This window comes from Chionomys nivalis, chromosome 8, assembly GCF_950005125.1.
Source record: "Chionomys nivalis chromosome 8, mChiNiv1.1, whole genome shotgun sequence".
NCBI classification, from domain to species: domain Eukaryota; kingdom Metazoa; phylum Chordata; class Mammalia; order Rodentia; family Cricetidae; genus Chionomys; species Chionomys nivalis.
Window position 1 is genome coordinate 49,047,869 of NC_080093.1, and position 68,748 is coordinate 49,116,616.

Here is a 68,748-nt window from a genome sequence, read left to right on the forward strand (position 1 = left end):
CAGTCAGGAGTAGATAAGCAGGGCCCCCTAGCTCTTGCACGGACATAAACTGTCCCTTCAATCTGCAAGGGCTTGGTACCCACCAGTGCTGTCCAAACTCAGGGGGTTGTTGACGGGGTGTAGGCTGAGGGACTCCGCCACAGCGCCCGCCTGCAGCTGCTGGTTCAGATCCTGCTCAATGAGCCACAGGTCTTCAGCACCCAGTGGGCGGCTCTTGTTTAGCTTGTCAGTCAGGCCTCCTGGGTCTGTAGGAAAGATGTTTCAAAATAGCCTACATGGTTACCCTTAGCTCACCCCACCTGCCACCCAGCGCCCAGCAGCCTCACCTGCAAGGTTGATGGCACTGAGCAGTTCTTGAAGCTGCTGGAGCTGGCATGGGGTCAATAGCAGGTGCAGGGAGCCCAGCTGTCCTGATACCTCCAACTGAGGACCAAGTGAAGCCCTTAAATGTCACCTAGCCCAAGAACAGAAACCCACCTACCCATACCCTGGGACATGAGATACCAGTTGTAATGCAAAACTTGCTATCAAGCAGCTGCACAGACTTGGCCAACCTGACCTTTCAGAGTCTCTGCTTTTTCAATTGCCAAGAAGATAGCAATGTCACTCCCCGCTCCCCCAAGTCCTCACTGCAAGAACTGAAATTAAGTCAGGCAGTGGTAGCACTCAAGTCTTTAATCTTAGCACTCAGGAGGCAGAGGCAGGTGTATCTCTGAGTTCGAGACCAGCCTCATCTAGGACAGCCAGGGTTACACATAAAAACAATGCCTCAGCCGGGCGGTGGTGGGCACACCTTTAATCCCAGCACTCGGGAGGCAGAGGCAGGCGGATCTCTGTGAGTTTGAGGCCAGCCTGGTCTACAAGAGCTAGTTCCAGGACAGGCTCCAAAGCTACAGAGAAACCCTGTCTCGAAAAACTAAAAAAAAAAAAAAAAAAAAAAAAAAAGCCTCAGAAAACAAACAACAACAAAAAATAAAAAAAAACTGGAGGACTGGAGAGATGACTCAGAGGTTAAGAGCACTGACTGCTCTTCCAGAGGTCCTGAGTTCAATTCCAAGCAACCACATGGTGGCTCACAGCCATCTGTAATGAGATCTGGTGCCCTCTTCTGGCCAGCAAGCATGCATACAGACAGAACATTGTACACATAATAAATAAATAAATAAATAAATAAATAAATAAATAAACAGAAAGAAAGAAAGAAAGAAAGAAGGAAAGAAAGAAGGAAGGAAGGAAGGAAGGAAAGAAAGAAAGAAAGAAAGAAAGAAAGAAAGAAAGAAAGAAAGAAAGAAAGAAAGAAAGAAAGAAAGAAGTGGAATTATTCTGTAGTCTAGGCTGGACCTGAACCTGGCAGCCTTCTGTCAGGCTCCCAAATGTTGGGATTACAGGTATAAACGGCTATACCTGGTTCCTCCCGCTTCTAGCTAGGGGCCAGTCAATCAGTTCAGCACTTCTGGGAGTGAATCAAGGATAGGGCAAACTCTCAAGGCCTAGGACTCACCTTGGGGCCTGGGAAGGCCTCGTTCTGCTTCAGCTTCACTATCAGCTCCATATACCCTGTGCAGCTACCAATCTGCAAAGGGGGCTTTGGCGGGTCCAGCTGGGAGGGCAGCTCCTCAAAGTGCAGGCGGACCCCTGTCAGCTGCAGGAGCTTGTGCAGGAAGGCAGGAGGCTGGTGCACGTCCACAGGGAGAGCCTGGCTCGGGTCCCGCACTGCCTCATCACAGTACTCCAGTCTGCGGAGCCAAGGGTCTGGACTCATCTAGACACCCCAGGCCAGAAGCTCCCTCTTTAAAACTGTCCTAGGGGCATGGAACTGAGGAGCCTGACTTCCGTCTTGGAAACTCAACTAGCCTTGGCTTCTCTGAGTGTCAGGGTCCTTGGATTCACAGGGCCTATACCTGCTGGCCCTAGATACCAGTGTAGGCTCTCAGCAGGGCCCACTTAGGACTCTTACCAACCCTGCCCTATCCTAGGAGGCTGGCTAGGATTGAGGGCAGAGGCATTTGTCTTCCCTCCTTACCTCTGCACCCGGACCTCCACAGCCACGCCACGCTCCACATCGCCCACTGAATGCTCCACCCTCACCACAGTGTCCAGAAAGGTCACCTTGATCCTCCGAAGCACTGTGGAAGAGTGTCTAGAGTTAGGCAGTACAGGGGGCAGGCAAGGTGGAGCTCTTGCTGCTGTCTAGAGCCCCGGTCCTGTAGACTGTGGTGGGCCCAAGAACAGACTAGATAGAGCAGGGGCCTGCTCACCAGTCTCAATGGTCTGTGCAAACATTTCCAGTCCCTCCAGGGGCTGTGGTGGTTCTGAGGGTTCAGGCAGCCCTTCACGCAGGCATTCCTGGGCCAACTGCAGGCTTGTGGTCATGCAGGAGGCCCAGGTCTGAGAGTCTGCAGTCCCTGGTCCTGTGGGAAGGAACAGGGACTTGGGCAGACCTGGGTCATCCCCAGCAGCTTCCCACCCTTGGTCTTGCTCTGCCCTCACCTGGTCCCTGGCGGGGTTGCAAGATAAGCTGGAGGCCTGACACACACACAGTGCAGTGGTCAGTGAGGAGTGCAGACCAAGGGACAGCCACCTCAATGGAACTCACGAAACCTTCCACCAGTTCCAGCGGCGACTCCATCGATCTCAGAACCTCGTTAACAGACTGGGCAAGAGGCAGGTTAAATCAGCTCACTGAAACTCCAGATACGGCTGGCTACCCGCCACAGTCCTGCACAGCCATTGTCTTGGAGAAGTCCTAGGCACCATCATCCTTCTATATGCTCTTTACAAGGCCTTCCCTCTGGCCCCGACCTGTTTTCATCTCACCTTCAAACTGCTCTACCCTTTGGACCAGTTAAAAAGTTTCTTTCTCGAGCCGGGCGGTGGTGGCGCACGCCTTTAATACCAGCACTCGGGAGGCAGAGGCAGGCGGATCTCTGTGAGTTCGAGACCAGCCTGGTCTATAAGAGTTAGTTCCAGGCCAGGCGGTGGTGGCGCACGCCTTTAATCCCAGCACTTGGGAGGCAGAGGCAGGTGGATCTCTGTGAGTTCGAGACCAGCCTGGTCTACAAGAGCTAGTTCCAGGACAGGCTCCAAAACCACAGAGAAACCCTGTCTCGAAAAACCAAAAAAAAAAAAAAGAGTTAGTTCCAGGACAGGCTCCAAAACCACAGAGAAACCCTGTCTCGAAAAACCAAAAAAAAAAAAAAAAAAAAAAAAAGTTTATTTCTCTGTTAGGTTCAAAACTTCATTTACTGCCGGGTGTGGTAGCTGGCATGCCTTTAATCCCAGCACACAGGCAGGTGTAGGTGAATCTTCTAGATCTAAGCCAACCTGGTCTACAGTTGGTTGAGTGCTTGTCTAATGTGCACTAAGTCCTGGCTCCCATCTCGAGCAGAGTGAAACTGGATGTGCTGAGCCTCAACCTGTAATTCTAGCACTCAGGAAGCAGAGGCTGGAAGATCAGGCTGGCCATTTTGAGCTAGAGGCCAGCCTGAGCCACATAATACTCTAAGCACCTTCTATGTGACAACCAGAGGCTGCAGGAGTAGGTAATAAATGCCTTTACCTCCCAGTCTGGCTAGGTTGGCCAGGGTCTCAGAATGCCAAACACCAGGAAGGGTGAGTACAGCCTGCACCTAACCCAGGAGGGCACACCTGGGATGGGGCAGTTGAAGAGGGAAGAGGAAGCTGCCGGGCAGAGGGAATAGGATGGTGGCCTAGCATAGGCACAAGAACAAGTAGAAGGACCTAGTCAAGGGGGCAGCAGGCAACCCAGGCTCATCCCAGGCAAGCAAAGAGTTCAAGGGTATAATGTTCAGAAGAGGCCACACGGGCCCTGAGTCCTAGACCCACAGTAGAGCATCCCTGCCAACCTGGGAGCTCCTAAGACATAGGACAGAAATGTCTGTGCTGGGGCTGCATCCCTGCCAACTGGGGAACTCCTAAGGGCATGAGTCACTGGCCTTCTCCCTGTGACCCCAGGTGCTCTGGGTGGTACCAGAGAGGGCCTCAGTAAACACCTGCTGGGCCGATGAATAAACAGAGTCTGAGCCAGGAGGCAAGAGGAGACTGACTCAAAATTTCTCCTCCGTGGATGGGGAAACTGAGGCCTAGGCTTAGTGACTCCAGGTAAAATGGAAACCGAGACTGGGAGCCAGGCCTTGCTCCCCATCTCCACTTAGTCCCGGGCATGTGGTCTCTTTGAAGGGGTCAAGGGAAGTGAAATGCCCGTGCTGTCAGGGGAGGCCAGAAAACAGCCAATGCCATCGACTCCCCAAGAAAGGAGCATTAGAGAGATGCTGGGATCTCTTGCAGGGCAGCCTAAGAGGCTGAAGTAACAGGCCGGAGGCCTCCTAGACCAGGCCACCAATTCTACAACTCAGCATTTGTTCTCAAGGTGTGGCCCACCTCTAGGTCTTTCTGAGTGGAGCTGCAAACCCAAAGGTCAGCTTTAAAAAAGAAAAGAAAAGAAAAGAAAAGAAAAAGCGCTTCCACATGCCCATTCTACCGCTCTGGAGCTGGAGGGATGACCCCATACCAGTATAAACTGGAGCCTCTAATTGGTGGCTCTTGGCTACTCCCCAGTCATCCTAGCCGTGACTCAGTGCCCCTCATCTGTCACCTCCGGCCTCCTGCCCCTGATTCCACACCTTAGGCCTCAGACCTTCTAAGCTTCAGCTTCCAGAATCTCATCCCACCCCTACCCCCACACCCATCCTGCCCGAAGGGAGACCTTAACACCTTTCCTGGAGGGCTGGCCTCCAGGTAGAGATGCCAGGAATCAAATCCCTCCCAAACCCAAGCTAGGTCCCTCCCACTCTCCCAAAAGCAGGAAGTAGAGAGCAGCAGCAGTCACACGAGGTGTGGATCAACACAGCAGACAGTGACGCTGTTGTTGACATCCACATCCGGGGGCGATCGCCACCGTTTATGCCCAGGATCATAGGGGTCAGGAGGTCAGGACATTTTCCACAGGTGCCCCTGGCAGGGCTCTCAATATCCCCCAAAGCCTCCCCTGACTAACTACCTCAATTCCAGCTCTGTCAAAAGCCTAGCCGGGCTCCCGGGCAACCCAGTCTCTTGGCTCCCCTTCTTAACTCTCGGGAATCCCCTTTCCCAACCAGCTCCCCCTAACTCCATATGATAATGGTGGCATTCCCTCGGCAAGTGACACCCATTCCCCAGCTTGTTTCTCCCCTTGAGGGGCGAAGACAGGGACTCCTGTCCTAGTTTCTGGTTAAAAAGTGAAGGGCCAGCCAGGGGGCCTGGCGGAGACGGTGGGGACCCACTGGCCTCTCCAAACACAGTGCCTGTCCTCCAGCCCAAACCTTCCGCGAAGCGCCTCCGGTGGTCGTGCTCCCTCCCTTCACACCATCCCGGCGGTGCTGTGCCTCCTCACCCAGGTCTCCAGGTGAATATCCCGCAGGGCAACGCTGCCCTTGTAGAGATCCAGGCTGAGCTGGTCTAGGCTGAGGTGCTCCTGAAAGAAGTGACCCAAGTAGTGCTGTAGCAGGTAGCGGCAGACACGCTCTTTCACACAGTTCGACCATGGCCACAGCCATCGTGACATCTCGGGGACCGCCGGGCCCTGGCCGCTTCCTCTAGCCGCCAGCCGGCGACCTCCGTCCGGCTGCGTTGTTCACTACAGCCCCTGGTTCGCCCCGCCGCTTCTCTCAGCGCCAGGCCGCGCCCCCGGACGCCCAGCCACGCCCCCACGCTCAATGCTATTGGTCATTGTAAAGGGCGAGGCCAGCTGATTGGCCGCGGGAGGCGGAGCCTCGAGGAGCGAAAAAAGGACCGACCGAGCTCCCGGCGAGATAAAGTGCTCCCAATCGTAGTTTACGCTTGCGCGTAAATTCTGCGTAGGAGGACCTTTAACCTCCAAGCTACGAGCTGCGGGAAGGCTGTAACCGAAAGGCGACGGTCAGGCCGGGAGGAGTGATTGGGAAGAATTTAAAGGAACACTGACGCATCTAACTTTGTAGACCGCTGATTAGAGGAGTAAAGTCAGTGCGAATTCTGCAGCGCGCATTTGGGCAACAAATACACATTTGCAGTTTGTAAAACTTTTTTAATCACTTATCTCATTCAGTCTTATTAGCAACTCCCTAAAGAGGAACTATTGTTTCCACTTTTTGTTTCTGTTTATTGAAACAAGGTTTCTTTGTGTAGTTGGCTGTCCTGGAAGTGTGAGGCTAGCCTCGAACTTAAATATTTGCCTGCCTCTGACTCCCGAAAACTGGGATTAAAGGCCAGTGTGCCACCACGCCCCCGCCCCCTCAGCAGGTCCTAAAAAATTACTTTTTCCAAAGTCTGGCATTTAGATAAAAGAGCCAGCATCCCCTCAAGGACTTAGGAGAGTTCCTACCTGCTGAAAGAAGTCATTCTCCTTATCTCTGGCAACGGGGCTTGTGGCTTCCATTAACACAGGCCATGGTGCCTATCAGCATATCAACCTCTAAACTGGCCTCCGGGCACCCGCAGTCCCCACTCACAAGTACGTGTTACTTTACGGAGTCTTCCTTGCTGGCATACCCTGTCCCTTGAATCTCTCCAGCCTAGGGGCTTTGCTTCCCTTCCCCCAGCTTCGGATTCTTAGATAACCCTGCCATTTTGAGCACAGGCTCTCTTGGTCCTCTTGGTTCTCTCTCCTCTCCTCTCCTCTCCTCTCCTCTCCTCTCCTCTCCTCTCCTCTCCTCTCCTCTCCTCTCCTCTCCTCTCCTCTCCTCTCCTCTCCTCTCCTCTCCTCTCCTCTCCTCTCCTCTCCTCTCCTCTCCTCTCCTCTCCTCCCCTCCCCTCCTCCCTCTCCTCCTGCCCCCCCCCCCCCTCTCTCTCTCTCTCTCTCTCTCTCTCTCTCTCTCTCTCTCTCTCTCTCTCTCTCTCTCTCGGCCAAGTTCATTCTCCTCTCCCTGCTCTGGCCTCTTCCAGACGCCTCTGACTGTTCTCTTCCTCTTATCTACAGAAAAAACTTTCTCCTCAACCAATTTTGGAGTCATCACGTCCTCACTGTCATTCAATTTGCTATTGTTCCATTTTTAGGGCTAGAAAATAGAATTGAAGTTTGCTTAGCCCACCACCAGGAAGATCTTGCCCCCCCACAAAGGAATGCACAGCAAGAGATTAAAGGACCTTCCCTTCTGTGGTCCTTTAGGGCCCTCTCTGAAATAATGGCTTTCCATATCTCTAATCTTAAAATCAATAATCCAACTTCCCCCAAAGCAGGGTTCTACTGTTTTCTACAGCCTGGAAGCTAAAAATGACTTCGAAGCTTTTCTGTCCTTGCTTTGAGACTAGGTCTCACTGTAGATTATTGGCTGGTATGGAAATTACCATACAGATGAGGCTGGCCTCAAACTTGTGGTTATCTTCCTGCCTCTTGGAGTTTTCTGTTCTTAAATGGTTGGGGAGAAATGGAAGAATAACGTGGGGAAAAAAAGTATCTCAAAATCACTCTGGATGGGCGGTGGTGGCGCACGCCTTTAATCCCAGCACTTGGGAGGCAGAGGCAGGCGGATCTCTGTGAGTTCGAGACCAGCCTGGTCTACAAGAGCTAGTTCCAGGACAGGCTCCAAAACCACAGAGAAACCCTGTCTCGAAAAACCAAAAAAAAAAAAAAAAAAAAAAAAAAATCACTCTGGTGTTCATACATTATTAGTGGACACAGGCTAATTCACTTGGTAAATGCAATCGAGGGCCGCTCTCCTGATACAGTGGCAGACAGAGCTCAGGAATTGAGATCAAGACGGAGGCCTACAAAACCTAAAATGTTTATTTTTTTAATCATTTAGAGACAAAGTTTACCCGCTTTTCTTCTATGGAGTTGGTCCCCAAACCTTTTCCATAATGGCAGATGTAAAGAACACCCATGAGTAATTGGGATTCTATTTTAGCTTTGCTAGTTTGACTCTCAGCTTGAAGAAGTCTGGCGTGGTAAATCCTGTCTCAAAAAAGGGTTGTGGGATGTGAAACGTGAACTGCAGAAGTCGCTCAGTTGGTGCAGTTTTTGCCCTTCCTGGATTCAATCCCAAACATCACATGACTGAGTGTGGTGGTCTGTACCTACAGTTCCAGAGTCTGGGAGGTGAAGGTTCCAGAGTCTGGGAGGTGAAGGCGGAGAATCAAGTATTCAAGGCCATCCTCTGCTAGACCACCTCCAGGCTAGCCTGGGCTACTGGAGACAAACTGGGCGTGGGCAGAGACTTCAGGACCTCTGTGAGTTCAAGGCCAGCCTTAGTGAATTACTGTACAGCCAAAGATACACAGAAAAACAAAAAGCAAATCAACAATGGTGGTGTGTGCCTTTAATCCCAGCACTCTGCAGAGTCAGAACAGGCTTCACAGTGACACAGAGAAACCCTGTCTCGAAAAACAAAACAAAAAAAAAGAAAGGAAAAAACTGAGTATGCACCTTTAATCCTTGCACTAGGCAGGCAGAACCAGGCAGATCTCTCTGAAATGGATGCCACCCTGCTCTGTAGAGCAAGTTCCAGGATGCAGCTGCATAGAGAAATCCAGTCTTGAAAAAAAAATAAAATAAAACAACAACAAAAAATGAACAAATTTCCTTGAAGCAAGCATGAGCAAAAATCCTTGCCTGTGACAGACCTGGCTTCCTCTTAGCTCTTGGTAGCCTCGGCAAATCATTAATCTCTTTTTTTAAAATATTTATTTATTTATTATGTATACAATATTCAATGTTCTGTCTATATATATGCCTGAAGACCAGAAGAGGCCACCAGATCTCACTACAGATGGTTGTGAGCCACCATGTGGTTGCTGGGAATTGAACTCAAGACCTTTGGAAGAGCAGGCAATGAATGCTCTTGACCGCTGAGCCATCTCTCCAGCCCCAATCATTAATGTCTTAAACTAGGGAGCTCACAGTTTAGGATGGTCTCAAATGTAGTCAAGGTTGGCCTTGAACTCCTAATCCTCTGCTGTGTGTGCAGGTAGTTCAGGCGTGCTCTGCCAGGCTCGCCAGGAGATTCTGTTTTATTTTACTCATTACGTGTTGCTTTTTGTTGTTGTTGTTCTGTTTTGTTGTTGTTTGTTTGTTTTTAGTACAGGGGGATAGAGCTCAGGTCCTTGAGCTAAGCAAACACTCCCACTGAGCTGTGCCCCCTCCCCATACCTTTCTTTTCTTTTCTTTTTTTTTTTTTTTTTGGTTTTTCGAGACAGAGTTTCTCTGTGGTTTTGGAGCCTGTCCTGGAACTAGCTCTTGTAGACCAGGCTGGTCTCGAACTCACAGAGATCCGCCTGCCTCTGCCTCGCGAGTGCTGGGATTAAAGGCGTGCGCCACCACCGCCCGGCTCCCCATACCTTTCTTATGTTTACTTCTCTCCACCTTTCAGTTAGAGTGGCAGCAGGGCAGCCCATTTATTAAGTGGAAGGGGCTTCACAGAGTCTCCAAGAGAACTGGGGAACTCTGTAGAGGCCCCACTCAAAGAGACAGATCAATGGGGACAGCTATTATGAAAATATCTGTGGTGTGACTCAGAAGATCTGTCCTTGACAGGCTTGAGCAGCCCCACACTCATCAAATGTTTATTTAACAAATGATAGGAACAGGTGGACAAAATCAGGGCTAGGAACGGCATTCAATTGGTACAGCCCTTGTTTAGTGAGCATGCAAGAAGTTCTGGGTTCAAACCCCATTGTTACATGATTTGGGCATACTGATGCCAGTTTGAAATTCCAGCCCTGAGAGGTAGAGGCAGAAGGGTCAGAAATTCAAGGTCATCCACCCTCTGCAACATAACAAGGCTAAGGCAAGTATAGGCTACCTGAGACCATTTCTTGGGGGGGGAAATTTAACTCCTGCAATCCCAGCAACTGGGAGAGAAAGGCAAAAGGATGGCTGTAAATTCAAGGCCAGCCTGGGCTAAATAGCTCTAGGTAAGCCTGGGCTATAGAATGAAAAAAACCCATACTGGTTGTCCTATGCCTTTGATCCCAGAATTTGGGAGGCAGAGGCAGGTGGTACTCTGGGAGGCTGGCCTGGGTTATACTGCGAGTCCCAGGAACACCAAGGCTGCGTAGAGATACCCTATCTTAAACAAACAAGTTGGCTGTGTGGAGGACACTGTGGCACACACCTTTAATCCCAGCACTCAGGAGCAGAAACAGATAGATCTCGGTGAGTTTGAGGCCAGCCTGCTCTACAAAGTGAGTTCCAGGACAGTCAGGTCTGTTACACGAGAAAAACCAGAAAAATAAGCAAACAAATAAGTTGTAAAGAATGGCCAAAATGTAAAAGGATCACCCACAAAATCTAAGCAGTGAGTTCCAAGACAGCTGGGGCGACAGACACAGCACAAGTAGAGACATCAATAAATATAATGAGACTTAGCTAATAAGAGATGGCCGGGCGGTGGTGCGCACGCCTTTAATCCCAGCACTTAGGAGGCAGAGGCAGGCGGATCTCTGTGAGTTCAAAGCCAGCATGGTCTACAGAGCAAGTTCCAGGACAGGCTCCAAAGCTACACAGAGAAACCCTGTCTGGAAAAATTAAGAAAAAAAAAGCAGGGTGGTAGTGGCACACCTCTTTAATCCCAGCACCCGAGGGACAGAGGCGGGTGAACTTTCTGTGAATTCAAGGCCAGCCTGATCTACAGAGCTATTTCCAGGACAGGCTCCAAAACTACAGAGAAACCCTGTCTCAAAAACCAAACAAAGAATAAGAAGAGACTTTTCAATTTTTTTATCTTTCAATGCCTGTTTGAAATTTAATCCAAATTCCACTTGTAAAGCAAAGGACGCGGCAGCTTAGCAGCGAGCCCTGGTAGTAGCAGGCCCCCTGCCCTATCCCCAGGGCCACTTTGTCCAGTAGCTTTACCCCTGCCTTGTCCCCACCCTGCCTGGTCAGCCTGGTCTGAAGAACTAGCACAGAGGGTCTGTGGAGGGTCCTAAAGCCAGCTGGTGCCTGATCCTGCTTTGGATGACAGACTGTGCCCCCATGGGCCAGTCTCCTGTCTGGGCCTCTGGGTCCTGGTCTGGCATAAGAGGCTCTGTGCATCTGACTTTCCTAACTTATTATTAGGCAGTAATGGAGGAAAGTCCTGTTCTGAGCCTCAGATGTGGGCCAAGTAGTTGCTTAGAGGTTCCTGTTCTGCCTGGCAGATGAAGAGCAAAGGGAGTACTGGCTGGGTCTCCATTTATGTGGTCCTAGATTTCAGCTCAACTGAACTGTTGGCCTCAACCCAGGTTTCTGTTCTTTGTTGCTCTATGGGTGGGCACGCCCTGGGGACATAGGCTTCTGCAGCACTAGGTGGTCGCCAGGGGACAAAGCTGGGAGGGGCTATCCCAGTTCCCCTGACCCCACTGTCCAGGCACATTGCTCTCTCTCCTCCTGTTCAGCATGGACCAGTTAGTCACCCGGGAAAAACTTCGGGGTGAAGACCTCACATCCCACAGTCATTGTAGGGAACAGAGTGTTGGAGTCCAGGTACTATGAAGGGGGTCCAGGTCTGCAGGCTGAGAACTTTTGACCAGAGTGCCAAACTCTTGGAATATACCTGAGTCTTGGATACCCAGCATTGGTGTTTTTATCAAGAACGCTGACTCTCCAGGTCACATCTTGGAGCCAGAGGAGGTTGCCTTAGGGTGGGGGCAACTCCAGGGTGGTAGTTCTGCCCTCATGCTTTGCCATCCCAGGGCTGGCCCTTTAAACTACAGACCATGATGTCACCATAGACAGCAAGTGACAGGAGGGGCACTGCAGGCCCGAAGGATGGACTACATTTCCCAGGACCCTCTAGTGAACCACACCCCTCCCAGCAGGCGCAAAAGCAAAGCAGACTATTAACCACTCCAACGCCGGTTTCAAGGGTTTTTAAAAGTATCTGGCTTCATTCTGGGCCGAGTATGGGCCTCCTTTGGGGTTGGCCTGAGGCATATATAGCCCAGACCAAACTGTGGGCCTGGTACATCATGCTAGGCCCGTGTTCGGCCACAGTTCTGGCATTAGAAAGTTCCAACCCCAGAATCCTCTTCTTTCCCTACACAGTGTTCCTTCCAGAATTCGGGAGTCCAGCTCTGAGCTGGAGTCCGTCCCACTCTGCTTGCAGGTTTTAAAAGCCTCAGCTCTGTCCCGGGAGTGCAGAGTCTGTCCCCAGGGTTACCCGTAATGTTTGGTCGCTCCCTTTAAGCAGGGCGCGGACTACATTTCCCAGCGGCCCCGAGGCCTCCCTGACGCAGCCCCCCCAGAGGAGGGGAGGTACGGGCCGGGAGGGGGGGGAGGTGACTTGATGTCATCCTGGGCGGCGGGTGCCGGTGCGCAGCGAGCCGGGGCTCCCGCTGCGCTGCACCGCGCGGTTCTGAGTCGCGAGATAGCTGCCGAGGATCGCGTGCTGCTGGGGTCTAGCCCAGAGCCCGCCGAGCGCCCGGCCCCTTCTGGGGCTGAACTGGGGGCATGCTCCAGCACCCCCAGAGCCCGGGAGCGAACCCAGGAGCGCCGCCGCCCAGCCCCAGCGCCCCGAGCGGCGGAATCGCCGCTAAGGACCCTTGAACCGCCGCCCCCTCCTCCGAGTCGGCCTCTAGGGGTCGGCGACCAAAGTCTGGGTTTCTGAGAAGTGAGTGTGTACCCTACTACCACCATGAGGTTTGGAGATCAGGAAGGAGCGGGATGCAGGGAGAGATGCTAGGGTCTGAAAGGGGGTGCATGAGAACAGGACCCTTATTTTCGTGTGAGTGCACCGGGACGGAAGGCATTAGTGGAGCAGGGGCGTCCCACTGCTCTAAAGAGCTGGAGATACTAAACTGAGCCCCCATCCTGAGTAGAAGCTGTAGGCCGTATTTGGGGAGGGGCTACTTTGGAGCTTGGGTCTGGAAGAAGGGAGGGACATACTTGCACTCTTGTTTGGGGGTCTAGCAAGGGGATGAGGGAAAAGAAGGGAGAGGATTGGAGCAGCACACGGGCTGTCTCCGGAAAAGAACCTACCTGCTCTCTGTGTCTCTCCTGCTGACCTTTCTAACCTGACTTCTCAGAAGAGCCCTCGTGGGAACACTGACTGGACTCTTCTGGACCCCCAGGAAAGACTTGAGCCATTGCCTTCCCACCTTGCCTGTCCCCCCCAGGACTGGGCAGTTGCCAGAGGCCCTGGGGGGGTCAGGACTGTGTTTGTGCCCCCCTACAACACGCTGGTCAGGATGGATCCCAGTTAGTGGCCTCACTCAGCTTCCTCAAGACCCACAAGGAGCCCCCCAGGCTCTGACAGGTTGACTGCCGCTCACTGGCCATGGAGACAAAGCTGCCCCCTGCGAGCACCCCCACAAGCCCCTCCTCCCCAGGGCTGTCTCCGGTGCCCCCCCCAGACAAGGTGGACGGCTTCTCCCGCCGGTCCCTCCGCAGAGCTCGGCCCCGCCGTTCACACAGCTCTTCTCAATTCCGCTATCAGAGCAACCAGCAAGAGCTCACTCCGCTGCCCCTTCTCAAAGGTGAGCTGTTGCTGTCTGCCAAGGTACCTGAGCCTAGAAGGAAGCAAGGTAGGGGAGGACCGAGGGAGAAACAGCCGTCAGGTAGAGTTTGGATATCCTTTTAGGCTGGGAACTCCATTGAAACTGACCCCTCAGTCTCCAACCCTCTGCTGACGCATGGCCTGACTGGCCTGTCATCTCTGGAGGTGGGGCATCTGGAAGTGGTGCCAGGGGCAGGCAAGGGCCAAGGGTGGGGCACACAGCCTACATTTCAGGAGGCGCCTATCAGCGCAGCCAGCTGCCTAGGTCTTGGGGTAGGTGCTTGGCGTGATTCCCTGTCCCGCTTTCCACTTCTGGCTGATAAATCCATGTGCCACCTAGGAGTGAGGCAGTGGATGTTTGGTGGAATGACTGTGTATCTAGAGCTTGTGGTCTTGCTTTAAAGTGATGAAGTCTCTGATCTTGGATTAGAGAAGATGACCACCTTCCTACCCGCATCCTCCCAAGGCGTGAAGGATGGCACTAGAATTGTTGCTAGATGTTCCAGAGTTACCCTGGATCGGGGCAGCTGAAACTGCTTGGAAAGTCAGCCTGAGGGATGAGATCCACACCTGTCCAGAGCCCTGGCAGCTGTGGTCCAGGCTCAGTCTCCCCGTCCCTCCCTGCAGATGTGCCAGCCTCTGAGTTGCATGAGTTGCTGAGCCGGAAACTGGCCCAGTGTGGGGTGATGTTTGACTTCTTGGACTGTGTGGCTGACCTCAAGGGGAAGGAGGTGAAGCGTGCGGCCCTCAATGAACTGGTGGAATGTGTGGGGAGCACCCGGGGTGTCCTCATTGAGCCTGTCTACCCAGACATCATCCGCATGGTAAGCACTGTCCAACCTCAGGGGATAAGAATCCTATCCATCCACCACTAGGCCCCCTGTGGGAAGAATTAATGTCTGCTCTTCAGCTTGGCCTCAGGGGCCATGCTTCCATCTCCACTGAGCCCCACTGAGCCCAGCACCCACTCAGGAGTCCCTATCCCTGCTGTCCCTGTACCTGTGTGAGCTGGGCCTGGGTACCTGTCTCCCGTGGCCTGACTCCGGCATATGCTATTCTATGAAACTCTCTAGGAGTTAAACTCTTTGGCCCTAAATGCCTGGGATTTCATTGCTTTCAACCTTACCATCCCACCACATCCATCTAAAGATGTGGCAAGCCACCCCTGGGTCCCCAGCCCCTGGCTTAAGGTTTTCATGAACTTGGTGTTTAGGTGAAGACTGTCCAGAGGAGTGGGTTACTTGCTGGGGAGTAGGTCAGTCCAGGAGAACTGAATGAGGAAAGGGTTGGTGGTAAAACTCAATGCATGGCCTCAGGTTCAAGTCCCATGAGCTCTGTGTACTTGAAAAGTGCTTGGCCTGGTGCTACATGCCTATAATCCTAGCTACATAGGAGGCTGAGGCAGGATGGTCACAAGGTCATTGCCTGCCTGGGATATAGAGAACTCTGAGAGTTCCCAAAACTTCTCCCTCCAAGGTCTCATCCTTAAAGAACCCTGACTTGCCCCCCTAGATATCAATAAATATCTTTCGGACCCTGCCACCCAGTGAGAACCCTGAATTTGACCCTGAAGAGGATGAGCCCAACCTTGAGCCTTCGTGGCCACATCTACAGGTGTGAAGGGCTGGGGAGCAGGGGTCTGCATTTCAGAGGAGACTGGAGGGTTGTGGGAGGAGTTTGTATAGATGGTGACTGTTGGCTGCGAGGGAAGTCGGTCAGGTTGTAACTAAGTGCACCTTTTGGTCTGTCTCCAACCTCCAGCTGGTGTACGAGTTTTTCCTGCGTTTCTTGGAGAGTCCAGACTTCCAGCCCTCTGTGGCCAAGAGATATGTGGATCAAAAGTTTGTCCTGATGGTGACTTGGGGAGCCCAGGCTGGGTGGTACCATACGGCAGGCACAGGCTATCTGGGGGCCATGGGGATAGGATGGGAAAAACAGGGGTTGACATCTGGACTTATTTACCCTAACCCTGGGTCCTACAGCTCCTGGAGCTATTTGACAGCGAGGACCCTCGGGAACGTGAGTACCTCAAGACCATCTTGCATCGGGTGTATGGCAAGTTCCTGGGTCTCCGGGCCTACATCCGCAAGCAGTGCACCCACATCTTCCTCCGGTGAGTGGCTGCTGCCTCTCAGCAGAGACCTGGGAGGGAGGGAGGCAGGGAAGGAGGGACCTGCTGGGACTACCAGGCTGTGTGGGCTATATGTTTACCAAGGTCTGTCTCTGCAATGTACTACTGATGATACGATGCCTCTGACAGCAATGGAGAATTGAGTTTTATTTCCATTTTACAGATGAGCAAATGGAGGGCAAGTAAGAATATAGGAAAGCAGAGGTCAGTTAAGTGTTTAGAGGGATGAGGGCAGCCCAGTTGAATGTAGGGTCTAGATCTTCTGATCGTATCAGGTCTTCTACAAACGCTACTTGGCACCATATCCGCTGGGCGGTGGGAGCCCCTGTGACCTTGTGGTTGAGACTATGGTTGTGTATTCGAGTTTGATTCAAGCATTTGGGTGAAATTGGGCAAATCCTTGAAGTTCTCGGCTTGCTTCATTCTTTGAAGTGGGCACAGCGCCTGTGCTAATGCAGGGCCATTCTCCAGATGAAGCCAGACGGGACCTCCAAAGCATCTGGCAGAGCTGCTAGGCTGAGGTGGGGCCTCTGAAACACTAGCTGTTGTTTCTAGTGATAAAATAGAGAAGAAGTGCCCTGTTCTCTAGGAGCTCACAGTCCATTAGCTTCCCCACTTATTAACCTGGAGGCAAGTAGCCTTTAGCTGGAGTCTCAGCTTCATCTCTGTAATGGCTTTCATATGCCCTGTCTCCCAGGGGGATTTGGGGAATTACAGTGCAGGGTGGAGGTGTTTGTCATTGCTTTGGTTGACGGCGTGAAGGTTGAAGGTCCTAGGCTGGGTGCCTGCTGGCTGGCTGGGCACCAGGTAAGGACCGCTGGGGACTGGAAGAAATGAGCTGGGACTGACAGTGGCAGGGGCGGCTGGACTTGGAAAGACGTTCTGCCTGTGGGTGAGGACTCAGTGGGGCCTGGTTTGGGGCACCAGGAAGGGTGCACTGTTGTGGGTTGGGGAGGGTTGGACAGCTGTGCAGGGTGAGTCAGGCTGGGAGAGCTGGACCTGTCCCAACGCTCCCACCCTCTAGAGTCTTCTCCTCTCGGGCAGGTTCATCTATGAGCTGGAGCACTTCAATGGTGTGGCCGAACTGCTGGAGATCTTAGGAAGGTGATTGCTTTGGCTGGAGTTGGGGTCCCCCCCCCCCCCGCCCCTAGGAAGGACTGGGGCCTGATTGGCTGAGCCCTGAGGGAGGGGGGGTCTGGTAGGAGGGACTGGGGCCTGATTGGCTGAGTCCTGCTCCCCTCCTCTCCACTCCAAAGCATCATCAATGGCTTTGCGCTGCCCCTGAAGACTGAGCACAAGCAGTTTCTGGTTCGAGTCCTGATCCCCTTGCACTCTGTCAAGTCGCTTTCTGTTTTTCATGCCCAGGTGAGCCCCAAACCTATCCCTGAAGTAGCAGCTGCAGCTGACATTCAGGGCTGCTTGTGGGGCTGGGAAGTCAGATTGACATTTGCTGCATCCTCTTACCCCCGAGTCTCTAATTCAGTCTCCCTCTACTTGAGAGCTGACCTCAGACACCAGCTCTGTGCTTCTGGGCACTCAGGAGCTTGGTGCCTTGAAGTCCAAAGCAGCAGTAAGTGCCCAGTGAACAAGAGTGTGAAGGCAGTAATAAGCAGATGCCTGGCACGCTGTCCTGGGCAGCTAGTTCTTGGCTCCTCTTCCTTCCTGACCTTGGCTCCCTCTTTCCATCCTGGTTCTGCAGCTGGCATACTGTGTGGTGCAGTTCCTGGAGAAGGATGCCACTTTGACCGAGCATGTGAGTACCTTGGAGGGAAGGTGGGCTCCTCACTCTTCGGGTCTGACTCCTCCTCCACCCTACAGGTTATCCGGGGGCTCCTCAAATACTGGCCTAAAACCTGCACCCAGAAGGAGGTATGAAGGGCTCTCTCAACCCTGAGAGTGGGTGGGAGGGCTCGGCTTCCAGAAGACAAGCAGGTACATGCTTTAGGGGAATGTGAGCTGCTGCCCTGCCCTCTCCCCAGGTGATGTTCCTGGGGGAGATGGAAGAAATTCTTGATGTCATCGAGCCCTCCCAGTTTGTGAAGATCCAGGAGCCCCTCTTCAAGCAGGTGGCTCGCTGTGTCTCCAGCCCCCATTTCCAGGTATGTGACAAAGGCAAGTGGGTCAGGGCAGGGGCACAGCCTGGCAAAGTTTCAAAGTTAGTCTAACATAGTCTTCTCTCCCCTCAGCTTCTCTTCCAGCTTAGAGACCTGATAATAGGGAGATGCTGGCCTTAGGGTCATTAGACCTAGGGCCAAACCTCAGATCTGTATTCCACTGGTTGAGAGGCCTTGGGGGAATCACTTCTGAGTCTTAAGTGGGTTTCCTTGATCAAAAGTGGGGCAACAATAGTCATTCATAGTGTAGTGACCGGAACTCATAGTGGTAAACACAGCAGGGAAACTGAGGCAAAGTGGGCTGCAGGACTGTTGGCCCCTTTCTTTTCTTGGTAACCTTAGACGTCACTGGCCCCACTTTCTGGCCAGAAGGCTCAGTTCCCACGCTAGACTAGACTCACTCTTAGGAGCCATGATCTGGTGGAAGCTGATTCTTCCTCACGATGACTCTGGTGTTTCGCTTTGAAAACACCTTGAAGTACAGGAACTCGTTTCCTCCTGACAACAGCTGTGGCCGTGGGTATTCTTAGCCCCACTCACACAGCAGACAGCTGAGGCTGTGGAGCTGCATGGCTCACCAAGGCCGCACACGTGCAGTGGGCTCTGGAGGAGTCGGAACTGCGGTGTTGACTGAAGCCACGCTTTCTCTCCTCCATTTGTTTCCTCCAATGGCTTAGATAAGCCCGTGGGATGGGGTGTGGAGGTCGGAGGATCCGGGTTTGGGGGGAAGGCTGAAAGACCATTAGCAGGCCCCTCTCTCCTGCTTCACTTGTCCAGGTTGCAGAGCGGGCTCTGTATTTCTGGAACAATGAGTACATCTTGAGCCTCATCGAGGACAACTGCCACACTGTGCTGCCTGCGGTATTTGGGACCCTCTACCAAGTATCCAAGGAGCACTGGAACCCGTGAGTGCCCAAGCCTGTGCCCCTGAAGTCAGGCACCACAGCTAGTCCAGCCCCTAGGGCCATTCCTAGCTGGACAGAGAGCAAATGTCAGGATACCAAAGGGCAGTAAAAGGGCATGGAAATGGGCAGTGTTCAGGGACCAGGGACGAGCAGCATGGTATTTCATTCACCTGCGTTAACACCTCTCCTTGGCAATCAGAACCATCGTCTCGCTGATCTACAACGTACTCAAGACTTTCATGGAGATGAATGGGAAGCTGTTTGACGAGCTCACGGCCTCTTACAAGCTGGAGAAACAGCAGTGAGTGCTGGGTCGGAGGCTGGCCACGGGGGCATCAGACCGTCCGTGTGGTCAGCTCCACCCTGTTTCCAGAGGGGCTGCCCGCTGACTGCTCTGACTCCCTGTACCAATGCCTCAGGGCAGCTCACAGCCTAATTTTTACTCTCCTTTCTCTCCTCACCTCCCCTCTAAGCCGAGGTGCCCTATAGAGTCCTAGTCACTTTACAGTGGGGTGGCCATGAGGGAGGTTAGACTGTTGGCAGTCCTGGAGAGGAAGAGCTGCCTCACCCTCTCTCCCCAGGGAGCAGCAGAAGGCCCAGGAACGACAGGAGCTATGGCGAGGTTTGGAGGAGCTGCAGCTACGACGGCTACAGGGGACTCAAGGGTCCAAGGAAGCCCCCCTTCCTCGGCCTACACCCCAGGTTGCTGCCAGTGGGGGTCAGAGCTAGACAAATCTAGAAGAGGAGAAGCTAAACCCAGAGCTATCAGCCCTTCCATCCCTTCTGCCCAGGGGCCCAGTGAGGTCCACGCCTCCCCGTGGCCTTGCCAGAGTGGTTCTAGGACTCCCTGCCAGCCCCATGGGAACAGCTTTCATGGAGGGGAGACAAGAATGTAAGTTGGTAGTCTTGGCAGCAGAACTCTCAGGCCTTTGTGGCAAGATTCTGGCAAGACTAGACCAGGGCAAGTGTGCAACTGGGAAGCTGCCATCAGGGATCCTCCCCTGCCCTATACAGCTGGGCTCCCATCTCTGCTCCTGGCCTGGGACATGGGCACTCAGCCTTGCCTGGCCTTTCTCATTCCCACCATGGGGGCACGGTCTATTTATTCTGCCCAGCTCACCCTCAACAAGACACTGTCCAGGGACATTCTCCTCTCCTCTCCCTTGCCCTGCACTTTCTTGTCCCCTTTTTATTTATTGGGCAGGGGGAGGGGTGAGGACACAGGCAAGAAGAGATTCACATTGTCCTGGGGTGAGGGGGGGGGGTTACAGTAATCATGGTCTGCTCCCTTCACCTGACTAGGGGCAGACTTAATAAAGAGCGAAACTCAAGCATTGCTTGCTTTATTGAGGGCAGGGGTGAAGGACAGCGTAGCAATGAGACTGCTTATAGACCAAGTAAAAGGAGGTCATAGTCACTGACTCTAAGGAGGGGCAGAGCTGAAGTTGCTCTTCATTGGAGAGAGCCATAGCATACGGTGGCAGGACTGGAGCCTGAGCCATTCAGGCACTAGTAGCGGGAGAGGCGGCACATATCACACTGGCAGGCCCTGGCAGTGAAGATCTCAAGCTCCCCCCGCTGGTTCCCCACGCAGTCCAGCCACACCTTCACCTGTTGAAGGAGGAACCCAAATTTGTTCCGATTCCTTCCCACCCTGGGTCCCCACCCTCATGACCCCATCAGGCCCAGGTTCCTCACCTTTTTTAGCCTGCTAATGGTGCAGCACTGGGAGATAGAGGTGACGTTGTGTCGGTAGCCACTGGCCACCAGCACGGAGTAGCGGGAAGGGAAGGCGCTGGACTCACAGTGTCCTACACAGGCCTGTGCTACATGAGAGCCCTGGCAGGTGCCATGGCGGTCACTTCGCACTGTTACATTGAAGGCTGGAAGGAGAGGAGAAAGGCTGTGGAGACTGCTGGCTGGGGTCTATCTGCAGCTCTGGGGTACCTCTGCTCTTGCCCCAATCCACTCTCCCTAGCAGTTACTCACAGTGCAAGTGGCAGCCTGGGATGGCTGCCTCCCGACAATGGCCTTCAATGACTGCCAGGACCAGCAGGCAGAAGAGCAGGGCCCGCGGTGCCATGGGCATCTGAGAAGGAGTGGGTGGGTAGGGGAGGTCTTTGAAGATGTGCCTCTGCCAACAGGCCGGGCTGCTGGGTCTTCTGACTGGTGAAGTGTGCCTGGGTGGTGCTGTCTGTCCTGCCTGGTTTTGGTGGGAATATGTGGGGTGTTTGCCACTCTGCCTGGGCCACTCCGAAAGGGTATGAGTGGCCATTTCGGGATGGGATTTTCTATTTTGTGCAGATTTTTGCTGGAATGTCCCACACCATCTGGGTACAAACCTCTTCCCTGCTCCATGTCACCCCCAACCCTCCTGCTCTCCCTAGCTTCAGCAGCTTACCAGCTTCAGCAGAAACAGCAGACTCCCAGTGCCTCCTGCTGGTCTCCAAACTGGTACTGGTTCTCCAGGCTTTTATTTGCCGTATTTTAGAGCCCCGCCTTCCTGGAGATCAGTTTTCAGGCCCCTCCTAGCCTGAGGCTTCAGAGCAGTCCCACCTGGGGATCACGATCTGACTCTGTTGACATTTCCCTTTCCCAGAAGGCTGTCTAGGGTAGAGTACTAGAGGAGCTGAGGCAAGCTCAGAAGTGGCCCAGGGTGACGTGTGCAGCTGGGTTCTCTTCCCACCAAGCTTGGGCAGGACTCTTCCCTGATCATCCATTCTCCGTCTAAAAACTATGACCCTCAGTTCTGTTGCCTAGATGCCTTTTAGTGATTGCAAAGTGATGGAATTAAAAAAATAACCTTTTTTTTTCTTAAAACACAATCTCATGCATTCCAGAAGCAACTTTGAACTTCTGATCGTTCTGCCTCTACCTCCCAAGTCCTGGAATAACAGGCATGAGCCACCACATCCAGTTTATGTTGTTCTGGGGTCAAATCCAGGGCTTTGTGGATGCTAGGGAGGCACTCCACCAAGGGAGTTACATCCCCATCCCAAGAACAAGATTCTTTGGTTCAAAGAGTGTCCCACCTAAGGGGCACCTAAGTTGTGCTTGGTCAAGGCACACTAGGGGTAGGTTCATGTCAGTCTCCCAGTGTCTTGTGAATGCTTTCTCCTCATGTGGCCAGCTGCAGAGTGAATTCTGAGCTAGACTCCCTAGTCCCTGGAACAACAGAGAGTAGACTCCAATCTCAGCAAATCGGTGGTGCCCAGCTCTGGTTATAGAGGAGAGGCTACCTACTAAACAGTACATTCAAATACCCTGCTGTCTATCCGTAGTGGTGAATGACAAGGGACAAGGCTGTGACACGCTGAGGGTTGTGGATGCAGTTCAGTGGCAGAGCACTTGCCTAGCAGCTCGAGGCTTTGGGTTCCATCCATTTTTAGCACCATAAAGAACATTAACAAGCCAGGTGGTGGTGGTGGCAGGCTCAGGAGGCAGAGGCAGGTGGATTTCTGAATTCAAGGTCAGCCTATTCTACGTAGTGAGTTCTAGGAGGCGCAGAGCTACACAGAGAAAACTGTCTTGGGAAGGATGGACAAATGAAACAAAACAACCCAAACCAAATAAAACAAAAAATCCCAAACCACAATAAACAAACAAACAAACAAAACAAAACAAAAGAAACCCAAAACAAAACACAGTAACAACGGCCTCAGCTGAGCTGGAAAGGGCCCAGCTCAGAAAGCCTACAGCTGTAGTAGCTCCTGTCAGCGACTACCACACTGACCTGGTTCAGAACAGGGCGGTCCATAGCCTGCCAGAACTCAAGGGGTACTCGGAGCTTTCAAATCCTACCTTTTATTTTCCAGATGAGAAGGGCCTCAGAGGTCCTTTGGTAAGTTGGTCCCAGTCAGTATGGGCACTCAGGTCTCCAGGCTTTGGAGCTGTGCCCTTCGAGAATAACTTTCAAATTATGTTTGGAATGGTAGAACAAAGGCGGTAAACGGAATTTGGGAGGAACTGGTGGTGCCCATGTTGCTTACCCTCCCATCCCTGCACCCTGCTGCCTTTTGGTGTCTTCCCCCCAGATCCTAGGTCCTTGAGTGCCAGCCCCCTCTCCAGAGCACCCCACTTCTCCCTTTTCCCTGTCAAAGGTAGAGGCAGCCAAGCAGAGGGACTCAGAGGGACCTTAGCATTCTAGCCTTGGGTTTCCTTCCCATCAGGAATCCTGGCATGTGACAAACTGTTTAAAGACCTGAGGTGACAGGGCTCATTACCTACAAGTAATCCATTCTCATATCAGACCTCACTAAAAGTTAAAACACAGATTCATTTGTTCAGAGCTAAAACGAGTTTTCCTAAATGTCCATCCATTATTCTTTTGGTTCTCTGAGGCCACGTAAGTCCATGCTGCTTCTCTAGCCCTTTGGTTGAAGAAAGGGTTTGGGCACCTTAGCCTTCTTCAGGGCCCTAACTCACACAGACTTCCAGGTACACTGATGAACTAGTTTGTGTTCTTGTGAAGGAACCAGAGGGATAAGCAGGTGGGGAACATTTTACATTTAAGGCATTATCCTTTGAGGTCCAACCAAATGAAGAATTCCTTTTGAGGCAGTGAGACTCAAGCTAGCGAACCTTGTGTGACCCTATTCCCTGACCCCTGGTAAAGAACCGTAAGAGCTGAGGTCAGGTGAACATCCCATGTGGTTCACTAAGCAACAACCCGCAATCCGGGGAGAAGGTCTGTGAAGGCATCTCTGGTCTTTCTCATGCTCTGCTTCACCATGTCTAATCAATAATCCATCATGAACAATTATTGTCATTAGAATCCTGCATATTAGAGACAAAAGACTTAAACCTTGGGGCAGTGGAATTCTTAATGTTTTATTTTTTATTAAAATTACATTTTATTTTGTGTGAATGTGCAAGTCATGGTACATATATGGAGGTTGAACTCGGGTTATTAGCTTTGAGTACAGTTGCTTTACCCATCAAGTCACCTTGCAGGACCTAAGTGTTGTTTTGTTATTGTAATTGGGAGGGGCGGAGTACAAGTGCCCGCAGAGGCCAGAAGAGGGTGTCAGATCCTGACGGTTAGAGGTTCTTGAGGACCCCTTGATGTGAGTACTGAGAGCCAAGTACAGGCTCTCTGCAATAGCAGTCTGCCCTCTTAACTAGTGTCTCTCCAGGCCCATCCTTAGCGTTTTAAATTTGTAAAAAAACAAAGGCAAACAACAGGATAAACTCCTATGAGTATTCAGTCTGTGCCCTCATCCACATAACCCAGGAATTACAGGAAAAGAATGGTGTGTGGTGGTGCAACTGGGAGCCCAGGACAGAGATGGAGCACTCGAAGCCAGCCTAGGCTAATTAACAATCATGCTTGTCTCGAAAATAAAGAAGAGAAAAAAGGAAGAAAATGGAAGCAAAGGATGTTTGGTATAGCTCAGGTGGAGTCACTGCAAGAGAAAGTCCTCTTTCCAACCGACCACCGCCACTGCGCTGGTAGTGCCTGGCAGGCTCACTGACTGCTCTTCCTGAAGAAATACCTAAACGGGAAGAGAGTGCTGCAGGGAGGAGAGCAGAGGGGTCTGAGACTGAGGAGGTTGTGCCCCTTCTCCCTGGTTCCCATTAGTGCTTCATTAGCTGGGGCATTTTGCTCTGGGGAACCACAGAATGGAAATTCAAGTCTAAAACAGCATTTGAGAAGGTACCCAAATTAGATTATACCCGGAAGGAGGAAATAAAGGAAAAAGAATTGCAATAGGATGGTTGAACTCTAGACAAAGATTGCTCAGTGTTCTCTCCAAAAAGGATTCTGAACACACACCTAGATTCAGAGGGAAGAGTTGGAAGCATTCTGAAATGACCCAAGATAGACAGATGTTTCTGTTCAAGCAATATTTGTGAAACAGGCTTGTGAGGGCACCTCAGGGTGGAAAGAACTTCACACATGAACAGAGAGCAGAGCAGCCCAAGCTCAAAATAAGCTTGGGCAACGAAGTGAGACCCTGTCTCAAAAGGAAGAAATCTGGTGTGATGGTGCACATCTTTTTTTTTTTTGGTTTTTCGAGACAAGGTTTCTCTGTGGTTTTGGAGCCTGTCCTGGAACTAGCTCTTGTAGACCAGGCTGGTCTCGAACTCACAGAGATCCGCCTGCCTCTGCCTCCCGAGTGCTGGGATTAAAGGCGTGCGCCACCACCGCCCGGCGATGGTGCACATCTTTAATCTCAGGACTCTGCAGGCAGAGGCAGGAGGATCTCTTAGTTCAAGGACAGCATGGTCTATGTAGTGAGTTGCGAGTTGCATGCCAGTCAGGATTACACAGTGAGACCTTGCCTCAAAAAACAACAACAACAAAAAAAAAAAACCAAAAAAAAAAACCCAAACAAACAAAAAACCAAAAACAAACAAAAAAACCAAAAAAAAACCCACAAAAACCCACCACATTCTTTTGAATTAGGGCCCTTGTTTTCTATTTCATTTCCACCATCTATTTTTGATACAACTGAGAAATCTCAGTAAAGACTCTATTCCTTCTCTAGTCTTTCCCTCCCCAAGACTCAATGAAGCAACTGGACCTAGAGACTGCTTTTCAGCTTAAAGGCAAAAAATAAAAAAAATAAATAAAAATAAAAACAACAACAACCCTGTTTTACCTTAGAAACCCAAAGAAACCACTGGATCCTGGTTCTTTGGGTGGTGGTGGGTTGCTATGTTGCAGGGGAGGGACAACCAGCTCTGGCAGGCTATGCTCCAACTTAGACTCTGTAAGGGAAGCAGGCAGACAGAGAAAAGAGACTGGCCCAGAGGCTCCTGAACTGAAAACCACGGGGCAGCCTCACACACCGAGATTTACTTAGAGCCAGCGAAATGTCTGCTCGGACCTTTCCAGTCTCATGTCAGCTCAGTGAAATTCTGTTCTGTCCTTGTGTGTTTTCAGTCAGGCTTGAGATATTTACACATCTCAAGTCTCAGCCATCCACCAGAGCTGACATGTTTCCACAAGGAACCACAACTTGTTCACATGCTTATACCCTGCATCTGGCTAAATGCACCCCACTCCAAGTCCTTGTGCTGGTTACCAGATAGATAAGAAAGCTGGAAGGGGGCTGGAGAGATGGCTCACAGGTTAAGAATGCTGACTGTTCTTCCAGAGGTCCTGAGTTCAATTCCCAGCAACCACATGGTGGCTCACAGCCATCTATAATGAGATCTGATGCCCTCTCTGGCATGTAGGCAGACATGGAAACTAACACTGTATACATAATAAACAAACAAATAAATAATTTTTTTTAAAAAAAAAAGAAAGCTGGAAGGGCATGCCTCATTGGGCATTCACAGGCCTGGCAGAGCACCTGTCTATACCTTCACTCTTCTTGTTTTATGCAGCCCGGGTCAGCTATGCAGCGAAGCACTGGATTCTAGAATGGCAGGGGTGCACCTTGCCTGGTTTTGTAAGGCGCTGGGGATTGTCCCCAGGGTTCTGTGCAAGTGAGGCGAGAATTTCACCAATTGAGCTCCAGCTCCAGTCTTTGCACCTTCAGTCTTAATGCAGATGCCCCAGGGGAAGAGGAGAAAGTACTTCCCAGAAATAGTTCTTCAACCCCACAGAAGGGAAAACCACATCTCTTCCAACTTCCCTTCGAGCCCTCTCAGTTAGTTAGGAAATGTTTTGGAATTGCTGGACTACTGAGTTCACTGTCAGAAGTAAGGGGAAGCTGGGCACGGTAGCTCATGCCTATGATCTCAGCAAACAGAAGGCTCAAGAGTTAGAGGCCAGCCTGGGCTCTACCACAAGAGCCAATCTCAAAGAACAAAACCACCCACCAAACAAGAATCCACCTAAACCTACCCTGTTCCTGGACATCAGAGGCATCAAAAACTGGGGTATCCTGGTATTCTTGCTGGGTTTCTCCTTCCCTGTTCTGTTTAAAAAAGGGAAAAAAGGCTTGAGGGCTCTGTGGTGTAGCAGTTATCATGTCTGCTTTACAAGCAGTAGGTCCTGGGTTTGAGCTCCAGGGGACAACAATAACAAGGTCAACCTTTTTCATAAGTAGCCTGCATAAAAATAAAAACCTAAGACCTAAAAAATGCCAAGGATAAAATATTAACTTCATCCTACAAGGTCTGAAATCGGGGGCTACTGGCTTCTGATGGCCTGGCAGGTGCCTTCTGTAGGACTGATATTGTTCACTCCAGCTTCCAACATAGTCCCTCTAAAATCATGTCTGCAGGAGCTCAGAACAAGCTGCCTGGGCTTGCCTCTCCATCCCTATTGCTGAGCAAATGTCATTTTGGAGACATGTACAGTTCATGGGGCAAGATTATACTACAAGCCAGTGTGATGAGGCCGCTCTACGAGTCTGTAGTGCTATGATTGCAAAATGGGTGGTTGTTGTGAAGGAAGGTTCCGCAGGGGAAGTGACATTTGGATGGAGCTCTGATGGATGGATGGGATTTTGTCATAATTGGGGTGAGGAGCTGGTCAGGAAGAGCAGGGCTTTCTGGGCAGAGACATGATGAAAAGGGCACAGTGCCATTACTGAGTAAATATAATCAGCATAGCTAGAGTCAGGCATGGTGGAAGCAGGACAGCTGAACAGTCAGTATAATACAGTGTGATCTTATATCTCTCTGTGTGTCACTGCTTGGTAGAAATTCCTTCATCTGTTGAAGAGGATATCCTACAACCTGGTTCCAGGTCTGCGTTTCCAGTAAACATTCTGAAGGTCAGAAACACAGGCATACATTTCTTGGGAATATCCGCCAGCTGGCTCGTCCTCACCCAGCATAGCCTGTGCACCTGAGTGCAAAGCAGCACGTACGCTATTCAGGCTGTGCTTCTGGTGAAGAATTTGTACAAGGTGGCTGGAGAGGCAGAGTCGCAATAAGTCCCGAGGAAGTCATCTCTGATCCCAATTCTAAGCATAACTTTTAAGTCAGAATGGAAGATCTCCCTGAGATGAGCTTCCTCATAAACACTTCAGATCGAGGTCTGCAGTGGGCAGGCCCAGGCTCATATTCCTATACAGAGCTAAAGGGAGGAAGAAAACCATTCTTATCCCCTAGACAGAAAGGAAGGATTTAAGCTGGGCGGTGGTAGCACACGCCTTTAATCTCAGCACTTGGGAGGCAGAGGCAGGCGGATCTCTGTGAGTTCGAGACCAGCCTGGTCTACAAGAGCTAGTTCCAGGACAGGCACCAAAGCTACAGAGAAACCCTGTCTCGAAAAAAACCAAAAAAAAAAAAAAAGAAAGGAAGAAAGGATTTAGAAGGCCTAGGTCTAGTTTCATGAAAGCATGAAAGAATAATTTTTTTTCCCCCCTGAGACAGGGTTTCTTTGTAGTTTTGGAGCCTGTTCTGGAACTTGTTCTGAAGACCAGGTTAGACTCGAACTCATGGAGATCCGCCTGTCTCTGTCTCCTGAGTGCTGGGATTAAAGGCGTGCACCACCACCAACTGGCGAAAAGATAATTCCTATAAATTTAAGAAAACTATGATTTTGGACTTAAATCTTGCTGCAGAGATGACCAAAGAGAGCAGTATCCATGAGGGCTGGATATAAGGGATCAGAGGGCAACAGTCAACCCAGAAGTAAGGAGACTGCTCTTACCAGGATAGCTTCCCTTGAAGGCACAAGCTGTAAGGGAGGAAAGACAGCTGAGACTGTGGTACCACTGGAGACAGCCAGCGGGTGTCACACCTTGAATGGCACTAACTGTTAAGAACCAGTTCTGCTTAGAAGTGGGGAACACACTGTGAGCAGTCTGGTCCACATCAGGGCCATTTATCTGTGCTCTCCTGTCTTTAATCTTTTCGTAGTCTGGGTTTCTAGGTCTGGGACCTGAAAGACCAAAAAGAAAAGGTCTTCTCTTCTTTATTCTTCCCCAAACATCTCTTATGAGACAAGTGTTGTATTCTTCTAAGTTCCCTGCAAACTTTCCAAATGTGTTCAGACATGTGCAACACCGCCCCCCCCCCCCGCCCCTGTGCTGTATGTGATCCTGTACCCAAATTTCCCACAAAGGGGTGGGGTACTAAGCACTGAACCATGGGAGCAAATTCAATTTTTCCAGCTCAAGTGGCTTGCACTGAGAGTCTCTGTGATTACCTTAATTTAGGAGAAATCCTCTCCCTGGGAACAGAGTCTGTGAAGGAGGATGTCTTTGGGTGTTGAGTCAAAATCAATAAACATGCTCCTTTTGCTCAGCTTTTCTCTAAGCCCAGAATCAGGTTGAAAAGGTAATTATGTTGAGCAAGAAGCTGTGGGTTCTGTTCTTGCGGGAGATGATGTGTCAAACTAAGAATAGGAAGGTACAGAGGACAGTGCGAGGGAAATGCTCCCGTACAGCAATTATCTCGCTGTGTAGAGCTTTGTTCTCCAGAGCTTCATGTACCCTCTTATTCTTTCTCATTTCTCTTTCTGCCGCTCCAAAGGCTGGGAGCAAAGGAGACAGCTTTTTACCTAAAACCTCATGGGCTGTGGGGTTGTGACACAAAACTGGAGCCCCATCTTCTAACCTTCTTCCCAGAGTCAGAAATCTAGATCCCAAGGGCACGGTCAAGTAACTGATAAACTCCTACAATAAGCAGCCATGTTTTACATGTGTGTTGGGTGTCCTAGCCCACAACATGTTAGCAAAATGGTGAACTGGAAATAAAATTGCTTTGTTACCTTTTTAATAATTAATTTTATTTCATGTGCACTGGTGTCAGATCTCCAGGAACTGGAGTTACAGACAGTTGTGAGCTGCCATGTGGGTGCTGGGAATTCAACCTGGGTCCTCTGAAGAGCAGCCAGTGCTCTTAATGCTGAGCCACTCTCCAGCCCCTTGCTTCATTTCTTCACTCAAAAATATTTTAGGTAGGGCTGGAGAGATGGCTCAGAGGTTAAGGGAACTGACTGCTGTTCCGGAGGTCCTGAGTTCAATTCCCAGCAACCACATGATGACACACACCCATCTATAATGAGATCTGGTGCCCAGAACACTATATACATAATAAATAAATTTAAAAAAAAATATTTTAGGTAAATTCCTGTGATCCTGGTGGATGTAAGGCCTATCACTGTCTGGCCCGTGCTGATCTGTCCAGTAACATTTCTCAGCACTAAGTTCGGGGTGCACTGGCCTGCAGGCCTGAAAAGCATCACACTCTTTCCTCCTGGCCTAAGTTCTTCAAAGGCCTCAACCTGCCCAGGGAACTCTTTCCTCATGACCGCTTTGTATCTACCAGGTACCCAGGGCTTCCTGTACACAGCACAGCTATCTTGTCTGTCTGGTCTGACATTCCTGGTGGCTTTAGAAGCTGACAGCCCAAGTACTTGGCACATGGGAGACACAGAATAGTGTTTTGAATGAATGCACATGGTAGATCCTTGCTCCTTAACTGATTGTGCTGTGGGCCTGGGAAGGGGTGACTAGTAGAGGAAAAAACCATGAAGCTTTGAAGACAACTATTGGAAAGGAGCTTTACAATGAGGAAGTAGCCAGTATATGAACATTAAAATGAAGGAACAGACCCATAAATCAATAAAATCAAACCAAATAAAATCATTGGGACAGCCAGGAAGTGGTGGCGCACACCTTTAATCCCAGGACTCAGGAGGCAGAGGCAGGCAGATCTTTGTGAGTTCCAGGTCAGCCTGGTCTACACAGTGAGTTCCAATATAGTGGAAGCTACAGAGAAACCCGGTTTCAAAAACAACACAAACAAACAAAAAAATCACTGTCACTGTTCTAGAGGCTTTGCTCCTTTTTTGTTTGTTTGTTTGTTTGTTTTTTCTGTTTTTTTGAGACAGACAGGGTTTCTCTGTGTAACCCTGGCTATCCTGGTACTTGCTCTGTAGACCAGGTTGGCCTTGAACTCACAGAGATCCACCTTCCTCTGCTTCCCAAGTGTTGGGATTAAAGGCATGCGCCACTACCGCCCAGCTGTTCTTACGTTTTAATTGATTTACTTTATTTTAAATTATGTGTATGTGTGTGAACATGTACATGTAAGTGAAGTATCCACAGAAGACAGAGGCCTCTCTGTTGGTAGGAAAGATCCCTCTGGAGCTGGAGGCAGTTGTGAGATGCCTAACCTGAATGCTGGGAATTGAACTCAACCTCTAAAGAGCAGTATATGATATTAACCACTAACCCATATCTCTAGCCTTTTTAATTACTTTATGGGGGGGAGGGGTTAGGAACAGAGTCTATGTTGCCCTGGCTGGCCTTGAACTCAGTGATCTGTGTGTGAGAATTAAAGGCATGAGCACTCATGCCCTGGCCTAACAACATTTACAGTGTCTCTAGGTAGATATACGGGTGAGAGGTGCCTGAAGGTGTGCTCATGTCATGGCGTGCACACAGAAGCCAGAGCACCCTGGATGAGTCAGTTCCTCCTCCCAGGAGAGAGGAGAACTCAGTAGACTTGGCGGCAGGTAATTCTGCCAAATGAGCCATCTCACTGGCTATTTGTTTTTGGTTTTTAATTAAAAAATTTGGGGCTGGAGAGATGGCTCAGTTGTCAAGAGCTTTGCCTGCTCTTCCAAAGCTCCTGAGTTCAATACCCAGCAACCACATGGTGGCTCACAACCATTTGTAATGAGATTTGACTGTATACATAATAAATAAATAAATTTTTTTTTTTTTTTGGTTTTTCAAGACAGGGTTTCTCTGTGGTTTTGGAGCCTGTCCTGGAACTAGCTCTTGTAGACCAGGCTGGACTTGAATTCACAGAGATTCGCCTGCCTCTGCCTCCCGAGTGCCACCAACGCCCGGCTCAATAAATAAATTTTTAAAAAAAAATTATTTATGTGTGTGTGAGTGCTTGCACATGTGTGAAGGTATCCACAGAAGTCAGAAAAGGGTGTTGGATCTCCTGGAGCTGGAGTTACGGGCAGTTGTGAGTTGTCCAACATGGATACTGGGAACTGAACTCAGGTCTTCTGTAAGAGCTGCAAATGCTCCTAAGGGCTGAGCCATCTCCCTCTGTTTGTTTATTTCTTTAAAGACTAGGTCTGGCCTGGAACTTTCTGTGTAGAACAGGAGGACTGTGAACTCAAGTGAATTCAGAACCTGTCAGACTCCTAAATGCCAAGATTAAAGGCATGTGCTACCATGTCTTGCTTCCTCCAGTTTGTTCTACAAAATAATTTAAAATTTATTCTTTCACAACTCCATAAATGTAAAATAAATAATATATTTAGATCATCTTTACTCCCCACTCCACTCTCTCACCCTCCTTCCTCTCGCTCTGTAGCCTTTCTTCCCAGCACATCCCCTTCCTCCTGCCATGTTTTTCTTTCCCTAGAACCCACAACTTAATTAGGGTTGCTTGCATGTATATAGGTGTAGGGTTATTTACTGGAGCATGTGCAGCTACACTCCTGCATAAAACTATTCCCCTGTCCTCCAGCAGTTCATGAACTGCTGGCACCTTAGTTAGGGGCTGAGCGTCATGTGCCCTTCCCAGTCCATGAAGGAATGATGACTGGCTAGGTCTGGTCCAGGTTTGATTCGGAATCCACTGCTGCTGAGAGACTGAAAGAATGACTCGTCAGGCCTGGACGACATTACTTCACAGCACCCTCTAGCTTCTATAGCTTCCCTGTCTTATTTCTTTTTAGACAATGTCTCACTCCACAGACCTGTCTGACCTAAAACTTATAGTGGAGTCAGGCTGGCCTCAAACTTGTAGCCATCTATCTCACTGTGTTGGCCCGAGCACTGGACTTAAGGTGTGTGCTACTACTCCTTACCAACTTCTAGTACCCATCTCATCTGCTAAAACTAGACACACGCCAGACTCAGACTCCAGTGTAGACTAAGGCAAAAGTTTTCTACAGTGAGGATTCTATATTGGATTTCACACTGATTCAATACAGACCTATTTTAAACTATACAACACAAGCAGTTTTTAACTTGAGAAGACAATGTGAAAAGATCCATGGGTATGTGCATTATATAACCACTTTAGGGATAGACTGTGACAAGGACAGAATAGTTGGATGTCATTAAATCCAAGAAGGGGTTTAGTCAGTTCAATCTGTAGCAAGGACCAAGCCGAGCATGTAACATGAATCTCAGCCTCTAACAAAGGAGCCATCAAGAACCTCACAGCCTCCAACTTGATGCTTACCCTCTTGTTTTTCTTCAGGGGCTTCTGATTACTGAAGGCTTCATTAGAAGTCTCTATCTTGGCCCTGAAGTGGGGGAGGAAAGCCCAGGAAATGTCACTGGCTATGGCAACATTACCACATTCAAGCAAATGGAGTCCAAATGAATATTTCAGCAAGTTGGCTATTTTTATACTACTCCTGGCTGGCAGGAAAAATTGTGTGGCAAAAATTTCTTTAGTTGCTTTAATTCACAATAGAATTCCAATTGGAGACATTTAAGGACATGTTTGAGAAACAAAAAATGTGACTGACAGAGGTATCCGACTATGAAATATTCAGTTGTACATCAAAACCCAGGGGAGACTTAGGGCCTCATCGCTGTGGGAAAATTAGTTAAATAAAATCAAACCAAGTCTTATGCATCAGATATGCTCACATTCCACATGGCGTGTCACTGACACATCACCTGAACCCACAGGGTCAGCCCCTTCCTAGTTCATATTCACTACATCTACATTTAAGGGCCTTAGGCCCTAGGAGACCTTGGCACAAAAGCACCGTTGGGCTGGGGAGCAAACCATGTCGTGGACTATTCCAGGTGGCTTCTCTCTGGGATTCCAAGAATGACTAAATTGTCTTATTGACTAATTCTTCCTTTGACAGAGGATCAAAAGTACACAAGTAGCCTCTACAACAGCACCTTCCGCGTGCTGGGATACGCTCAGCATTCCCCCTAACAACTCATGCACACTATGTTTTCTTTTAAGACAAGATCTCACTAGCATCCTCGGCTGGCCTCTTGTAGTGAGTGACTCTACTGCTTCCTGAAGGCTGTGTTTACAAGTGTGCACCCCCACGCGCACAGTATATTGCATACATTTTACCCAGTTGCTCATGGGATAAAGCAGAATTCTATTTTATTTGTTCTAATTCTTTCGAAGTTTTTTGTATGTGCATGTTTATGTATCAACAGTGCTGTTAATATATACACATCTACACTGGTGTGGAGGGCGAAAGACAACCTCCAGTGCTCTTTCCCAAGTGTTTGTTCGTTTTTTGCTTGAGACAGGGTCTTTTATTGGCCCAGAGCTTGCCCAGTAGACTACGTTGACCAGCCAGTGAGCCTTAAGTCCACCTGCCTGCATCCTTCCAGCACCTCAGTTATAAACCTGTGCCACCATGCCTAGCAGCCCCCATGGCCTCTGCGGATTACATTCAGGTTCTCAAGCTTGCATGGTAAATACTTTAGCCACCACACTATCTCTCTATCTCTTCAGCCTCCTTCTGTTTTTATATAATAGTCTAAGACTTCCTAAGTTTTGTGCCCTCCACAACATAATGCCATTATTTATTCACTGACTATGTTGAGTTTAGATTTATAGAACTATGTTTCCTCTTAGCCTTTGTTTGTATTTTCTTCTTGTCCTCTTTTTTTTTTTTTTTTTTTTTTTGAGATAGCGTTTCTGTGTGTAACAGCTCTGTTTATCCTAGAACTCAATTTGTAGACCAGACTGGCTTTGAACTCACAGAGATCCACCTTCCTCTACCTCCTGAGTGCTGGAGTTAAAGAGGGGTGCCACCACTGCCTGGCCTGTTTTGATGCCAAGGCTTCACACTTGATAAGCGAGCACTCCTCCAAGCTACAGTCCAGTTCAGCCTCCATCTTGATAAACAGAATGATCTTACATTGATGAGAGACTGTTCAAATTGCACTTTTTTTTTTTTTTTTTTTGCTTTTTCGAGACAGGGTTTCTCTCTGTGGTTTTGGAGCCTGTCCTGGAACTAGCTCTTGTAGACCAGGCTGGTCTCGAACTCACAGAGATCCGCCTGCCTCTGCCTCCCAAGTGCTGGGATTAAAGGCGTGCGCCACCACCGCCCGGCTTTTTTTTTTTTTTTTTTTTTTTTTTTGGATTTTCAAGACAGGATTTCCCTGTGGTTTTGGAGCCTGTCCTGGAACTAGCTCTTGTAGACCAGACTGGCTTTGAACTCACAGAGATCCGCCTGCCTCTGCCTCCCAAGTGCTGGGATTAAAGGCGTGCGCCACCACCGCCCAGCTGAGACTGTTCAAATTAAATAGAAAATATAAACTTATTCCTTTCATCAGTTTGCCCTGGATGGACAAGGTACTGAAGAGCCCTGCAAATCAAGCTACTGCCCAGGGGAAAATCAACAAATAGCAACAGGTGGCAAAGCCTCTCTATACCACTAACCTGTGCAGTCTTGGCCTGCTAGGGGAGTTGGGCTCCTCCACAAGTTTTCGTTTCCGCATTGTGGTTTCTTCTGCTTTCTTCTCAGCTAGGACCTTCAGGAAGGAAACCAGACTCCTGTGGACCCACATTTTCTAGAGTGGCTCACGGTTTAGGAAGGCCCAACTCAGAGGACTGCCAACCAAAGGCAATTTGTGATACCTACACTTCAACAAGACATTCTGCCAGAGATATCGCCTCTGAAATCTAGATGAAGGGAGACATGGGCTCATATTTACAGTTGGGATGGGATCTGAGCAGCAATTGGGGGACAAAGGCAGAAGAGACAAGAGCATCACTTTTGAGGCAAGAAAGGCAATTTTCATTTTATATAGAAATTCAATATTGCTGGGCATGGTGGTGCACAACCTTAATCCCAGCACTCAGGAGGCATGTGGATCTCTGAGTCTACAGAGCAAGTTCCAGGACAGTCTGGACTGCTACACAGAAACTCTATCTCAAACAAATAAATTAGCTGGGCGGTGGTGGCGCACGCATTTAATCCCAGCACTTGGGAGGCAGAGGCAGGAGGATCTCTGTGAGTTTGAGGTCTACAAGAGCTAGTTCCTGGACAGGCTCAAAGCTACAGGGAGGGGGCTAGAGAAATGGCTCAGCGGTTAAGAGCACTGACTGCTCTTCCAGAGGACCTGGGTTCAATTCCCAGCACCCACATGGCAGCTCACAACTGTCTGAAAATCCAGTTCCAGGGGATCTGACACCTTCACACCAATGCACATAAAATAAAGATAAATAAATCATAAATTTTTTTTTAAAAAAAGCTACAGAGAAACCCTGTCTCGAAAAAACCAAAAAAAGAAAGAAAGAACAAACTTACCAACTCAAGAGGACTATCGTCTGTTGATTTTCCTACAATGGGAAATTTGAACATCACAATGGATCAAGACTGTCTTACCTGGGTTTCTGAACTTTATTTCTGGGAAATGGATTGAGACAAAACTTCTGCTTCAGCTCTTTCCTCTTCTGCCTGGAACCATTTTCCCTACATAGTGTCTTGAGATTCTGTCCTACCCTCCGGGACAACTGCCACCTTTAAGCTGAAGTGGAGTTGGTTTACGCCATACTTCATATTATGCTCTTCAAAAGAGGACGTGTTTTACTACCTGACAAACTGGGTTGTTCTCCATCTAATTCCCTTGAGGCAGTATCTCTCACTCAATCAGAAACTCAGCTTTTCTGATAGGCTGGCCAGCCAGTGAGCTCCCAGGATCTGCCTGTTTCTATCAACCCTGCCAAGGTCAGGGTTACAGGTAAGTGTGGCCACGGGCAATAGGGATTCAAATTGAGGCTCTTGTGCTTACATAACAAACAAACATTACCCACTGAATCACCTCTTCAGCCTCCTTTTGTACTTTTAAAATTAAACTAGCAGGTATTTATTTGCTTTTTAGTAAAATAACCATATCTCTTGGAGATTAATAACTGGGAAATAGTGTTAAGATATCAGAGGCCTGGCATGATTTTTAATCACCTTTCTCAGGAGGCAGAGCAGGTGGATCATTGTGAGTTCGAGGCCAGCCTAGTCTATATATAGTGAGCTTCAGGGCAGCCAGGGCTACATAGTGAGACCCTGGATCAGAAACAAAAACAAAGTGTTTGCATAGGTTTCTCTCACTGAGCTATTACTCTCCAACCAGACTATGTATTCCCATCCACCAATACTTAATACATACAACCCCTGAAATTAGTGTCTCTTTGTCATTTAATGAAAGAGACACAGGGAGATTAAATAACTTATCATAGTGCCTAAGCCAGGGTATTGAGGCAAGTTTGGAGGAAATGCTTCAGAGCTCTGTCCTGTCAGTTAGAGCCTGGTGGGACAGACAGCTACATGGCACTCAGCTCATCCTCCTGCCTATCCCCTCTTCTACCTCTCATTCTCATCACTACTTACCTGTAGGCATATCTCCAGTAAACCATTTCATCTCGACACACAGAGTGAAAACAAATGGGTAGGGAGTCAAGATGATGTCTCCGTGTTTAAACTTCAAGTGGGAAACTCTCTCCCACTTGCTTTTATCTGAGGATGGTGCTAAGGAAACGAGAAAGGAGGACAGCATGTGTTCCTGGTAACGATTTGAAGGCTGAGGCTCTAGCTCTCCTTTCTCTGGTCTCACTGCTTCCACTTGTAGCTCATTAGCAGCTGGGAAAAGCCAGATGTGATGTTGCACGCCTCCGATCACAATACTCAGGAGCCCAAGGCAGGAGGATTACTGTGAATTCCATGCTACCCTTGACAATATACTGAGTAGTAGGCCAGTCATGGCAACCTAGTAAGACCAGCCATGGTTAACTACCTCAAAGACCCAAATGTCAGGAATGGTGTTTTACATAGTGATTTCAAGGCCAGCCTGTGTTCCATGAGATAGGGCCTATCTTAAACATAAACCCACTTTTCTGGGGAAAAATAAGACACCAGGAAAGAAAGGATATAGGGAAATACAGTGAAGTGTTCTGTAACAAAGGGCTGCAGGCTGTCCATATTTGCCAAGACTGCACGGATAGAATCCTGAAAAAGATACTTAAAGTTATTTTAATACTGTTGAAGCTCAGCTAATCTTTCCATTTATGTCTTCTACTCTTTTTAAAACATGTGATGTTTGTTGTTTCTCATTTTTTATTTGTTTGTTTTGTTTTGTTTTTGAGGCAGGGTCTCACTGTGTAGCACTCACTGGCCTGCAACTCACTATGTAGACAAGGCTAGCCTCAAACTCACAGAGATCTACTACTATAGAGATCAGTCGCTATAACCAGATTTATATTATTTTTTAATTAAAAAATGTTAAGAGATTGATTGTGGTATCAAAACAAAGAAACAGCCGGGCGATGGTGGTGCACGCCTTTAATCCCAGCACTCGGAGGCAGAGGCAAATGGATCTCTGTGAGTTCGAGACCAGCCTGGTCTACAAGAGCTAGTTCCAGGACAGGCTCCAAAGCCACAGAAAAACCCTGTCTCGAAAAACCAAAACCAAACAAAAACAAAAACAAAACAAAGAAACAAACAAAAATTGTTTAGAGAGATGGGGCTAGACAGATGGCTCAGTGGTAAGAGCATTCACTATTCTTCCTCAGGACCCCGTTTCAGTTCTCAGCACCCACGTGGTGGCTCACAACCATCTGTTTTTACTCCAGTTCCAGGGGCTTTACCACCTCTTCTGGCCTCCATTGATACCAGGTACTCATAGTGCACAGATACACATGCAGGCAAAACACTATTTATGGGTGCTGAGGATCTGAACTCAGGTCCGCATGCTTTCGTGGTAGGTACTTTTCCAGCCTCTAGAGCTGATATTTTGAATCATCAGGCTACACTAATTCTCAATTAATATTTTCTTTTTTTTTTTTGTTTTGTTTTTTTTGTTTTGTTTTTTTCGAGACAGGGTTTCTCTGTAGCTTTGGAACCTGTCCTGGAACTCCCTTTGTAGACCAGGCTGGCCTCGAACTCACAGAGATCCACCTGCCTCTGCCTCCCGAGTGCTGGGATTAAAGGCGTGCGCCACCAACGCCCGGCCTTCAATTAATATTTTCTAAAGGAATAAAGGGAATAATAACATTGTCCCTGAAACTAATAAGAAATGAGAGAAAACAAGTAGAGCAGGAGAGATGGCTCAGTGGCAAAGAGCAAGGGCTTCTAGAGGACCCTGGTTTGATTTCCAGCACTCACGTGGCTGCTCACAACCTGTAACTCTAGTTCCAAGGGATCCAACACCCTCTTCTGCCACTGCAAACAATGGGCACATGGGTGTTGCACAGACACGCATGCAGGCAAAACATCCACGCACATAAAATAAATAACTACAATTTGTAACAATGAAAGAAAACATATAAAACATGTTTTGCTGCTAGATATGGTGGCACATACCCACAGCACTTGGGAGGCTAAGGCAGAAGGAGGACTATGAATTCATGGTTAACCTAGGCTTTATAGTGAGGACTTGCCTCAAAAAAATTTTTAAAAAAATACTATGGAAGCCGGGCGATGGTGGCGCACGCCTTTAATCCCAGCACTTGGGAGGCAGAGGCAGGCGGATCTCTGTGAGTTCGAGACCAGCCTGGTCTACAAGAGCTAGTTCCAGGACAGGCTCCAAAGCCACAGAGAAACCCTGTCTCAAAAAACCAAAAAAAAAAAAAAAAAAATACTATGGATCTGCCAGTGCATCCCAGCACTTGGGAGGCTGAAGCAGGCAGATCTCTGTGAGTTTGAGGCCAGCCTGGTCTAGAGAGCCAGTTTCAGGACAGCTAGGACTGTTACACAGAGAAACCCTATCTCGAATACTAAAACAAAAACAGCAACAACAACAACAAAAATCTTTGTATCTGGGAATGATGGCATATGCCTTTAATCCCAGCACTTGGAAGGCTGAAGCAGGAGAACTGCCATTAGTTCCAGGTTATGTCTAGGCTTCATGACAAGTACCAACCTAGCAAGGGCTATTACCAAATAAGACCCTGTCTCAAAAGTCAAGAAAAGGGGCTGGAGAAATGGTTCAGGGGTTTAGAGTTCTGACTGTTCTTCCAGAGGAACAGAGTTCCATTCCCATCACCCATATGGTGGCTCACAACCATCTGTAATTCTAGTTCCAAGGGATCCAATGCCCTCTTTTGACCCTTTTGGACACATGACATACACACATGGTACACAGATATACATGCAGGCAAAGTATCCATATTCATAAAATAATAATAAACAAAAATTGAAAATAGAGGGGGCTGGAGAGATGGCTCAATGGCTGCTCTTCCAGAGGTCCTGAGTTCAATTCCCAGCAACCACATGGTGGCTCACAACCACCTGTAATGAGATCTGGTGCCCTCTTCTGTGTGCAAGCATATATACAGGCAGAATGTTGTATACATAACTAAATAAATAAACAAATCTTAAAAAAAAATGAAAATAGAGTTGGGGATGCAACTTAGGTGGTAGAGTCATTATTTAATATGTATGAAGTTCTAAATTCAATCTCTAGCACTGTATAAACCAGGTTTAGTGATGTACACCATAATCCCATGCAGGAGGATCAGAAGTTCAAGGACATCCTCAGATACATAGGTCAGTCTGGGATTTATGAGACCTTGCTGAAAAAATGAAACACACACGCACTCACCCACAAATTCACGCAAAGGACCAACAGTAGAGGCTCATGCAATCCCAGTACTTAGGATGAAAAGGAAGAAGGATCTCTGAAAGTTCAAAGCCAGTTTGATCTACACATATTCTAGGCCAGGCAGTAAAATATAGGGAGACCATGTGTATAAAGTATAACAAAAACAAAACAAATAAACAAAAAAGCAGCTTTTGACCCTTGATATGCACATAAATGTATGCAAATGTTTTCTAGCCTGGATATGTGGCAGGCATTGAACACACATATTTGAAATTCATACCGTAATCTTGGAAACAAGTTAACTTTGACAGGCGAAGGGACAGACTGAGATACAGGACCGGGCCCCAGAACTACAACTGGGCCCAATGCTTTCACCAGTTTAGTTTACAAAGCTGTATCCCTGCTCAGTCTTCTTTCTGGAAATCTCTAACAAGCAGAGCTGTGCAGAAAAGGAATGAACATGAACTTGGAACAAAGCAATGGCAAATGTTTCCAATTTAAATGAAGACACAGCCACTTGTCAGTGTATTTACTGCCCAGTTTCCTGAACGTCAAACACCAGGCGGCGATTGGGACCGTGGCATTCCCAGAGTCCTGGAAGGCAGCAGTCCTCCGGAAGCTCCTCTGTGCCAACTGCCACAACAGAGCTGCCCTGTCTGGGAACCCTCGTAGAGACAAACAATAACCAGTCTCAAAGGCGCTCATACTTTAGTGAGAATTGAAAAAAGATACGGCTTTAAAATTTCCTGTAAAAAGTGGCTTCTTTGCATGGAGACACCAGTTTACCAGGTGGAGTTTGAGACTCAGTATGAGGGCATAATAGAAGCCTAGATATGGATTCATCCTTGGCTTGAGGGGTAAATACTTTCTTCAGAAGCTGTCTGATTTTTTTCCTACCTCCAGCTCCTGGATGATGACTTCCTTGTCCTCTATTTCTTCTTCTCTAGAGGTAAACAGACAGGTACCATAAGACAGCAACCCCTGTCCAGCATCTGTTTTGTGGTGCTAAAGACACCAGATACATTACAGTCTGGTTGACCCACTGCTTGCCTTACATTGGGGTGTGGTTTGAGTATTAGTTAGCTCTCCCCCGAGTCTTCCCTGTTAAATTTCCAAGACCTTATATTTCTGTTGTGATGGTTAATAATTTTTTAGAGCATATTTTTAAAAGTCTACTAAATTGGAGGGGCTCAGAGCACTGAACCTGGCTTTGTAGTACATCCAGTGCAGATATCCTACCACTGAGCCACATATTAAGCCCATTATTTAAATTTATTCAAACTGCCAAGCACTGTGGCAAATGTCTGTAATCCCAGTACCTGAGAGGTGTAGGTAAATGGATCAGGAATTCAAGACTAGACTCAGCTACACAGTAAATGAAGCTGGCCTGAGCTGCAAAAAACCCTGTCTCAAAAACAAAAGTTGTTTTTCTTTTTGGATTTTTTCGAGACAGGGTTTCTCCGTAGCTTTTTGGTTCCTGTCCTGGAACTAGCTCTTGTAGACCAGGCTGGCCTCAAACTCAGAGATCTGCCTGCCTCTGTCTCCCGAGTTCTGGGATTAAAGGCGTGCGCCACCACCGCCCGGCTAAACAAAATAGTTTTAACTGATAAATAGAAATATAAAATTTTATGAGATTTCAGGAGATATTTCTTTGTATTTCCCCAAGACAGGGTCTCATTGTGGCTCTGGCTATCCATGAACTCACTCTGTAGACCAGGCTGGCCACAAACTCAGAGATCTGACTGTTTCTGCCTCCCCAGTGCTGGGATTTAAGAACTATACCATTGCACTAGGCTTCATGATTGTCTCTTAAATTTCTTTAACTTAAATTTTTCTCACATGCATCACATACGGGAAGAGGGCGTTAGATTTCCTTAGGTTTGAATTACAGTTGATTGTGGGTGCTGGTAATTGAATCCTGGTCCCATGGAAGAGCAGCCAATGCTCTTACCCACTGACCCATTTCCCTAGTATGGGCCGGGTGGTGGTGGCGCACGCCTTTAATCCCAGCACTTGGGAGGCAGAGACAGGTGAATCTCTGTGAGTTCGAGACCAGCCTGGTCTACAAGAGCTAGTTCCAGGACAGGCTCCAAAGCCACAGAGAAACCCTGTCTCAAAAAAAAAAAAAATAAAATAAAGTATGTGTGATGCCTATTCTTGGTTGTTAGCTTGACTACATCTGAAATTAATCAAAGCCCAAGTGGGTAGGTACATCTGTGAGGAATTTTTCTTAATTAAGTCATTTCAAGTAGGAAGACCCACTTTTAATCCAGATCTTTAGAGGTGGGAAGATATACTTTCATTTGGGCCACACCTTCCACGGTCAGACTATATAAAGGACATGGAAGAAGGAAGCTTGTTTTCTTTGCCTGCTTACTCTCGTTTTTGCTGTCAAGTTCGTTCCTTTACTGGCATTCCATTGGTAGACAGCCATTGTTGGGCTAGCTGGACCACATCCTGTAAGCCATTCTAACAAATCCTCTTCATTCATATATATAAATGTGTGTGTGTCTGTATGTGTGTATGTGCGCGCACACGCACACACGTGAGCCCAGTTTCATTCCCTAAGCTCTGTTCCTCTAGAGAACACCGATTCAGTACACAGTAAAAACAAAAAGCACTAGCCAGGCAGTGGCGGTATACACCTTTAATCCCAGCACCCGGGAGGCAAAGGCAGGTGGATCTCTGTGAGTTTGAGGCCAGCCTGGTCTATAGAGTGAGTTCCAGGACAGCCTCCAAAGCTACACAGAAAAGCCCTGTCCCGAAAAATAAAAACAAAACAACCCAAACCAAACCAAACCCCAACAACAAAACATGCACTGAGGAAATGTACTTGTGTGACGCTTTAGGTTGCAAACTGAATGAGTTGCTCTTTCCATGCAATAATATTTTACTTGAATAATTAGCTGATAAACAAATTGTCTGCTATTCAGCTCTGTGAGGTTAACATACATTTTCTCAAAAATAAAGCAAGTATGTCAAATCAAGGAAAACAATTGGCAGTATCAATATTAAGTTTTGGGCTTTTGAGAGAAAATTATGAAAAAAAAATCTTTTTTCCCCCAAGACAGGGTTCCTCTATTTAATGGCTCTAACTGTCCTAGAACTCTCTTTGTAGACTAGACTGGCTTTAAACTCAGAACTCAGAGACCCACCTGCCTCTGCTTCCCAAGTGCTGAGATTAAAGGTCTGCACCACTACTGCCCAGCTGGGTTCTGGAAATCTTATTCTGATCCTTCGGGAGAGTAATACATACTCTTAACTGCCGCATCATCTCTCAGGCCCTATTTTATGTATATGGGCATTCTGTTTGTATGTATGTCTGTGTACCACATGCATGTGGTACCTGTGGAGGCTAGGCCAGAAGGCCATCAGATCCACTGGAACTAAAGTTGCAGAGAAATCACCACATAGGTTCACAGAACAGAACCTGATTCTGGAAGAGAAGTCAGTGCTCTTAACTTAATGTGGGATTCCCCTCTGTATGCTGTGAATACCACTGATTAATAAAGAATCTTCTTTGGGACTATTGCAGTGCAGAATAGGGCAAGGTGGAAATTCCAAGCAGATAGAGGAGGAGAGAGTAGGCGGAGTCAGAGAGAAGCCATGTAACTGGACAAGAGACAGACGCCTGATGCCAGATGCTGGACAGAACCTTACCAGTAGGCCTTAACCATGTGGCGACACACAGATTAATAGAAATGGGAGGCTGGGCGGTGGTGGCGCACGCCTTTAATCCCAGCATTTGGGAGGCAGAGGCAGGTGGATCTCTGTGAGTTCGAGACCAGCCTGGTCTACAAGAGCTAGTTCCAGGACAGACTCCAAAACCACAGAGAAACCCTGTCTCAAAAAAAAAAAAAAAAAAAAAAAAAAAAAAAAAAGATTAATAGAAATGGGTTAATTTAAGATATAAGAGCTAGAAGCATGAGCTAATAGGCCAAGCAGTATTGTAATAACACAGTTTCTGTGTGATTATTTCGGGTTTAGGTGGCCAGGAAACAAAAGAACAGCCTGCAACTACATTAACTGACAAGTAATTTCTCCAGACCTGTTTAAAATTCTCTCTCTCTTTCTTTAATGTTTTGAGACAAGGTCAAGCTGAAAAATATTCTGAGAAATATCTCCTCAAAGCCACATTGACATTACTTTAGGAAATTCTATCAACAGTGAATATAACAAAGACTAACCATCTGGGAAGGCCTGACCAGGTGCTATTACGGTCACTCCCCTGGACTGAGTTAGGCAAAGATGAGGACCTGGAGGAATTCACTTGCCTGTGCTAGCATGAGCTATTTCCCACCTTTTAAATTACCTGATACTGTCACCATATCTGATTTTGAACTTAAATACATTGGGTCCTGCATGAAGGAACCTTGTCTCTGGAAAAGGGTAGGTGAACGGTTTTAAACTCATTGTATCTTGATGGTAGCCTAAAACAAAGTAGAAATATTAATCAGAAAAAGCTGAAGATGTCTCCTTAAATATAGGAAAGGAGGCCTGTCAGTCTGCAGCATCTCTTGAAGGGTAAATGTTCAACACAGTACCAGTGCCCATGAACCAGGCTCATTCAGCATGGCTACTGATTAGCTGGACCCTTCTCCCACCTATACAGTGAAGATACATGGTGTGCTGGTCCTATATCTATATAACGGCAAGAAGACAACATTCAAATTTGAATTTTATTACTGTGCTGGTTAGTTATGTTTTTGTTCTCTCTGTGTGTGTTTTGATTGCTTTGTTAACTTGACATGACCTAGAATCATCTGGAAGAGGGAACCTCAACTAAAGAAATGCTTCCTTAAGATTGACCTGTGGGCAAGTCTGTGGGGCATTGTCTTGATTAGTGACTGCTGTGGGAGGACCCAGCCCACTGTGGGAAGTACTACCCCTCTTTAGGTGGCCCTGGGTTGTATGCTTCAGTTTCTGCCTTGGCTTTCTCCGATGATGGACTGTAACTCCTCAGCCAAATAGATCCCTTCATCTCCAACTTGCTTGTGGCCATGGAGACTTACTGCACTAAGAGAAGGAAAACCAAGACAGCTCACATTTGGCATGAGCTCGGGGATAAAATCAAGGACACTATGATTCTCTAAATTACTAGGGCTTTTCTGTGCCTCCCTTCATTTTCTAGTAGAGATAATAAATACTTCAGTCCCTTGGCCTTAATATGTAGAACTCTAAATGATAAGTAGGCCCACAGTTTCCAAGGATCAAGGTTTCCTATATACAACTCCTAGACCTTGATTTTAGAAGAAGCAACTGAGATGTAATAAACAGAATAGGCAAAAAAGAGAATTTTTAATCTGCCTTTATGTCCCTACTTGGTTTCTGAATGTCTGTCTCTCCTCTCTTCTCTCCATCTTTCCTTTCCCTCTTTAATAGGACAATTTTCAGACAAGTCCTTACTTTGTAACCCAGGCTGGCTTGGAACAATGTAGCCTACACTACCTTCACACTCATGGTAATCCTCCAGCCTCAAGTGTGAGCCTTAGTTTTCTTACAGAGTAACAACTGTTGTTTTTGCTTTTTGAACACTGAGTCCTTTGTAGTTCAGGATGGCCTTCGATACCCTATGTGTCCACCCTGCAACCACCTAAGGATGACCTCAAACTGATCTCAGCCCTCTAACTCCCAAGGGCTGGGACAATAAGAGTCTTTGTTGTTGTATTTGTTTTGAAGATGGGTCTTGGTATGTTACCCGGTCTGGCCCTGTCTTAGTCAGGGTTTCTATTGCTGTGCCAAAACACCATGACCAAAAACACAAGTTGGGGAGGAAAGGGTTAATTAGGCTTATACTTTAGCATTGCTGTTCATCACTGAAGGGAATTAGGGCAGGATCCTGGAGGCAGGAGCTGATGCACAGGCCATGGAGGGGGTTTGTTTACTGCCTTGCTTCCCATGGCTTGCTTAGCCTTCTTTCTTATAGAATCCAGGACTAGCAGCCCAGGAATGACACCACCCACCATGGGCTGGGCCCTCCCCCATTGTTCACTAAATGAGAAAATGCCTTACAGTTGGATCTCAAGGAGGCATTTCCTCAGCTGAGGCTCCTTCCAATATGACTCTATAGTTTGTGTCAAACTGACACACAAAACCACATACTACCAGCCCAGATCTACTGAGCTCAAGGGATCTTCCTGCTTCAGCCTTCTGAATAGTTGGGGCTACAGGGTATGTCACATGACCAACTAACAATTACTTTTGCTACACTCTATTCTAAATGCTTAATATGCATTCATCTCACTTGCCACAAGCCTATGCAACAAGTAGTATAAACCTAACATACAGGAAACTGAACACTATTGAAGGAGTGTATGTCCATCAACCACTCTGTTAGGCCAACTTATCAAGATAATAAGCATAAAATCATTTTGTAAGTAGTAAAATATAATATAGATAGTCATAAAAGGGATTTTCTTTTTTCTTATTTTCTCTTTTGGTTATTTGAAACAGGATTTCTATATGCATCACAGAAAAGCCTTGAGCTCATCATTAATCTGGCTAATTAGCCCAGACTTGCCTCTCATTCAAGCAATCTTCCTGCCTCAGTATCCCAGAGTGCTGGAATTACAGGTATGCACCACCACATTCTGTATTATTTTCATTATTTTTTCCTCTATATTATCTTATACCATTTCTATTCAGCAGCAGAAAATCTTATATGGCAGAATTATAAAAGCTATGTGCCAAAAGAAACGGAATTTTCTGAAATTTCCAAAGTTCAAGTCTGAGCTGTCAGTAAGAAGATATTCCAGTGTCTGATCCTGGTTTTTTGGGAACAGAATGAGAGGTGGTTGGAACAGGGACTATTTAGACAGAATTTCAGTCAAAACTGAAAAGCAATGGTTGCTATGTGCAGAGTTATCCAAGGGATATGCTATGCATATCCTGAGGGGAAAAGCTGTGAACGACCCTTGGACAAGGCACAGCAGGAATCCCAGGTAAAGCTGATCAGTCTGGGTTCCAGGTGATTTTTTTCTAAGTAGGTAGGGAGCCCACCTAGTGAGGCTTAGGCTGCTGCCTAGGAACTCAGTTATTCAGAGTTGTAGATGCAGCAACTTCCCCACAACCTAAGACATGGGGGCACCTGAGCAAAAGAAAGGACGTTTGCTAAAAATGACTATCCAAAGAGGAAACTTCTTGTGCTGCACCACAGCTGGCTGAGAAAAGAAAAACAACTCCCTCCTCGCTGAGGCCTGTTTCTATTAGTTGCTGGCTGCCTGCTTCAGATACAAACACCACACTAATTACCTCATCTGAAAATGAAGATTAGATAGCATTGTCCTGAACAACCGCGGGGCAGTAACGGCTCAAGGGTTCACAGGGCTGTTTTCCACCTCTGACTACTGCAGTCATGGTGACACTAGGTGACAGTAACTATTACTAAGTTGACGGACCCTCACAGAGTAAAGGGTCTCTCAGCCCATTTGTAGGTGACTACAAGTCATGATGGAAGAAAGCAAAGAAAAATTACAGGAAGCAAAGCATTGTGTAGAAGGCATAAGAGATGAGATCAGGAAACCATAGCTTGAGTTGTTTTTTTCTTTCCCAAATAGGGTCTCACTATGTAGCCCATTCTGACCTGGAGTTCAAAATCCTCCTGCCTTGGCCTCCCAAGTGCTTTAGCAGACTTCTGCTTCATAGAAACCATTAGACCCTGAGAAGTAACTCAGCCTCTTCATTTCTTAGTTTCTACCACAGATACAGCGATGATCCTACTTACTCCTAGAATTGCAGGATTAAGTAAAATACTGTTATAAATAACCACCTCATAAACCCCAAGATTTTATACAAGCATCAGCTATTAATGATGGATTTTTTTTGTGCATGTGAGTATAGTATACACGAGTGTGTGAGTGGATGCTCCTATCTGTGCAATGTGGAAGCCAGATGCTGGACATGAATCTCTGCCTTCTGCCTCCAGACCAGGTTTCTCACTAACCAGTGAGCTCCTGGCATCCTCCTGTCCCAAACCTTCAATGCTGGGGTTATAGGCAAGTGCAGCCATGCCTGGTTTTTTATGTGGGTGTTGAAGATTCAAACTCACACCTATGACTGTAAAGCAAACACTATTCTCCACTGTCCCCATCCAGACCCTCACTATTGAAGAGGTTTTCTCTTAATGCTTTACAAAAAAAGCAAATTTAAGAGAGTACAACTGGGTCTGGTGACAGTGGTGGCGCACATCTTTAATCTCAGCACTTGGGAGGCAGAGACAGGTGGATCTCTGTGAGTTTGAGGCCAGCCTGATCTATAGAGTGAGTTCCAGGACAATTAGGGCTGTTACACAGAGAAACCTTGTTTTGAAAAACCACACAAAAAAAAGTGAAGCAAAAACAAAACATCCTTGCTTAGATTTAACACAGACACACCATCTGACATGAGCTTCCCAAATATTAGATTTAAATGACATCTAAGAATGATTTTTCAAAGTTTGAGTAATTTGTTTAACACAAACATCTGGGTCACTGCACAGAATCTGATGTAGGACTGAAGGCAAATGAGGATAGGAAGGAGTCACCTGGAAGACAACAGTAAGGATGTGCAGTCACTAAACACATCTGGAGTAAAAACGCCTACAACATGAGAGAATAAAGAAGGCCTACATTTATTCAGCACTCATCTACACAGCAAGCTAGCGTGGCAGGCTGCTGCGACCACAAATGAATGTGGACGACAATGTAGCAGAATGTACTAATGTACAAATCCAGCTTTCAGGACTGAGATCAAGGGTTTATGACCACTTTCTCCTCCTTACAAAGTCCTTGGTAGTAGCTTCAGAATCTCTGAAAGCCTGTATTTTCAACTGCGGGTCACAGCCCCTCTGGGAACAGAAATCCCCTTTCACAGGGTCACATATCAGATAATCAAACATTCACATTATGACTCATAACAGTATCAAAATTATATAGTAACAATGAAAATGATTTTATGGTTGGGAGTCTGTAGTGATTTTTTTTTTTGTTGTTTTGTTTTTTTGTTTTTCAAGATAGGGTTTCCCTGTGTAACAGTCCTAGCTGTCATGGAACTAGCTCTTGTAGACCAGGCTGGCCTCGAACTCACAGAGATCTGCCTGCCTCTGCCTCCTGAGTGCTGGGATTAAAGGCCTGGCTTTTCATTTGTATTTTTAATAAATAAAGCTTGCCGGGCTGGGCGGTGGTGGTACACGCCTTTAATCCCAGCACTCGGGAGGCAGAGGCAGGCAGATCTCTGTGAGTTCGAGGCCAGCCTGGTCTACAAGAGCTAGTTTCGGGACAGGCACCAAAGCTACAGAGAAAGCCTGTCTCGAAAAACCAAAAAAAAAAAAAATAATAATAATAATAATAATAAATAAAGCTTGCCTGAAGTTAAGAGAGTAAAACAGTCACATTGATCAGCCTTACACACCAGGTAGTGATGACACACACCTTTAATTTCAGTAGCCACATTAGTTTGATATAAAAACTGGGCAGTAGTAGTTAGTGCATGCCTTTAATCCCAGCCTTAGAGAGGAATTTTTTTTTTAAATATTTATTTATTTATTTATTTATTTATTTATTTATTATGCATACAATATTCTGTCTGTGTGTATGTCTTCAGGTCAGAAGAGGACACCAGACCTCATTACAGATGGTTGTGAGCCACCATGTGGTTGCCGGGATTGAACTCAGGACCTTTGGAAGAGCAGGCAATGCTCTTAACCACTGAGCCATCTCTCCAGCCCCTTGGAGAGGAATTTAAGATGGGAGGAGACAGCTCTTAGACAAGTCTCATTCTGAGATTCCTAGAGGCAGTATCGCTGTTTCGGACTGAGGTAGGGCTAAGAGCCAGTGGCTGTTTGGCTTTTCTGACATTCAGGTTAAACCCCAATTTCTGTCTCTGGGTTTTTATGAATTGTGCTATAGAGGTCACCACGACAAGAGGACTGTATTAAAGAGTAGCGGCATGAGGAAGGTAGAGAACCACTGAACTAGAGATCTGCACACAGGACACTTACAGTTCAAAGTATGTAATTTCAGAGGGTATTGGAGGGAAGCAACTTCACCAAAGGAGGAAATGTCTTTCATGGTCACATAGTTCTGTACTGAAACAGGCTGAGGCATGACTGCCAAGAGTAAGATTCCTTTGGTTCACGAAATTTTCACTATAGCCTACAACTTCCAGTCATTTCATTAAATTATATCCCTTGGCATTTTCTTGAGTCAGGTAACTCTAGGCAAACTCATTCTGGTTCAAATCATCAAGCCAAAATATAAACTTTTCTTATTAGTGCTTATTAAAATTATAATTTGGGGTATGAAGCGTTAAATCATATTTCTCTTCAAGATGCACTTTCACGGGCTGGGCATGGTGAGTGGTGTTTATCTTTAATCTCAACAGAGGCAAGATGATCTCTAGAAGTTTGAGGCCAGGCTTATCTACATAGTGAGTTCCAGGACAGCCAGGGCTACATAGAGAAACCTTGTCTCAACAAAACAAAAATCCAATTTCAAAGGAAACGTTGGCTTTTCCACTTGTATGCTGATCATGCTGCCTGATGAAAGGAAGCACACAGAAATGCTCCCTCCAGTTTCTAGTCTGTAGCACTGGACAGTCAGTAGAGAAGTCTTTTTAATCTCAGCACTAAGGGGACACAGGCAGGCAGAATTCTGAGTTTGAGGCCAGCCTGGTCTCCAAACTGAGTTCCAGGAGAGCTAGGGCTACACAGAAAAACCTGTCTAGACAAAACAAAACAAAAACAAGAAGTGTTAAATTGTGTGGTGGTGGTGCACTCCTTTAATCCCAACTCTCCAGAGGCAGAGGCAGGTGGATCTCTGAATTCCAGGTCAGCCTGGTCTACAGAGCAAGACCCTGTTTCAAGAATAAAATATGTTCAGATATAGAACAGGAAAAGACTGATGACCTGGTCCAGATTTCTGGAAATTTTCACATTATTGAGATTATTCTGTTCTTTCACCTGTTTATTCCCACTCTTTCTAGTAAACACAGCCTTTAAAATTGGCCTGTATGGTAAGTCTTGCCTTTAGAGCTGTGCCAGATTTGGTTTTATTTAGTAGAAAAGGGGAACCTTAACAGTTGCAAAGATACTCTGAAAATGAAATTAAAAGACTTTGGTGGACAATCCTACAAGGCAGGAGTCAAAGTTAAACTCTTAAATTCCTCATTGCACCTGAGTGCATCTTCCACATCTCCCTTAGCCGTACTGAGAGCTAATAGAGACTGCCTCTGCTCAACAGATCCAGGACTGTGTTCCTATTCTGGAAAACACTATTTTCTCATCTCTCTGCCCTGCCCAATGTCAGGCCCCAAAGAGCCGGAACAAATGGCTAACTGTGGTGCCTATTAGCACACCAAAGCGCATGCTGGCCTCCGGGCTCCTCTCAGCTCCTCACCCTGCCCTAATCATCTCCAGCTCATGGGTTTCCCTTTTCCTTATAACCCTTCCACTTCGGCCATGCCCTCTCTTGGTTCTTTTGACCCTCTTGCTCTCCCCACCCTCTTCTCTCCTCTCATTGCCTGGTTCAGTCTACTGGTCACGTCTAGTCTACTTTCTCTCCCTGCTCTGGCCTCTTCCAGATGCCTGTGGCTGTACTCTCCCTTATAGCCACAATAAAAGCCTTCCCCTCGACCAGTCATGTCCTCATTTTACACCCCTGGTTCTGAAACCTGTAAGGGTCGTAGATGAGCTCCCTTCCAAGGGGCTTGGCCTCTCCTAACTGAACCAAGCTGCTGATGTGACTCTTACGATGTATGTATATGTGGAGCATTTGTTTCTGCTGGCTTCTGCCACCCACCACTGGTGGCCTGTGACATGATGAACAACCTGAGTTAGCACTCTATTGTACTGATTCTCTGCAGCACTCTCAAGATTCTACCTATCCCAGGAGCTTAAAATCATTTGGATGGAAACTACAGGTAATAGGAGACGCTTTATTTTTGATTATACCAACTGGGCCCACTGCTTAAAGCTACAAACTAGAACATTACAAAAGAACATAAGGCAGAGTCTGTTGTTTCCAGAGGACAAGATTGCAAGAGAAGCTTCTGTTACAATGCTGGGCTATAGGCCCTGTGTCTCTGAGATATATAACTCAAGGGTCTTAGAGGCAGAAGACAGGAACAAGGAAGTGTGAAAGAAAGCTCCTAAAATATACATCTTTGTTCTTGGCATGAAACAATGGTAGACTCTGAGGAAATTAAATTAATACGAAAACTGAAGCTGGGTGTGGTGCCTCCCGACTACAATTCTAGCACTGAGGAAGCTGAAGTAGGAGGCCTGTTGCAAATTCAAAGTCAGCTGGGCTACACAGCAAAACTCTGTCTTAACAAAGAAAAGACAATGAAAGAAAAACTTTTTATATAAGGAAAGAAAATTTCACTCAGGGAATCTGAAATATTTTGGTGAGATTTGGCATACAATAATTGTACTCACAAAGTTTATGAAGATAGACTTGAAAAGGCTTATAGGAAATATAGGCCTATAATCTCGGCTACTCTAGAGGCTGACACAGGTTCCAAGTTCAAGACCTGATGGGGATATAGACTGAGTTCAAGGTCAACCTAGGCAATTTAGTGAAATGTGATCTCAAATTGTAAGTGTATGGAAACAAAGGCGCAATTGTAGAGGACTTGCTTAGCATGCATAGAACCCCAGGTTCTATTTCTACTACTAGACATACACAAACAATGGGTCTGCCATGAGGTCATCTGATTTGAACAAAGTTAAGACTAGGCAAGCAGCCATGTATAGTGACACACACTTTTAATCTCACAGTGTTTGTGTTTTTAAAATTTTGTTTGTGGGTGTACATGTGCCACAGCAAACACACTGAGGTCAGAGGTCAGCTCTGCCGAGTGGAACCCCTAGATGAAACTTAGCTATCAGGGTTGGCAGAAGGCACTTTACCCACCGAACCATCTTACTGGCCCTGCTTTAGGGATTTTGATATCTGGCTGCTAAGATGAACAGGATGAAACACAAGCACAGAAGCCGAGCAGCCAGTCAGAATGCTGCTGCCACTCCAGCAGAAAGCTCTGCATTTCGCAGTGAATAACTGGACTGGAGAAAGGTTTTACCTTCCCGGAAGGGCTGGAAATGGGAATCAGGGATGGTTATTGGAAACTGGGTGAGCAATGGTGCTTCCTCTTTCCTGAGGACTCTGGAGAAGGGTTCTGTGGTTGTGCTGAGGAGGTAGTGTCCTCCTGTGCAAAGATGGAAACGTAACGACAGCCATTAGTGTTTCAGTGGCACTTGAAGCTGTCAGGAGGAGTGAGATCATCAGGAAGGGCAGAGAAGGGATGAGGGCCTTCCTTATGAAGATATTTATGGATCATAGAGCCTATGCTAAGTCAGAAAGAAAGCATTGAAGGGCATCATAAAAACCTCTGGCCTCTGCACACACATGTGCCTGCACATCTATGCACACCCTCATATTAACATGTATAACACACACACATGATGGTTGATTTTTGCTTTGCTTTGTTGTTTTGACACAGACTCTCTAGTAGCCCTGGATGGCCTTTAACTGAACCTAAGGATGATCTTGAACTCCTGATTCTCTTGCCTCTACCTTGCAAGTTCTGGAATTACTTCTGTACAGTTTACTGGTTGTAATGTTGGGGAAAAAAAACTTTTTTTTTTTTTTTTTTTTGGTTTTTCGAAACAGGGTTTCTCTGTGGTTTTGGAGCCTGTCCTAGAACTAGCTCTTGTAGACCAGGCTGGTCTCGAACTCACAGAGATCCGCCTGTCTCTGCCTCCCGAGTGCTGGGATTAAAGGCGTGCGCCACCACCGTCCGGCGAAAAAAAAACTTGTATGGTGTGGTGGTTTGAATGAGAACGGCCTCTATAGCCTCATATATTTGAAGGCTTGATCTGCAGTTGGCAAACTGAGAAGGTTAAGAAGAATTAGGACACTTACCGGAGTAGGTGTGACCTTGGAGTAATTGTGTTGTTGTGGGTGGGCTTTGAGATTTCAAAAGCCCACACCAGGCCCAGTGTATCTTTCTTGGCCTGCTGCCTGTGGATCAGGATGCAGCTCTCAGCTACTTCTCCAGCATCATGCCTGTCTGCCACCATGCTCCCCACCATGAAAATGGACTAACCCTCTGAAAATGTAAGCAAATCCCCAATTAAATGCTTTCCTTTCTAAGAGTTGCCTTGGCCATGGTGTCTCTTCACAGCTATAGAACAGTAACTAAGACAACCTGGAACATAGAAAATGAAAAGGATCAGATTAAGAAGACATCTGTAGTTCCAGACAGAAGATAATGATCTTTGTGATAAAAATAGCTGAGGCTGGGTGGCAGTGGTTCACGCCTTTAATCTTAGTACTGGGGAGGCAGAGGCAGGTGAATCTCTGAGTTCAAGGCCAGCCTGGTCTACAGAATGAGTTTCAAGACATCTAGGGCTATACAGAGAAACCCTGTATCAAAAAACAAAAGACAAAACAAACAAACAAAAAAACCAACACAGATCTGAAATGTAGAGAGACTTAAAAAATACCCATTCATGGTTTGGTGACCTGACAAGGTGAAGGAAATGGAGCAGTCAGGATGACCCCCATGGTCATGTGTCATGTTTCACACCTGCAGCCCAAACACTCAAGAGGATGAAGGAGAACTATTAAGTTTGATGGCTGCTTGGGCTCAAGAGTCAGACCCTGTTCTCAAAACAGGAAAGACAGCTGGGGAGATGGCTCATGGGTTAAAGTGTTTGCCAAGCAAGTATGAGGACCAGAGTTAGAGTCTCCAGAACCCACATAAATGCCAGTGCCTTGCAATTCCAGCCTCAGAAGGCGGAGACTGGGGCTCTCAGGTGTAAGCTGACTAGAAGGACTAATTGTATTGACAAGCTCTGGGTTTGACTGAGACTCCGCCTTAATTAATGAGGTGAAGAGTAATGGAGGCTAATTCCGACATCAATCTCACACCTATTGAACATGTGAATACACACGCACACCACATACATGTGAAAATGGAAAAAGAAAAATAATTGTTAAAAAAAAAGCAAACCAAGAGAGATACCCAGTTACTTGAACAGCTAACTGAAGATACACACATGCTCTTCCTGGGGAGAACAGGGGTCTTGGAAAACAAGCTCTTTGTTTTTCTTTTCTTTAAATATTATTCTTTTGGCTATCATTTTATTATTTTGTGTGTATGGGTGTTTTGCCTCTGTGTATTTCTGTGCCCACAGAGGCCAGAAGAGGACATCAGATCCCCTGGAACTGGAGTTACTGATAGCTGTGACCCTCCCCCAAGGGTACTCAGAATCAAACCTGGGTCCTCTGGAAGAACAGCCTGTGCTCTTAATTGCTGAGCCATCTCTCCAGCCCCAGAGAATATGTCAGTAGCCCACACTTCTCATCCTACTACTTAGAGGGTAGAGGCAGAAGAATCATTAAGTTCAAGGTCATCCTTAGCTATATGATGAGTTTCAGGCCAATTAGAGCTATAGGAGACCCTGTTCTCCATGAGGCTCCAAACGCAAATACATACAAAAAAATTGTGAATAAAGAAAAATAAAGAACAACAACAACAAAAAAAAACCCTATGTTGTGACAGGAAGAAGTCTTGTGGGTTTTTTTTTCATGGCAGGGGAGTGGTTATGAACTAGGATGAACACTTTGATTATCTGGAAATTTTTGTGCAGAAGGGTTGCCTGAGGGGAAGCTAGGGACCTTGAAAAGATGAACTGGAGTCACAGGCCGCCTGGCGCGGCCTTAGGTGTGCAGGGGTAGAACAGTCCTCAATAGCTCCAAGACAAAGGTTCTCATCACCTCTGAGCTGGCCACCCTCTGGAGTCAGGGGTCCTGGAGGCTGGCTGAGGTGGTGGGAGGCCAGTGCTCAAGCCCGCCATTTCACCCTCACTGCAGCCCAGTCCCCCCCACCCGCGCCTCCACTTGGAGGCCGGACAGTAGCACAGCCCACTCAACGACACGCGGGACAGTCCTCACGGAGAAGGGAGGAGTGGGGCTGGGGCCCAAAAACTTCCCTCAAAGCCGCGCTCCAGGGAGCCCCGACAACGGGGGCGGTTACCTCAGCTCGAAGCGCCCAGCTCAGCCACACTTTGTCACTCGCACACCTCTGAAAAGTGGCCACGCTTGAGTTCCCGCTCAGAAACCTTTTCTCAGAGAGGGCGCCGATCCCACACTTCAGACTACGGACTATGCTCTAGTCCATCTCTGAACTCGGCCACGAGACAAATTGTCTGCGCAAGCGCAGCCTCAGGACTTTCCCGCCAGATCTTCTGCGCATGCGCAGGTTTGAGGCCTGGTGGGATTCCACAAAATCTAAAAGCTGTGCAAGTACACACAATCTCTGGGCCTTACATGCAGCCTTATGACCAATCGGAGCATTCATAGTCTCTGAGGTGGCTGTAGGGTGCTGTGAAGGGCTCTTTTTTGGTGTGTGTGTGTGTGTGTGTGTGTGTGTGTGGCATTTCTCTTCCTTCCACCATGTGGGTTCTGGGAATTGAACTCAGGCCATCAGGGTTAGCCTGCGAGTGCCTCTACTGAGCTAGGTCGCGGTCTGCCTTGCTTAGTTTTTACAGGACCACACAAGTCCATAATGGGCTGGACACCCAGGCACGTTTTACTCTGAGGTTTATTCATGAATTACCCCCACCACCACCACCACACACACACCTACTCCATGCTGGGCACAGTCCAGCCAGGTCCACGCCACTTTATGGGCATCTACTGTGTGCCGGCCTTGTGCAGGGCGCTGCGGTATACTCTCTTTTAATCCTCACCACACCCTAAGGCAGGTCTTCCATGTTCCGATTTTAAAGCGCCCAGGGGATGGAAGGATTTATGGAGGCACTTCCTGTTGCCCAGGTTTCAGGTTGTGAATCATTAGGTAATTGAGCATCCACGTGTACGCAGGGCATGCTGGGTTGGTGACAACGGGCCTGCCTCTGTGGGAGATGACCCCTGGCCTCGTGCTGTCCAAACTCTACATTTCTCTGTTTAATCTGTCATTCTCTGCAGGGAAACACCCCCCTCGTTTATTCCATGAATCTCATTTTTGTATTCAGAGCAATTAACCAGCTACTGGTTTGGGGAACAGGAACTGTTTCATCTACAGAGGACATCAAGGCCTGGGACGTGGCTCAGCTGGTAGAGTGCTTGCCCGCCCTGTACAAGGCTCCTGCAGTGTGCATGTGTTCTGTGCTGGAGCTCCCCTGTAATCCTGGCACTCAGCAGTGAAGGGGCAGAAGTTCAAGGTCATCCTCAGGAATTTGAGGACAGCCTGGGTACAGGAGACCCTGCCTCTACAACAACAAATAAACAGAACCAGAAGGCTGGTCATGGTGGTGCACCTCTAACCCCAGAGAGAGAAGCCAATACAGGTAGATCTGAATTCAAGACCAGCCTGCTAGCCTGTCTCTTTGAAGCCTGACCCCAGCCTGGTTGGTTCTTTGCTCACAGAGACTCCTGTCCATGGAAAGGGAGAAAGGGCAAAACATCCTGAAGACTTGGGATCCTCTTGGAAAGGGAAGGGTCAAGACAGGGCATGTCTCCTTTAAGAACCCCTGCTGCCTCTGTAGCTCTTGTGGGTTCCTAGAGCTGAGGGAGGAGCTTCTTAATCAATAGCTTCACTGCCAACCACACCTAAGACCCCCTTCCCAGTTCCTCCCCATCTCCCTTTGGGCTTCCCAGGGTCCATTCCTTGCCCAGCAACAGCCTTCAGCTCAGGGAAGCCAGCACGCCAGACTGGAGCCTGGCAGGGTCACTGGGAGCAAAGCTGGCTGGCTCGGACAGGCAGTTCTGGGTATGGGGCAGAGCGTCTCCAAGGATAGAGACTGCTATCTTGTCGGCCCGACTATCTGGGTCACTGTACGTGGGAAAACCTGCTGGGCACCCAGGTGTGAGATGTAAGGCTTAGAGAAGGGACTGGGTGGTCTCTCCAGGTACTGGCTGCCTTTGTGGGTAGTTGAGTAGTGGAACTGGTTACTGCAGGTGGTGGCTGCATAGGACAGAAGGCAAAAATCCCAGGCAGAATGTGAAATTCCTAAAAAGATGAGCAACGGCCCGGAAATCCACCCCTCCCCCCATGTCGCTCAGCCCCCCCCCATACCAGGAGAAAGCTCTTTGGAAGACTGCTCCTTGCAACAGCTCAGACGTGCCCATGGCACACAGGGCCAGGGGGCTGGCTATGCTTGAGCTTCTAAGAAATTTGGATGTCTCTGCCATGTTCTTCCATGCCAGATAAACACAAGCCTGTGAAGGACAGGAAGAAAAGTCTTCGACCGGGGACAGCCACTGGATCTGTGCGACCCAGGGCGAGCCTCCCTAGGGAGACTTCAGCATTCACAAGTTTAAAAAGACAAAGGGCTGCAGACCCCTTTCCCGGGGATGAAAATCTGCACACAGACTACACGGACACAGTCCTCGGGAATCCTCTCCCGGCTGCTGGACAGGGATTACCCCAAGGGCACAGACAAACCCTCATCTAGAGGCAGGTCCGAATAGTCTTTCCTGACTTGAGTCACCTCTGTGAGACCTGAAACCCCTTCTCCCTCAGCCCTCGTCAGGGGTCCGTCCGTTAAGGGCAGCCTTGGCTCTGTCCATGGTTCTGATGGTTAATGACGGAAACCTGGCAACAAGATCTTCGGTGCGTCTCTCCCCAAAGCCCTTCACTCTTCTATTTTTTCCTTCCCTTTCTTCCTCTTTGCATGCCTTTTGTTCATGGTGCGCATGCTAGGCAAGCATTCTGCCACTGAGTTTGTTTTGAGAGAAGACCTTGTGCAGTAGCCCAGGCTGCTGGCCTCCACCTCCCAAATACAACTGGGCTCGTGCTACTGCAGTCTTTTCCTTCCTTATCTTTCTTCTTTCTTTCTTTGTGTGGATGTTTACATGAGTGTGTTTGATTGCCTTTTAAACAAACAAACAAACAAAAAACCCAGAATCTTACATAGCCCACCCTGGTCTCAAACTCCTGACTCTTCTGCCTCACCTCCTGTATTACAGAATTATAGCCACATTCTACCACTCCTAGATCTGGGAAGGGGAGGAATAGACAGATTGTCACTATATAGACCAGGCTAGCTTAGAATTTACAGCAATCCTCCTGCCTCTGCCTCCCAAGTGCCACGAACCACCAAACCTGGCTTTATTCTTTCTTAAGAATTAGCATTTAGGCCAGGCAGTGATGGTAGCACACACCTTTAATCCCAGCACTCAGGCGGCCAAGGTAGGCAGAGTTTTGAGTTAGAGGCCAGCCCGATCAACAGAGTGAGTTCCAGGACAGCCAGGGCTACACAGAGAAACCCTGTTTGAAAAAACAAACAAGAAAAAAGAGAGAGAGAAAGACAGAAAAGAAGCAAGGAAGGAAGGAAGAAAGAAAAAAGAAAGAGAGCAGAGCACGGTGGAGCTGTTGAGGACCCTCCTGGGACCCCCTGAGGCTGTCAGCTGTGACCACTCACTCAGCTTTTAACTGTAGATTCTTCCTGAACCTGAAATAAAGGGAGCATACAAATTTTCTTCTCTTTATGTCTGAAGCAGGATAGGAAGGATGAGAAAAATGGGGGGGGGGTTGTGCAGGAAAGGAGCCCCCATCCCAGAGTCTGAACAAAGCTTCTCACCAGCTGAGAGACAAACTTTAGTACAATTAGCATTTCTGGAAGAGCTGCAGAAATAAAGACACTAGTCCTCTGCTTATAGATATTTTCCATTAAAAAAGCAAAGAGTTGAGGCCTGCAAGGTATATGACCTTGGCTGGGCTTTGTTTCTTTTTTTTTTAAGACATGTTCTGGGGATCCCAAACAAGGCTATAAGCTTGGTTTACAGTAATGGTACCTTTACATTTTAGTCTTTTAACAATTTGTGTTTTTTTTTTTTTTTTTTTTTTTTTTGGTTTTTCGAGACAGGGTTTCTCTGTGGTTTTGGAGCCTGTCCTGGAACTAGCTCTTGTAGACCAGGCTGGTCTCGAACTCACAGAGATTCACCTGCCTCTGCCTCCCGAGTGCTGGGATTAAAGGCGTGCGCCACCACCGCCCGGCTTTTTTTTGGTTTTTCGAGACAGGGTTTCTCTGTGGTTTTGGAGCCTGTCCTGGAACTAGCTCTTGTAGACCAGGCTAGTCTCGAACTCACAGAGATCCGCCTGCCTCTGCCTCCCGAGTGCTGGGATTAAAGGCATGCGCCACCACCGCCTGGCTAATTTGTGGGTTTTTGTTTTGTTTTATTTGTATGGGGTTTATCTGCATGCCTGGTACTCCTGAAGGTCAGAGAGGGTGTCAAATCCCCTGGAATTGAATTTACAGATGGTTGTGACCTACCGTGTGGGTGCTGGGAATCAAACTTGTGTCCTCTGGAATCACTTCTCCAACTGCTTGGTTCCCTTTGTAAACAGTATTGATTTGTCATCCTGTCAGAAACCCTGGGGTCTCATTTAGAGTACAGAATAGCTCTTTGAAGGTGATAGCTTCAAACACAACCAAAACCCTATGTGTGGTCATAATGAAGACAGTGAAGCGAGCTGCTGCTTTGTGAAGACCGCACCATACTCTGGGGTGGGTCCCTCTTTCTGAATGCCTCTCTTTCTCCTAGTCCTTACCCTTAAATCTGTCTTAAAATATCCTCAACAGACCTCATTTGGTTTTGTACTAGCTAGTCCTGAAGTTCTTTTCCACAGAGGAGCCAAGGATGCGTCCAGCTTTACCTGTTCTGAGGTCTCCACAAGCTAAGGGAACTCTTGGGCTGTTGGCTGGAAACCGGAGCTGTCACTCACGGTCCCTGCTCACGTTGTCATTTGTGACGTTTATCGCACTGTCCTAGACAGCTGTGTACCTTACTCACTCCCACAGTTGTATAGTGTGGCCCACGTAAAATATTCTAACTTATTAATTTTTAGTTGCTAGGGGTTAGGTATGTGGGTTGTTTCCAGTTTTCTTCCATTATGAATATTACTGATACAAGCATTTTTGTTATTTTTGTTATTGTTATTTTCTTTTAGAAACAAACTGGCTTCAAACCCCCTTTACTCTCTATGTAGCTGAATCTGGCTTTGAACTCCTGATCCTCCTACCTCTACCTTCTGCCACACCTAACTCTACTTTTATTTTTTTGGGGGGGTGGTGAACATATTCTTATTTTTTTTAAAGATTTATTTATTAATTATGTATACAACATTCTGCTTGCATGTGTCCCTGCAGGTCAGAAGAGGGCACCAAATCTTATTACAGATGGTTGGTAGCCACCATGTGGTTGCTGGGAATTGAACTCAGAACCTCTAGAAGAACAGTTAGTGCTCTTAACCTACCTCTGAGTCATCTCTCTCTCCAGCCCTATTTCTTATTTCTTTTACATTTCTATTTTACATATACAAATATATATGTATGCTATATACATATAAACAAAATGGATTGTAAGTGGCTGCTTTTTCTTTTCATTTCTATTTTACAGATTTAAAACAAAATAGAATAGAACGAACAAACAAAAACTCCTGAATCTGGAATGAGTTGGACCAGAAGTATGAAGACCTAACTTTGGATCCCAGAATCCATATAAACACCCGAGAGCAGTGGTGTGTAAGCCCAGAACTGGCAGTTGGAGGGAGAGTGGGAGACAAGCGAATGAATCCCTGAGGCGCATTGGCTAGCTCACTGCAAGGCCTGTCTCAGGATAGAGGTGGAGAGTGAGTGAGCAGATACATGCGCACATGCGCACACAATTAAGCCAGGAAATAGTCAAGCCAAGACTTAACCCCACTCCTGTTTGGCACGAGACCTGAGTTCTCTGGTAATTATGGAGCTCAAAGGTCAGCTGCTGCAAGGGATTCTCTCTTATCCCCTTTTGAGATCTAGGGAACCCAACTCAGATTATTAGTTCTGGTCATTACTGCCTCTGCCTACTGAGTTAACTCGCTGATCTTCAAGAAATTCTTCTAAGGTTTTCACTATTTTGTGAGACACAAAATTAGAGGTGGCACACACCTCTAATCTCAGCAGTTGGAGGAATAGGCAGGAGGATCAGAAGATCAAAGCTAGCCTTGGCTACATAGAGAGTTTGAGGCCAGATTAAACTACAAGGCCCTCTCTCAAACAAGCTCTCTCTCTCTCTCTCTCTCTCTCTCTCTCTCTCTCTCTCTCTCTCTGTGTGTGTGTGTGTGTGTGTGTGTGTGTGTGTGTAGTTCCAGGGTCTGCTCACTCATCCCATCCTGTTTCCTCTGTGGGCTGCACAATCTCATGGCCCATGCTCCAGCTTCATGTAGGTCTTTCCCCTCATTGATGGGACTCTGGTCACATCAGTCTTCTTTCTTGTCTTCAGACACAGTTAACTTGTTCCAACCCAGAATCTTTGCTCATTGCCTGTCCTCTGCTTAGGGCATCCCTACCCCAAGTTTCTACATAACCAACTCCCTACTACCCAGGACTTGGCCATGAATATTACCTCTCTAGAGATTCTATTCCTTTAACTCTGATTTTCTTCTTTCCTTCTCTCTCTCTCACTTTTTTTTTTTTTTTTTTTTTTTGAGGCAGAATCTCATTATGTAGCCCAGGATGTCTGGAACGTGCTCTGTACACCAGGCTGCCCTCGAACTCACAGAAATCTGCCTGCCTCTGCCTCCCTAGTGCTGTGATCGAAGGCATTTGCCACTATTACCTGGTCATTCTTAACTATCTAATTCTACTTTCTGAATTTTTTTGTGAATTGGTGCAGGAGACTGAACCAAAGGGTTCACACATGCTAAGTAGGCACCCTACCGCTAAACTATATTGACAGTTAACTTCCTAGATTTTTGAGTGTATGTTTAAGTGTGTAGATATACAGGCATGAACAAATGTGTGTACATGTGTGCTCATGTTTGTGGAAGCCAGCGGATAATCTTGGGTATCATTCCTCAAATACCATGCATCTCCTTCTCTTCCTCCCTTTTCTTCCCCTCCTCCTTCTTTTTCAGAATCTCTTGCTGGTCTGAAATTCACCAAATAGCATAGGCTAGCTGACAGCAAGTCCCAGGGATCTGCCAGTCTCTGTCTCCAGGACTGAGATTATAAGCATATTCTATAATGCACCAATTTTTGTTTGTTTGTTTAAGGTGATTTCTGCAGATTGAACTTAGGCACTCATGCTTGCAAAGCAAACATTTTACTAACTAATCTATCTTCCCAGACCAATGTTTACTTAAGTTTTTGCAATATTAAGGATGAACCAAGGCTTCATGTATGCTAGGCAAACACTCTGTCATTAAGCCCCGTCCCCATCCCTTTAATATTTTTAAAAGTTTTATTTTAATCATGTGTACATGTCTGTGGAATATGCACATATAAGGGAAGGTGGCCAAGGAGTTCAGAAGAGGGCATCGGATCCCACTGAGCTGGAATTAACAAGTGGTTATGAGCTGTCTGACATGCTGGAAAACAAACTTGGGTCCTTTGCAAGAACAGTATGGGCTCTTTTTTGTTTTGGTTTGGTTTTTGGAGACAGGGTTTCTCTGTGTAGTTGGAGCCTGTCGTGGAACTTGCTCTGTAGACCAGACTGGCCTTAAACTCACAGAGATTCACCTACCTCTGCCTCTCAGTGCTGGGATTAAAGGTGTGCGCCACCACTGCCCGGCCCCTTTTTGTATTTTTGTTTCTTTTTTTTTTTTTTTTAAAGATTTTTATTTATTATGTATATAGGTTTCTTCCTTCATGTATCCTGCAGTACAGAAGAAGACACCAGATCTTATTACAGATGGTTGTGAGCCAACATGTGGTCGCTGGGAATTGAACTCAGGACCTCTGGAAGAGCAGCCAGTGCTCTATTCCTCTGAGCCATCTCTCCAGCCTAACTATTTCTTTTTTTTTTTTTTTTTAAAGATTTTTATTTATTATGTATATAGGTTTCTTCCTTCATGTATCCCCTTTTTGTATTTTTGATACAACATTTTGTTATATATTCCCTGACTGGCCTAGAGTTCTCCATGTAGACCAATCTGACTTCAAACTCTGCCTCCCCCAAGTTCTGGAACTAAAGGTGTGTGTCAGCTTTCCCAGCCCTATAATTTTTTTTTTTCAAAAAGTCAAGCATGAAAGTTGGGTGGGGTGGTGGCGGCACATACCTTTAATCCCAGCACTTGGGAGGCAGAGGTAGGTGAGTTTGAGACCAGCCTGGTCTACAGAGGAAGTTCTAGGACAGCCAGGAATACACAAAGAAACCCCATTTTGAAAAACCAAAACCAGGGCTGGAGATTTGGCTCAGAGGTTAAGAGCACTGGCTGATCTTCTGGAGGTCCTGAGTTCAATTCCCAGCAACCACATGGTGGTTCACAACCATCTGTAATGAGATCTGATGCCCTCTTCTGGCCTGCAGGCATACAAGGAGGCTGAACAGCTGAACACTGTGTACACAATAAATAAATAAATCTTTAAAAAAAAAAAAAAGCAAGCATTGCTGTAACCCCAGCACTTGGAAGGCAGAAACAGAAAACAGAAAGAGAAAGATTACCTTGAATTCAAGGCCTGTGTGAGCTACAGCATAAGACTGTATCTTTAAAAGAAAGAAAGGAAAGAAGAGAGAGAGGAAGAAGGAAGGAATGAAGGAAGGAAAGAAGGAAGGAAGAACTGTTTGGTGCTACTAAGTTTTGGAGTCATTGTCACATAGCAACAGATCACTAGCACGGCCCGTGCTGTCTTCGGAACGTATGGCGCCTCCTGGAAAGCTCTGCTAGCCAGCGAGCTGTGTTTGCACATTTGTAGATGCACAGAGAGTGCCTGCTACTCTCAGAGCCCCAGCTTTCCTCCCACTGCTGTGATTCTGTTTATGTTTTTAAGCAAACGTAGGATCAAACTACAATTCAAGTGCTAGATTCTAGTTTTTTTGCTTAAGATGTTGACAACATCGCCTCCTCTCACTTGACCTACAAAGCACTATGGTTCTTCACTGTGTGCAGGGATGATGTGTGGGGTGGGGTGCACCGCGGCACACCTGTAGAGACCCTCGGGATGATGTGTGGGGTGGGGTGTATGGCGGCACACCTGTAGAGACCCAAAGACAACTTTGTGGGATCAGTTCTCTTCTACTTTTATGTGAAGCGCAGCTCATCAGCGCTAAATGGCAAGTAAGCTGTTTTCCCATCTGGCTGGCCCTCCAAAATATTTTCTCTTCTTAGAAGCTCTTCGGCAGTCACCAAATGAGCAGCAACCTAAGTGCAGCCCTTTCATATTTGAGCAGAAGATCGAGGGTTGCCCCCTGGGCCCCTTCCAAGCAGCATGTCTGCCCTTCTGCTCAGGGTTTGCAATCAGAGTTCAGGGAAGACGCAGCCATGGTGGCTTATGTCTGTAATCTTAGTGTTTGGGATGCTGAGGCACAGAGACAGATGCACGTTCAAGGCTAACCTGGACTACATAGTGAATTCCTGGGCAAGTCTGGACCACCCAGTGAGAACCCTGATAACTAACATGCCTGAGCAAATGCATCTCATCTCTACTTTGCTGTCTTGTTTTTGCTTTCAAAGTGTGTGTTCATGTGTGTAAGGCACACCTTGTTTGAGGCAGATTCTCTTGTTCTCTACTGCATGTGCGGGGCTAGCTGGCATCACAAGGAGTTCCCATGGGCTCTCCTGTCTCTGCATCATTCTGCAGCTGGGATGACAGGATTACAGCACACGCCCCTGGCCTTGGCTTGACTAAGTCTGGAGATTTGAATTGAGTCCTTGGGCTTGTGCCTTACCCCCTGAGCCATCCCCCAGTCACCCACCTCGTCCCCACTCGTCCCCAGGCCTCTCTTTTTTTTCCCGCCCCCAGGCCTCTCTTGAGATTCTAGAGCTCTTTCCTTAAAAAAAAAAAAAAAAAAAAAAAAAAAATTTTAAACTTATCATGGGCGGAGGCCTGCTGGAGGGCAGCTTTGTAGAATCAACTCTCCTTCCCACCATTCGGGTTCCTGGGCTTGTATCTGATTGCCAGGCTTGCGTGGCAAGCAAGCCTATGCCCGGAGCCATCCATCGGACCCACTCTGTCTTTGTGAAGACCCTGAGGTTTCAACAGTTAGTGTACGGGCTAGAGAGCTGTCTCTGGTTAACCAGCAGTTCCTGCAGAGGATCCAGGTTTAGTGCTCACATCCACATGATGATGGCTCACAACCATTTGTAACTCTAGGCCCAGGGGAACTGATGACCTCCACAGGCACCAAGTGTGCATGTGGTACACAAACATACATGCAGGCAAAACACTCGTACACATAATTTTGCTTTCTTTCCTGAGACAGGTTCTCTCCACACAGCCCTGGCTGTCCTGGAACTCAGTATGTAGACCAGGCTGGCCTAAAATTCACAGAGATCCACCTGCCTGTCTCCCAGGTATTAGGATTAGAGGAGTGTACCACTACACCCAGTTCACACATATATGTTTCTATATAATATATATTTGTATAAAATATATAATCAACAGAGTGTATCCAGTTTCAACAACTCAGAAAAACAGAGGCCTGAGAAGCGCTTTTTCTCAGCAACACACGCACCGAGATGCATGTTCTGACCCAGGAGTGAGTCCACTTCCGATACACCGCCCCACTCAGTTCCATGTGTGAAAAACCTGCTGAGCTCGAGGCCCTTTGGAGTGCTGAGAGTGAATGATGGCCCCTTCAGAGATGATAACCCTGCAGAGCTCCCACCTCGCTCCGAGCTGTCACGGCCAGGTCCCAAGAGTCACGAAGGAGCCACTTTAGGGGAGCCCGAGGGTCACAGGACCTGATACTGTGCAGGGCTGGGAGAGCCACCAAGGAAAACACAGGTAATATTGCAGCCAGGTTCAAGGCTCTTGCATTTGGCCCTTCGATCGTCTTTTCCTGGAGCCTCTGGTGAGGGAGAGGATGGCTTTGCTTGGTCCACAGCAGTAGGCACTTGGTGACATGAGCAGAAGTGGAGGAGCTGCCTAGGTGCTGAGGCTGTTTCAGGAGCCCAGGGAAAGCAGCCCAGCTCGAGATACAGGCTAGAAATGGACTTTTGCGGAAGAGAGCAGCGGGAAGGCCACGAGGGGGTGTGGGCTTGGGTCCACAGACATCTTCTGCCAATCTGCCAAGGAGCTAGACAGTGCAGGCAAGCGTTCTATGTTCTGTGGACACTCGGGTCTGGGAGCAGTTGGAGTGCTGGAGGAGGATGCCAGACTCCTGCTGGTGGGATGTTCCAGCCTGAGGGGCTGTGGAGGGACCAGCTGGTCTGGGGGGCTGGGCATGAGAGCATCAAACTTAGAGGAAGACCCCAGCAGGCTGGCGCCAAGGGGCGATGCAGACAGTACAGGGCTGGGGGATAGCTGGGCTAGAGGAGCCCTCACCATGAGAGGGTCAAAGGTCAGTGAGGGCAGTGGGGAAGGGAGGAGGCCAGGAGCCTCCTGTAAGCATGGACCTGGGGAGAGTTGCTGGGCTGGGGGAGAGGAGCCAGGAGTCTGGAACAGGCCCAACTGTTCCTGGCAGCCACGGTATCCATGGGAGGCAGGTTGTCCTGAGAGTTGCTCAGCCTGGACTGGGCATCCAGAGGGCAGCAGAGCAGGGGAGGAGCCACAGTCCACTTGGCACAGGCGTTCATGCAGATGCAGCGTCCGGCCCCACCGTGCCAGCTCAGCCTGCAAGACCTGGATCTCCTTCCGAAGGGCGTGGTTGTGCTTCTCCAAGGACTCGTGCTGCTGGGGGGGGGGGGAGGGGAGGGTATGTCAGCATCAGGACCCTGCAGGGTGTTCACTGCTGCAGGCTATGGATAGCCACACAGAACCTCTTGGCTATTCTTGGCACTCATCATGTCCCCCTATCCCTCATCTCCAGAGCTGGGACCTTGCTCTCTGCCCATTATGGGTCCTCTGAGAAGCACCCCTTCTCACCCAGGATCTCCATCTGGCCTCTGACTAACTACCCCACTCCCTACCTCCTGTCACTTCATTGGCCCATTTAGGGACTGTATCTTGTCTGATGGGTTTAAACTGTAAGTTGGGGAGGGGGCACTGTGAGCAAATGAGGTGACAGGCAGACTTGCATATCTTCTATTGTTCTCTGCGCTATATTCCCTTAAGTCTGGATTCTCACCAAACCTGGAGCTGGACATTTTAGTCAGCAGGCTCCTGGGATGTGCCCGTGTCTGCCTCTAGTGCTGCAGTTAAGGGCACAGCATTTTTAAGACGGCAGTAGAGATTTGAATTCAGGTCCTTATGCTCGCGCAGCAAATGCTCTTACCTAAGTCATATCCTCAGGACTCTTGAGACAAGGTCTTTCTCTACAGCTCAGGCTAGCCTTGAATTTGCTGCAGCCCTCCTTGCCTCAGTCCCCCACATTCTGGAATTACAGGCATGTACCACCACGCTCTCCTATGCCATTAATTATAGACTGAAGTCATTAAAGATTCCCAAGACTCCAGAATCTGAGTGCACCGCTGTGGGCTCAAGATTTCTCTCTTAATTCCCGTCCTTCTGGAATCTGTGTCTTTCACACAGCTGCTGTCTGCTCTGCCTGAACACTTTGACCCCTGCCCCCCTGGCACTTTCGATATGGCCTTTACAGGGCAATTTCAGTGCCATTCTTTCCTGGATACAGACAGTCTGCTACAGGCCAGGGCTCAGCCTCCAGGCCCCTGTAAGGCACCAACAAAAGGCTATAAAGGACTCAGAACACCACTGCATAGGTTGGCAGGTACCCTGAGTCAGCATTTTCTAAGCCCTGTTTGGCTGAGCGATAGGTTCTGAAAACCCATAGGGCAAATTATCAACAGGCAACTTTGTTCTGTTCTCAAGAGAGTTGCATGTAGCCCAGGCTGGCCTCGAACCTTGTGTGTACGCATGCC

At 47.7% G+C, this 68,748-nt stretch overlaps 5 protein-coding genes across 10 annotated transcripts in view; 1 reads left to right on the forward strand and 4 right to left on the reverse strand.

The window, feature by feature from the left end:
* Atg2a (autophagy related 2A) overlaps nt 1–5,645 on the reverse strand; it is a 21,756-nt gene extending 16,111 nt beyond the window's left edge. For all 3 annotated transcript variants that reach the window (XM_057778174.1, XM_057778173.1, XM_057778175.1), the window contains exons 1-7: nt 5,393–5,645; nt 2,491–2,653; nt 2,259–2,411; nt 2,024–2,126; nt 1,502–1,736; nt 327–423; nt 84–245 (exon numbers count right to left, since the gene is read on the reverse strand). In XM_057778174.1, coding sequence (XP_057634157.1) covers nt 84–245; nt 327–423; nt 1,502–1,736; nt 2,024–2,126; nt 2,259–2,411; nt 2,491–2,653; nt 5,393–5,563 — 1,084 coding nt within the window. In that variant the 5' untranslated portion in view covers nt 5,564–5,645. The remainder of the gene's footprint in view (nt 1–83; nt 246–326; nt 424–1,501; nt 1,737–2,023; nt 2,127–2,258; nt 2,412–2,490; nt 2,654–5,392) is intronic.
* Nucleotides 5,646–12,223: 6,578 nt separating this feature from the next.
* Nucleotides 12,224–19,892, forward strand: Ppp2r5b (protein phosphatase 2 regulatory subunit B'beta). 2 transcript variants are annotated; one of them, XM_057777904.1, is made up of 14 exons: nt 12,224–12,563; nt 12,979–13,428; nt 14,076–14,272; nt 14,961–15,062; nt 15,210–15,302; nt 15,431–15,561; nt 16,624–16,683; nt 16,836–16,944; nt 17,279–17,332; nt 17,398–17,448; nt 17,559–17,678; nt 18,471–18,598; nt 18,798–18,899; nt 19,180–19,892. In XM_057777904.1, exons 2-14 carry the CDS (start codon nt 13,230–13,232, stop codon nt 19,325–19,327), a joined length of 1,494 nt encoding a protein of 497 aa, XP_057633887.1. In that variant the 5' UTR covers nt 12,224–12,563; nt 12,979–13,229; the 3' UTR covers nt 19,328–19,892. The 2 variants fall into 2 exon arrangements, with proteins under 2 accessions (XP_057633887.1, XP_057633888.1); XM_057777905.1 differs by having other exon boundaries at nt 12,982–13,428.
* A 215-nt stretch (nt 19,893–20,107) lies between these two features.
* Gpha2 (glycoprotein hormone subunit alpha 2) lies at nt 20,108–20,687 on the reverse strand. Its single transcript, XM_057776995.1, has 3 exons — nt 20,588–20,687; nt 20,297–20,481; nt 20,108–20,209 (listed from the first exon to the last, which is right to left on the reverse strand). The coding sequence occupies exons 1-3, from the start codon at nt 20,685–20,687 to the stop codon at nt 20,108–20,110; spliced, it is 387 nt and encodes a 128-aa protein (XP_057632978.1).
* A 3,378-nt stretch (nt 20,688–24,065) lies between these two features.
* Majin (membrane anchored junction protein) lies at nt 24,066–44,433 on the reverse strand. Of its 2 annotated transcripts, XM_057779883.1 has the most exons (10): nt 44,333–44,433; nt 40,918–40,963; nt 37,352–37,427; nt 36,813–36,938; nt 35,736–35,767; nt 34,865–34,956; nt 32,675–32,738; nt 26,400–26,472; nt 25,204–25,312; nt 24,066–24,111 (listed from the first exon to the last, which is right to left on the reverse strand). In XM_057779883.1, the coding sequence occupies exons 1-10, from the start codon at nt 44,431–44,433 to the stop codon at nt 24,066–24,068; spliced, it is 765 nt and encodes a 254-aa protein (XP_057635866.1). The 2 variants fall into 2 exon arrangements, with proteins under 2 accessions (XP_057635866.1, XP_057635867.1); XM_057779884.1 differs by lacking the exons at nt 35,736–35,767; nt 36,813–36,938; nt 37,352–37,427.
* Nucleotides 44,434–66,423: 21,990 nt separating this feature from the next.
* The window catches only part of Batf2 (basic leucine zipper ATF-like transcription factor 2), a 7,498-nt gene continuing 5,173 nt past the window's right edge, over nt 66,424–68,748 (reverse strand). The window contains exon 3 of one of the 2 annotated variants that reach the window (XM_057779428.1): nt 66,424–67,600. In XM_057779428.1, coding sequence (XP_057635411.1) covers nt 66,914–67,600 — 687 coding nt within the window. In that variant the 3' untranslated portion in view covers nt 66,424–66,913. Of the gene's footprint in view, nt 67,604–68,748 lie in introns of both variants that reach the window. The other variant, XM_057779427.1, reaches the window with a different exon arrangement.

Excerpts from the sequence above, each read along its gene's own strand:
- Gpha2 (XM_057776995.1), bottom strand. The coding sequence starts at position 20,687 with ATGCCCATGGCACCGCGGGCCCTGCTCTTCTGCCTGCTGGTCCTGGCA. Across the intron at positions 20,482-20,587 it reads CCCAGGCTGCCACTTGCACT|CCTTCAATGTAACAGTGCGA; the intron begins GTGAGTAACTGC and ends CTCTCCTTCCAG. Across the intron at positions 20,210-20,296 it reads CCATTAGCAGGCTAAAAAAG|GTGAAGGTGTGGCTGGACTG; the intron begins GTGAGGAACCTG and ends CTCCTTCAACAG.
- Ppp2r5b (XM_057777904.1), top strand. The coding sequence starts at position 13,230 with ATGGAGACAAAGCTGCCCCCTGCGAGCACCCCCACAAGCCCCTCCTCC. Across the intron at positions 15,562-16,623 it reads TGCACCCACATCTTCCTCCG|GTTCATCTATGAGCTGGAGC; the intron begins GTGAGTGGCTGC and ends CCTCTCGGGCAG. Across the intron at positions 17,333-17,397 it reads ATGCCACTTTGACCGAGCAT|GTTATCCGGGGGCTCCTCAA; the intron begins GTGAGTACCTTG and ends TCCACCCTACAG.
- Majin (XM_057779883.1), bottom strand. The coding sequence starts at position 44,433 with ATGAGTTTAAAACCGTTCACCTACCCTTTTCCAGAGACAAGGTTCCTT. Across the intron at positions 32,739-34,864 it reads AGCAGGCCAAGACTGCACAG|GGCCAAGATAGAGACTTCTA; the intron begins GTTAGTGGTATA and ends CCCCCACTTCAG. Across the intron at positions 26,473-32,674 it reads CCCTGAAGAAAAACAAGAGG|AACAGGGAAGGAGAAACCCA; the intron begins GTAAGCATCAAG and ends TTTTTTAAACAG.